The sequence below is a fragment of the Hoplias malabaricus genome, chromosome X2 (assembly GCF_029633855.1).
Source record: "Hoplias malabaricus isolate fHopMal1 chromosome X2, fHopMal1.hap1, whole genome shotgun sequence".
Lineage (NCBI taxonomy): Eukaryota > Metazoa > Chordata > Actinopteri > Characiformes > Erythrinidae > Hoplias > Hoplias malabaricus.
Window position 1 is genome coordinate 44,054,626 of NC_089819.1, and position 58,915 is coordinate 44,113,540.

Consider the following 58,915-nt stretch of genomic DNA (forward strand, 5'->3'; position numbering starts at 1 on the left):
CTATATGTCAGTGTGCTCTATACTGGAGATTCAGACTCTAACTTTTTTCAGAGAAGTGAAGGAGACTGTTAATATATCACACACATAGAAAACATTTCAAAATCGTCCCAATCTTTTTCACACACACACACACACACACACACACACACACACACACACACACACACACACACACACACACACACACACTCAGATGCCCGTTTCCTCCTTGTGCAGGCTTCAAAGGCACTGATGGGAGAAGCCATCTCTCAGCTGCCCGCATCAAAGCACAGGAAGTGTGTATGAGAGACTGGCCGGCTGTTCCCTGCCCCAGTATTTGTGTGTGAGTGTATGGTATGTGATGAGATGCTCCCTTTGCTGATTGGTTTAATGTTTTTTGAGGCACAGAAGCAAAAGTATGTATACTATAAATACTATGCTTATTAGCATATTGTCACATTACAAAGAAAGAAACAAACAAACCAAAACCTGTCTCTCCATTTTTCAATATCATTTAAACACAGCAGCTGCCCTCTGCAAGATGTATAACTTTATGATGCATTGAGCAATAGGCACACTCCTGAACTGCTTGGATTATACACTGAACTCTATAGACAAGATCTGGAATTTAAACCAGATGATGTGAGCACCGGATAATAGTTAATGAGCAGCAGTTACTATATAGGGAATCACCAATACACTCTTAGAAGATAATAATAAGTATTAGGTATGCCATTCATTACATTTCTGTCCTTTATATGCATTTTAATCCCATGTCTATCATTCATTTCCAAAACTGAACAGACTTAAAGCTGTTCATTAGTCTCATCATCTTTATAAATACACATGGGAGGTGTGACTGGACAGCTAATATTTTATTTGGTGTTTTCCACAGAGCAGTATGACATTGTTCTGTTACTGATCTGAACCTAAATATTCTCCACACCTTGCTTGTATACCTGTGTCTATTTCCCATTGCTTATGAGAATCCTGAAAGTTGTTGGAGTAGTGTTGCTGTGTGTTGGTCATTTGATTTCCAATGTGATGCTAATGGAAACAGCTAACACAAAACAGTAGTAACAGCATTAAATCTATTGTTTGTTTTTCATTTGGCTCCACTACGTTTTTTTTTTAGTTTTTTTTTTCGACAGGCTTTAGGATAACTTTGGAACCCTACCAAGTAACAGTTCAAGTAAGCCGTGTGAAATCACAAGAAAAATCTTTTTATTTCTTATACTGGACTTCAAATCTCATCTGCTCCTCTGACCACATGCAGACAATGGCTTGTATCTCAGCAGCAGGCCAAACAGAGTTTTTTTTGAGTTAATGTTAAAAATAAATGCAGCCAGTGGCTTTTCAAAATGGTGGTTAGACTTGAGTGATGATTCTGTGATAATCACATTAGCCAATGTCAAAATATCATACCATACCATACCAATATCATACCAGACAAACGGACCAATAGAATTGAACACGAATATACATTTTTAGATTGAATTTACATTTGACAATTAAAGTGTCAATTTATCCTCAGACCTAAAAGACTTACTCAATAGAGAGATAAAATGCTATAGCTATAACAGTATAATACACGCTGGACAAGCTGCTGTTTCTAGTCTCTGCTGGAATGGCAGTGATATATTCTGACCTGTTCAGGCTTAGTGGTATCAAGCCATTGGATTGGTCCAGGGAGACCCCATGGGTCAGGCTTCAGTGGGTGGAATCAGCTCTAAGATTACTGCCAGCAGAATGGTATGTGCTTATTATGCTATATCTATGACACATTAGCAAGTGATTGGAGGTTATTATCTTATATCTCTGGCACATTGCTTGGTGATAAAAAGGAGTACACTTGTTACAGTTTCAGTTGTTATGGCCTGCAGACATTTTTAGGCTATCAACTATTTTCATAGTAGCCAGAAAATATCATTTTTAGCTGTTCTGAGGTCTCTGTTTTGAAATTGAAAATATATTATACCGTATTCAGATATCTGTATGATTAACTGCAAGCTTCTTTGAAGAACTATGAGTTATTTTCACAGTAGGAGGTTCACATGCACATCACATATATTAAGACAACACACTGAGTGTTAACTGTATGAAACATTCAGGACAGCAACTATACAGATTCTGGAGTAAATACAACATTATGTAAAATGTTTAATAAATCTGGCTATGATAAAGACTAGGTTATGGCTTTCATATTGGCTGGCTAACATTTCACAAAATGCTGCTGATTATTATCTGCTTCTGTAAACAAAGGTATCAATAATAGTAGACCTACAAAACCTTTCAAATCAAATTTGGACTGACAAAACCTAAATCCCACCCACCCATCGCCCCACCCTGGACCTCAATACCCTGGCTATGGCCCTGTTCACCACACATTGTTTTCTAGCAGCAAAATATGGAGTCACGAAATTTTTAATGGGACATATACCCCTTTTTCCATATGTTAACGCAGTTCCCTGGGGTCTCAACAAAAACGTTTGTGATATGCTTTGGTCAAAATACCACATGGATCACACAACACAGCAGGCTTTCTCCCTCTGTCTCATCCAAGTAGGGAATGGCCAGTTTCAGCCACTGCTGAATGTTCCATTTCACAGATATAGTGTATTCTGCCTGTCAAATGCTCCTTAATTATAATAAATATTGAGAAAATCTGTTCTTTACAGCAGTAAAACACATTTAACTGTTTTAACTGATGCAGTAAACTAAATGAAAAAACAATTAAAGAATAAAATATATTGGTAAATGCCAAATGTGATGCATTCAAAATATATATGAACCAACATTTTTAAATTAGGATTTTTAGTTAAAGGGCCACATTGCGTGATTTAAAAAAATAGTTTTATTGTATTATTATTTCATGTGTAAAGGGTTAAGCAGATCCCACACAGAGTGCGTGGTTGTTTTTTGCAGTTTGTATGTTGGTAGGAGATTCTGAGATGCCCGTATTAATGTGCTAAGGCACTGAAAGTGTTAAGTAACGGTCAAGTAAGAATTGTGGAGATTGTTTTAACTGTTATTTCATTTTATTATATTATTTTTTACAACCACCGCCACCCTGAACTGGATAAGCGGTTACAGACAATAAATAAATGAAAAAGGATGAATTTTCTAAAATCTCGAGAGGATTTCAGTGGTGGAATGGTCAGAAGAAGGCCTGCAGGAAAGTGCTTAAGAGATTCTTCACTTCAGTAGCGTTAAGGTAAGGTTAATATAACTGCACAAACAACAGAGTTCATGGACGGTTTATTCACATTTATTCAACCGTGCCGTGTTTCTTAGCTTTTTATTTGAGGCAGACTGCAGCAGCCGCTCTCGTCGCTGCTCTTTTTATAGTTGGAGACTCCTAAAGAATCCCAACTTGCGCTTTCATGTGCCGCTTTTGGGCCAATGAAATGGAGCGAAGCCGCGAGGGGTCTATCACTTATTTTTTTCCACCTGTTTTCCGACAAGCCCCGCCTCTACGACTATGATTGGCTAATATTGTCCAGCCCCCTGCCCTATAATTGGCTAGAAAATCTGCTTAGAGTATGAACTCCCAGCCACTCTGAGCAGAGAGGGGCCAGGTTTGTACCGAAAACGGGCGGAAAAGAAAAACTGGAGGGAGCTGAGCTGAGCAGAGCTGAAGGGGGATCAAAGCTGAGCTCCGTCTCTGTAGGATTTACCAAGAGGGGGATTCTTCTCTTTTCTGTGCGGACACTGTTGTTTGAAGGAGAAACATATCGCCATTCTTTTTTGGATTCTATTTTATTCTGATGTTTTGCTATTCCAACCCGATGAGGAGAAATGGGTAAACTTCATTCGAAACATGGTAGGGCATTTCTCTTTGATCTCAATCTCGCTCTCTTTCTAGGCTTTCATTTGGAAGCTTTGGACTAACTCGTGCCTTTTTTCCTTCTCTTGTGCAATGCCCCGAGAAGCTGCTATTTGTAAACCGAGGGAAAGCCCTGAAGGTGAGTCTTTATTTCTCAGAAAAGGAAAAAGAAAAGCGTTGTTACTACAGCATTGAGCACGTCGCTGGTCTTGCAGAAGTAGCTACATTTGTATTCAGCCATGCGCTGAAGAGCCTAGTTCACTAAATGTAAAGTTGAGGCAAGATTTTGTAGAACCACTCAACCGCTCATTATCACTCAAACCCATTTCAAAGTGATTTTCTTTCGTTGTTTTAGGCGATAGTTTCGTAGTTAACGCATGTTTGGCGAGAAAAGGACTCGACGACTGGCTTGTGAAGCAGAAGTATTACTGCACTGGCTCTCGCCTCGAACAGCAGGACTGCCACCAAAAAAGTACCTGCAGACTGTCTTCAAGGGTGAGTTTCTGCGTTTTAATGTGGTATGAAACGTATTTATGTGTGTGTATTTGCTCAAAACCCTTTTCAAACTGGTGTTTTCCTGCTTCGGCTACTACAGACCTTCATAACTCTCGCGCGCGGCGACTCGCGCTTCTTGGATAGTCACCTCCGAAAACTTCTCCTTCAGTTAGCAGTTAACAGCTAAATGTATTCGTGTTAGAAACTGTGTCAAACTATGGCTAACGTAATTCGTTTGAGTGTTTTTCGATTTTAAGTTGTATATTCACAATTTCAGGCGTCTGTTGGGTGGTTAAAAAAGTACATTTTCGTTCACCAAAATTACTATATATGTATCCACAAGGTACAAGAGGGTCTTATGTTCCAGGTTTATGTTTTCAGCGAGGCTTTATGGACCTCTTCTTTCATCATATTTGTTGTTTATTGTATCTTTACATTTGTAACTCTTCCTAAATAAATGATTTAAAACTGAAAATCAAACTCAAGCGTATGAGGAACTGTTCTGAGGAACATGTGTGTAATTGTAGTTGAGTAGGATAGTCCCCTAAGCAAAGGTACTGAAGGAATGCTCTTGAGGGAACCACCCCAGTTTCAGTTTAGTATCTTTTAGTATGTAGTTTTGTATGTAGGCTGCTCTGTATAATGGAATGATGCTGGGATGTAGCAAGCTTTTTGGAATTTAAGAACTTTGATTCTGATAACTTGTTGAGGTGAGCTAGTGAAAGAATTGCAGTTGATGCCTGTGGTAATTCTTCCCAGCTTTTGCCCTTCAGTGACCCCAAACTCTTGGCTGGAGACCACCCTCACTTTCCTTAATGGCTTTCTAACGCTTTGGACGTGAGCTTTGGCGATGTGTTTTCCATAATGGAGAACAACAGTCAGCATACCCAAGCTGAAGCCACAGGAATGGCTTTGTTTAGCGGCTGGAGCTTGACTACAAAAGACAGCCCTTATATCCTCGGCTGTGGATTGGAGAAATTTTGAACACACGCTTGCCTGACACCCACTAATGAATGCTTTTAAAACGCCTGCCAGTTCTCTCTACAATTGCAAATGCTCCCTTTGAAGCCTGAGGTAGAGCGGATTTCTTCATGTTTATTCCTGAAGAAGGATGGGAGGGGAAACGTCTGGTTGGGAGTTTTTACAAAGGTCCAGAGTCTGTTTGCACCTGACAGGCAGTCATTTTGCTGAAAGGAAGGAGGTGAGGTGGGGAAAAAAAAGGCACTTCACACAAAAGTTGCTGCATGTATTTAAAACTTTTACGCTACTACCGTGAAAATGACTGGACGTTTCCACTCTTGCTCAAAAGTTGTGGATATGTTTAAGTGTGAGTCAGACATTTCACATTTTCACTCATACATGACATGGTTTTGTTCGAGCAGGAGGGAAACAAATGTGTCAGGGTTCATAACAGCAGAACAGATGCAGTCCTCTGTGGAGGTGATAGATCATGGCAAGCTTGAAAGCATTGCGGCCTGACAGCCTGGTGACAGGGCTGCATTGTGAAACCGAGTTGGGTGGGGGGTGGGTGGGGAGGGGTTGCAAGCCTGTCTGAGATTTGGCATCCTGGTAAACACATAAGAACGTTGTTGTTTGAGGAGGGCAGAAATGCTCTGGAAGCACATCTGAGGGAGCCTAAGCCTCTTTCGGGTTGGGGGCTGCCTCATCTCAAAAGAGTTTTTTGAGAGCCCTGGGTGGAATGAGGGGGAGTCTAGTAGGCCACTCTAAAGGGGCCACTGAAAAGGCAGGAGACCCTGGCCACTTTGCAGGCTTCTTCTTCATTTTTTTCAGGCTCCTTTAAACTGCATGAAAATGCAGATAGACATCTATTTTTGTCTGCAACCAGTGCACATTTTTGAGATTGTAGACCTTGGGTTAGTGTAGTGTTGCTTACTGAAGTGTTTCCTTATCTGGATGCAATCCTCCAATTAAATGTCATATGATAGCTCAAGAAGGGTGACGTTCTCCCTGTCTACATGTAAACCACTAGGGACTGTGGACTAACCAGTGCTTTGCAACTGCTAGCAAGGAAGGTCAATTTGTGCCACTAGGGTTTATTTGGAATGACTTTGGCTGGTGTGAGGAGGAAAAACAGGCTTAAAGTCAACAGGACGGCACAGATATACAGGAAATATAATATAAGAAAAGAAAAAAATTGAAGGAATGCTGGTGTGTAGGCACAGTCATGGCTGAAATAGAAAGATTAAAGCCCTTTGTTGTCTCGTCATTTCTTTGGAAGTGATTTTTTATATATATAAAGGCCAAGGTGGGGTCATCTGAAGTTATAAATCATAGGTGATAACTTTTTAAGAGGCAGAGTTTTACTGCATCTGGAGTGATTAGATAGTGCTAAAATTGTGAGCTTGAAATGGTCTCAGGTTGTATCACAGGGCCTATTGCCATGACCATGGTTTTATGACTTGAAGCTAAGGTAGCCTGAGGAGTTCCTGAAATACGATTAGCTCTTTAATCATCCCAAAGTATCAAAGTACCCAAGCTTTATGGAACATTTGGGTAGGACTTTGAGGAGCACTCAAGGCAGTTTTGAGTGACCTGATTGGCTTCTTCCATTGGAGGTTCTAATGAGAAGTTTGAGAACATTAGCAGAACATTGGACAAGCATTGTGGAACACGTGTGCGTTTGCCAGATGGTGTGAAGTGATTTGGCAAGGCTGCACAAGGATCCCTGCTGAAAGACTTGGACTGTTTGAACAATTTGGACTCTGCAGAGCTTTGTGTGTGTGTGTGTTTTAACATAAATAATTGAGTCTAGTGTGCCTAATGGTTTACACAGTGTTGTGGGAGAAAGAACAAAACGGAGTAAGCCGTGTTTTTGACCATAAATATTTTTTTGGAGTTATTTGCTTTGTTTTGATTGTAACAAAGCGTTTCTAAGATAACTTAATATTTCATTGCATGTTAAAATTCGAAGGAGTGAATGCTGACAGCGCATGCTTTTTTGGACTCCCTTTCAAGCTGTTTTTTGAGACTTCTTTGTTAGTTAACGTCGCCTTTGTTTTCGCTTCAGAAAAAGCGCCAAACATGAATGCACTTCATTGCGGTTTTATTGTTCCAAGACGACAATGATTGGATCCAAGTGTTGAGGCTTGATTGTAAACATATTTCTGTTTTATTTTCATTTCTCTGTGTATGTTTTTTATCTATAAATTTGCTGTGGAATTTATTGTTTTTGTCAGGCTTTGACTGATTTCACCTCAACAACTTATTTCAAAAGGCTTGTAGGAAACAACAAGCATATGGAAAAGCCCTGTCTCAATCTTAGTGTATTAGGTAAAAATAAATCCAAAAGGAGTATTTTTTCATGGGTGGCTACATTTTCTATCACACATCTGTGCCTTAAACCTCCCTCAAGTTCAACCAGCAAGGCTCCATTAGAACTTTTATTCAAGCAGTGTAGGAATGTCTGTGGTGGAAGAAGTGTGGACCAACAGGGTTTGTCAGTTTGTTTGTATGTGTGCATAAAAGTGTGGCCCAACAGTGCTAGTGTGTGTGTGGCTGAAAAGGGGTGTTGTAAAATGTGGGTTATAAGGGAAGGACAGTGGGGAGTCAGGGTCAGGAATCTGTTTGATGTTGAAGCCCACTGTGGCTGTGTGCTGAACAGCTCTAGCACGGGGTGAAAGTGTCTTGAAAACCCCCTTCTTATAGGCTGACCATTTTTATACAGCATCATTTATTCTGTTAGACTACAGGGCTGCAGTGTCCCGGACCACTTTAACTATCAAAGATGGAGAGAGGATAGCTGCTAGGGAGAACTGATGACTAAATTATTATAAGTAAAAATGAATAGTCTGCAGTGGTTCAGTTGTGAACCAATTAATTCATAAGTGTTTAAGTGTCTCCTGTTTCTGAGTGTGTGTGTGTGTGTGTGTGAAAGAGTGATTGACTAGTCTGAGTATGGCAAGCAGGTGAAGATCAGTGTTTTTGTTGTGTTTGTTGGTCTTTGAGGTCTACAGCTGCTCTTGCTGGTCTTAGTGATGACAAAAGACACTGACAAAAGACCCTCTATGACCCCCCCAAACCCCCTAGTACCCAGCACTGGGCTACAGTCCTTTTGTAGTAGATGAGTTAATAATCAACTCCAAAATTGGCTTGAATTAAGGTTGAACAGCACAGCCAAAATACTAAATTGGGATTACAAAACTGTACAATGACTTAATCAATTTTCCTGTGATATTCAAACGTTGAAAAGCATGAACTAAGATGAGGATATTGCTGTATTCCTGCTCCACAAGTGGGTAATATTGACTTATTTTTGCTGTAAATGGAACTGACCCCAAATTTGGAACTGCATGAAAGTAAACACAGACTGAAATCTACAAAACTAAATAACATAAGTTACAAAAGAGTTTCTGTGGTAATTTGAACAGTGAGTAAAAACTTACAATTTCTACTTCAGCCACGTACAAACAGTAGTAATTTTTTTCCTCAAGCATACTGTTCCACCTTAAATGTCACAGAGCTTCTGAATGTAAACATAGAAGAGAACAGCATTTCCCCACAATTGTAGATGTTGCCTTTAATTCGTTTTATAAGTTAATTAAAAACCTAAGCTGAATACAGTGTCTAAACTAGGTCCTGGAATTTAAACTCCTTTTGTCTCCCATGAGTTGGGAGCTGTTCATCTTTAGGGCCATCACCCAGTTTAGTCTCTGTCCCTTTCTTATTTCGTTCTTTCACTTTTTCATTGTCCTGTTTAGCTAGTGGGACTGCCTGAGTGTGTGTGTTTAACTGTTGGGCTTGCCTCTGTGTTTGTAATTGTGGAGGATGTGGCGTGTGAGAGTTAGCATGAGCAATAGTGGAGAACTGAGTGGGTTTTTTTCAAGCATCTTTATTGTTGTCTTCATGCAAATACTTCCAAGTCATGAAGGCTTGCATGGAGGCTCAAAGATTGACTTTCCCTCAAAGCAATGCTCTGTTCCCTCTCTCTCTCTCTCTCTCTCTCTCTCTCTCTCTCTCTCTTTCTCTCTCTGTCTCCAGTACACTTCTCCACTGCCACACAAAGAGAGAGAATAAAGAATAGAGACACAGTTTTTCCTTCTCCTCTCCCTCCTCTCCTCCTTTAGAGAGCATATGCTTTTGTCTAGGGGCTGGCTGTTGCTTTTAGATGCAACTTGTCTTTTTGTCGCCCCACTCTTCCTTGCTCTCTTCCTCTTATTCTTTCTGTCCCTGTTCTCTTTCTGAAACTGACGGAGTCTTGCATGCGCCCGCCTGTGCCGCCTCTTCATGGGTCGTTTTCGTGTCTCTTTCTTCTTCTTTTTCTTTATGTTACTTCTTACATATTTCCTCTATTTTCACACCGCTTCAAGGGATCTACCCACCAGCCATGTGTGTGTGTGTGTGTGTGTGTGTGTGTGTGTGTGTGTGTGCGCGCGTGTGCGTTTGCACCATTCTTCCTCCCTGCTCCCTAGGGACCTGACTGTTGTTGTGTTTGAAGCCAGTTGAGAGAGAGATGGAAGAGATGGAGAGAGTGGCTGTTGTTTTCCTTTTGTGAAAGAAGAGAAATAAAGAGCCCCGGGGAGAAGACCGCCGGCACCCGTGTCTGAGGTGGGGCTTCGGGAAAGTTCCCATGAGAGGCCAGGCGGAGGGGAGTGAAAAAGAAGAGAGGAAAGGTGAAGAGAAGAGAGTAGCGGCAAAAGAAAGATACAAGAAGATAGAGGTGGTTACAAGGAGAGAGAGCAAGGCATAGTAGGCGAGCTGGAGGCTACTCCTTAGTCCTAAAAAGCTCTTAGATTGGGTTTACACGTCTAGGGATAAACTTTGTGACACTGCCAATGAATCCTGCATGCATATAGTTTTATTAATGCGTTATAATTCCTTAATGCCTCACTTAAAACTTTCTGGTTTGTACCGGTCCCATTTCTGCTACTGTAAGGGGCAGTATGATTAAAAGTGACATTACTGTCTTGACCAGACAAAGGTAATTAAAAAATTAAATAATATGTTACACAGTACATGTTATTTCTTTTGAAATTCTCTGGAGTTCATGTGTGAAACAGGCATTCAAATGCTTCAAAAAAAAAAAAAAACCAATGCTTTATTACCAGACCACTAGTGTTGCTCTGTTGGCAACTCTGCCAGTCTGCAGTGATATCAGAGGAGTGGTACAGTGCTGCGATCTCGTTGCTGGACTGTAGTTACATTTAAGGCATTGTATGCCTGCAGAAGAATTTGAAAATCATATTATCGCCAACTCCTAACATATCTGTGATGTGAAACTGAATTCAGCTGCTTATATGACAGGTTTATGTTTGAACCTTCCGGTCCCACTTTAAATTTTGTAGCTTCAGGTGCCAGAATGTAACTGCTTCACCATTTAAGGTGGAACTGAATATTCAATATAGCTGACTCTTGAGCATACTACTAGAGATGTTATATGATTATTATTAAGTAAAGGGTCATTATAAGGGTTGGAACTACCCTAAACTAAGATGATCAATAAAGTTTATCATTGTTTTTAAAGGAGATAATACGTACAGTTGTGGGTTTCTTTGGATGCTTGCACAGCCATCTTGGAGGTCATTTGTAACACTCCATTCTGATTGTTGCTGGGAACAGTCTCAGCTTAAAAGGACATGTAGCACTTACACTTTGCCCTACCCCTCAATCCCTACAATAATTGAGACACCCTACTCCTATACAAAATGGAGGGGTAAGGCTAAGTGGTAGGGGCAAGGGGTTCAGTGAGATCGGACCATTATAACACAGCAAAGACAAAGGTGTTTTGGATAAAACGGTGCTGACTGGAGTTTCTTTCTCCTTGATCTTGTTGTTGGAATCCATGGACATCTGTGGGTTTTGTTCAGAACCTATATTTGTCATGTTTTTGTATCTGGAACAGAAATGTTGATGGCTTGCATTCATTTCTTGGTTTGAAATTTCAGTATAATCTGATGTGAGTGTATGTGTAGTTTTGTCGATATGACCATGACACTGTACAAGCTTGTATGTGTGTGTGTAAAAATAGTTGTCAGGAATGTGTGGTGGTGGTGGGGGGGGGGGGTATGCAGGGGGCTAGAGGGGTGTGCTTGGCAAGTTGTGTGCATGAGAGAATGAAGACAGAAGGAGTTATATTTGTGTGTGTGTGTGTTTGTGCATGCTCTGATGTCTGTGTGTGTCATGCATTGAGTCTTCACTCTGCAGATGTGCTCAGGAGATCAAAGTGTGTGGCGGAAATCTGTACGGCAAGCCATGGGGATCAACAGCTGAGATGCGAACTATGTTTCCCAATATCCAAACACACATGCAGATTTTCTTTAATGCATCCTCACCCTGACTGTATTTGGTCAGTGTCAGAAACTTCTATGTTAGTTTCTGTTGTTTTTTCATTCCTTTTATAGTTTGTAAGGGGTGGAGGTTTCATTTGTATGTGCCCCACAGTCCATATGTTTACAATTTGCCTTTTCAAATTTGTGTTTTATTAATCATGTATAAGGGCGGCACGGTGGTGCAGCAGGTAGGTGTCGCAGTCACACAGCTCCAGGGACCTGGAGGTTGTGGGTTTGATTCCTGCTCCGGGTGACTGTCTGTGAGGAGTTGGTGTGTTCTCCCTGTGTCCGCGTGGGTTTCCTCCGGGTGCTCTGGTTTTCTCCCACAGTCCAAAAACACACGTTGGTAGGTTGATTGGCGACTCGAAATTGTCCATAGGGGTGTGTGTGTGTGTGTGTGTGTGTGTGTGTTGCCCTGTGAAGGACTGGCGCCCCCTCCAGGGTGCATTCCCGCCTTGCGCTCAATGATTCCAGGTAGGCTCTGGACCCACCGCGACCCTGAACTGGATAAGCGCTTACAGATAATGAATGAATGATCATATATACTTAATATCATTATCTCGTCACTATGATGATGATGATTTGCTATAGTAGCAGTAGCCACTCTTTAAAGGTGACTTCCTCTTGTCCTTTTAACCTCATTAACAATGGAAAGTCATTTTTTTCTAGGCTGCTTTGTTTTTAAGTGAACATTGTTTAAAAATCTCTTCCACAGTGTTAACACACCAGCAGCTGAAAAAATATTGTGTCCATTCCTGTTTGTGTGTCTGTGTGTCTATAGGATGTAGTCTGAAATAAACTTGCGTCTTGTGTATATTGGGCAAAATCCATTTCCTGAAAGATAATTGTGAGATATGTGAATAATGTTTATTTTGTCTTGGTCAGAGACCCATAATTTCATCTGAAAGGGAAAATAAAGATAATTCAGGTTATCTGCCAAGCATCTGTGGCTGTAGGTGTGTATATATGAATTGTGTGTGTGTGTTAGGGAATTATTATTATTATTTTTTTGTGTGTGTGAACGTGTGTAGCGCTCCCTCTGATCATTTTGTTTATTCATGATTTCTAAACAGAGACGGAATAACTGAATTTTTATCTGAGTGGTTGATTTCCCCAGGTTTGATTCAGGTGCACTTCTATTTCAGATAGAACATAGCAGCTGCAAAATGACTTTTAGAAGTACAGAACATAGACCGGGCTCTTTATCACTGGAAAATGCACACATTTATTCTTTACATCTTACTTTTGGGGCGTCCGGTGTAACTGAATGAGAGATTGAGAACAAGGAGATGGGCACGGAGAAAAAGAGCAAAGGAATTGGTTGCCTGAAGGAAGTAAAAATGGAACAGAGCGCACTGATTCATTTTTGATACTTCAAAGCCTCTTCTCTTCTCTTCTGTCACTTTTTAAGCATTTTCTTTCTTCTAATGTGCTATATGCACTCACAGTGACTTTACACTGCGCTTAGATATCAGAATGGTATCAGTGTCAGAAGATACACTTTACAGCCAAAAGCTTGGACGCAGCTTATATTCCTCTGTAGGAAGAAATAATTTCTAAATCCATTACCGATAGTCTGTAAATTGTTGAACCTGTTTTAACAATACAGTGCCTTTACTTAATCATTGAACTCTGTAAATATATGCACTCCTAATGCAGCTGATGCATGGTTTGTGTAGCGCTGGTGGAAGCACAGGCTGGCTGTTTGATGTGTTTTGGCTGTCATATTTTCGGTTGGGTAGCATGTTTAGAGAGCGTAAGATGTTCCATCATTCTGTTCCACTGCTCCACAGGTCTTTGAGTCACTTTCTCAGAGGTACAAGACCACCCTCTGTCCCTGCAGAGACAGGCAGCAGCCATGTGTGTGGAGTGTTTATGTGTGTGTCTGGGAGTGTTTGCGTTTTGTGTGCCGAGAGTCAGGAAAGTTTGGTTAATTTTGGCAAGGTACATTTGTTTGTGTGTTTTTTGGGAATAATTGTGTGTGTGTGTGTGTCTGTATCTCCAATCTCATAACTCCACCCTTGTGCTACAGAGAATGGTTAATATTTTACTGGTGATGCACAAATACAGGAATTGCAAGAGCAATGGTGATATCATATGTGATGTTCATATCTAATGATACATTAAAGTGCATTGTGAATATTTCTAATGTAAATCTGATGTAATAACTCTAAATTAGCATGAGTATAATGGGTTAGCACCATAGTATAATGGGTAGCATAATAGAATGCAGATTTATAATAATAGACCTGTGTTGCTCAAACCAGTACAAAGAGTGTATTGTATGATGTGCTTCATCTGTACCATGTGTATGCAGTTTTTGGGATACAGCCCTTTCCCGGACGCATATATATATATATATATATATATATATATATATATATATATATATATATATATATATATATATATATATATATAAAATATATATATATATATAAAAGACTTACATGTTCGATTTTGGCCTTCCACACAGAGCAGAAGCTGCAGGTTTGCACTTGTTGGCTAATTTCAGAATAATATGCAGACAGAATCCTACCAATTTGCACCTGAAACCAGCAGAAAACCTTAGAGCACCAGAAGCTCTGTGTGAATTTCTGCAGTGCTTTAGCTGGGTGGGGCTGAGAAAGAATTACCCCTGTATTATTCACACTGACACATTCATTTGTGATAAACCGGATTTGAGAAAGCTGATTGTGTGTGTGTGTGTGTGTGTGTGTGTGTGTGTGTGTGTGTGTGTGTGTGTGTGTGTGTGTGTGTATGTGTGGTCATACATTACAGGCAGTAAATTGCTGTGTGTTGTGAAAGAGACAATAAGCTGTCACGGGCTGTAAAGTCATTACATTGCTGGGGTAAAAGTTACAAAGATTGAGAGAGAGAGAGAGAGAGAGAGAGAGAGAGAGAGAGAGAGAGAGAGAGAGAGATAAACATTAAATAGTTAGTAAGTGTTGTAGGCAGTACTATTGGCTTTAGATAGCCAGAAGCTTTGATGTGGATGAGGTAATGCGGAATGAAGTGCTTGCAATGATAATCTCATATAAGAGACTGCTGGAGAAGTCTAAATATCACTGATATAAAGGAAGAGTCACTGGCTTAAATGAGGAAGGAACTGTTTACCGAACAAAGTTTACACCCAAAGAAGCCTAGTACAATATGGAACCATACTTATACTATACTACTACGATATATCGCTTTAGAATGGTGGCAGTCTTTAGTTAACAACAGAAGAACTGTACAAGAAATGTCCACAATATATGGAAAAATAAAATGAGATATCTGCAGTACTGTTTCTTCTGCGGCCAGCAGGCTGCATACTAGATAAAATCCTTTCTTATTTTCTGCTCAAACAATCACAGATTTTACATATTGTCACTGTCTGATTAAATCATGCATCTCCCAAAGAGTATCTCTCAAAATGTGAAGGGCAGCTGCTGTTTTGGAATGATGTAGTAAACTAATAATCCACAAAAAACAAGATACGTGTTTTAAATTGGATAGCATCAATATGCAAAGAAAGCATACTTACTGATAGTAAAACACATGTCCTGCTAAAGTCTTTTAGTTATGCAAGCCTTACGCGTGGCCTAGACTACAGAAAAATGAGGCCAATTTTGAGGGCAATATGTTAAATTTAACTAAAAGCAAAATGTCTTTTGATATCAGGTTGGTCTTTGATAAATATCATCCTCTGACCTACTCCCATATCATAACATATTGGTCTTTCTAGAAACCTAAGGACGCTTTACAATCACAACACACAGAACACCATTCCATTCAACATTCAATCCGCACACACACTGGTGAGGAGAGGCAGCCAAAATATGTACAGCGGACTCTCAACCAGGAACGACCATCCACCTGGAGGACTGGACCAGACACTAGAGTTTCACTCAAGATAGAGTGGCACATCCACATTTGGGCATATACACACATTCATTCATGCACAATCAGACATTCATTTACATACACACATATTCATTCACACAGCAAGACAGTTATTATTAGAGAAGCCAGTTCACCTAACCTCCATGTTTTTGGACTGTGGGAGGAAACCAGAGACACCAGAGGAAACCCACGCAGACACAGGGAGAACACGGAAACTTCACACTGGTTTTTTATTTACAGCTCCGGTATTGGAGGTGGATGACAGTTCCCTAGTGTGAAAGAGTTTTTAAGCAATGCGTGTATGTATTAAATTGTGTACATGTATGTATGTGTATATATAACCACCTTAACCTCGCTATGCTGTATATGTAAGCCCTGTTGGGCCATTCATTTTAGCCATGGCTTCATTCAGCTAGATTTGCTTGTAACAATATCATTGCCTCTTTCACTCATGAACTCAAGAGAAACCGATCCTGAGTATCGAGTCTGAAGATCCGGAGTGTTCTTTCACACATGTGGTTCACAGTTGGAGATTCTCTGTGTCAGGCGCGCTATCGCAGCGGGAAATGAAACGCGTGGTTTAGGCGTGGAGTGGAATATTTCGCGTTTCATTCTCACATGCGCTGTCTCTGATTTTACCTGGACTCTTTACAGGGGCGCTAAGAGGATAACGTCTGAGTAATGTCTGGGACGAATGTTGTGGGTGGTCGTGTTTACACAAACAGCTCCTCCGGGTAAACTCTGGAACATTTCTGGGTTACAGTACATGAGTGTAATACACTACAGACACACATAAGTTTAAAAGCCCTATTTTGAATATTACTGCTTGAGTAATGTTAGCCATAGTTTGGAATGACTCACTAGGTAGCAACACACACACACACACACACAGACACCTTGTTGAGTTGTGTGTTTACACATGTGTGTGCTTTGCCCTCTGGAAAGTAGTTAGGATTGCTAAAAACCTTAAGGGTCAATAACTCCCTGGACTCACAAACAGAACAGAATTATATAATGAATCTAATGGCATCTCTTGTAATGTCAGTGTGGAAAGTTCCAATTTTTCATTGACAGTTTCTTTAATCACACACACAAACACACACACACACACACACACCAACAAAGTTGTTCCGTGGTACCTCTGGATCTAGAAACATGTTGCTCGGTAATTGGCAGCATGTACTGTGCGTGTATGGAATATACGCAATGCGCCAGGTTAGATATGAATCTGACCCTGGTTTTAGCTCTACTGAACTGTACTTTGAAGAGCTGTGGTAAGGCAGAGCTTCAGCTTAACACATGACACCACTTCCCTTTTACATCTTCTATTAGTATGCTGCAAATCTCATTTAATCACTGCTCCTCAACCTTTGAATTATACATCTACATAATCCTAGGGGTGGACATAGTAAGGTTTAATTGTAGCGATGCTAAGAACACACGGTTAATTCATTAGTAGCTTGATTTTGTTTGTTGTGGACTCATTCCCCAATTAAAAAAAAAAGACAGTAACCCTTTTATGTACGTCATAGTTTATAAAACTGCATGATTCCTGCGTGACACCATATCGTATCATGTGCAATAATATCACATTGTTTTCAAACGATAAAAAATCATGATAATTTATATTCTGATTGATAATTGATGATATTCTGACTTGTTTACGTAATGATGTCATGCAGTTACGCGTTATACGGCGTACATTCATTGCATGAGTCGTTTAGGCACAGTGACAGGTACGGTGGAAATCTGCTTCAAATAATCAAAGAATTTGCTCTAAAAAAGAACAATGACTTCAGTCGTGTGGAAACGACCGTGGCTCATCAAAACAATCTGTTAACACTCCAAAATTTGAATGCACATTCTTTACTTACTCTTTTTAACTTATTTTCCATACACTCCTTTCAGAACTAGAACCAGATCTGCTCTCTCCTGATTGCTTAAGGCGAATCTGTTCTTCTTAGCAGTTGTGTCCAAAACTACAGTGGCAGTATTCTGAGGGAGGAAGGTGCCGAGTCATGCCTCTGATACGTGTATCTAAGTGCACTTATTTTAAATGGAAAATCTACACTTTGAACAACTACAATTGTTGCAGGTTTTTGGGTTGTATTTCTCGTGGTGTAGTTCCTTGACCTGAATGGACCACTTTAGTAATACCTGCAATATTTAGGTTGACTATGCCTTGCTTTGTGTAGGATTTTGTAGGTCACAGGCTCAGAGTCTTTGATCTCATACTCAGGCTATGCTGGTGCTCCACTTGCCCCAGAGTGATGGTAACTGAGTGTGGGGTATTCAGGTTCAGATATTTTCAAAGGAGTGGGAAACTCTACTTTCTCATTAATTTAGTATAAAATGAAGCTATGGTTGGAGTAGGACGCATGATGTTATTGGAAGTGTGTTTGTTTTTTTTTAGATTATACAGGTCCACTTTAAGGTTTAAATAAATAAATAAATAATAAACAGATAATTCATTCATAAAATGACTGTGTACTCTTCATTTTGGATATAAATCAAGACACTGCACCATCAAACGCACATAAAAGTGTGTGGTGAGGATGTAACAGTGAATGAATGTCTGTTTTGCCCAGTTTTCTTGTCAGTGCCTGGGCACTAGTGTTCTCAGTAAAGCCAGCTTCAGTTGACATTAAGAGTGTGCCAAAGGTTGTGAAAGATATAAACACCAGTGATTGTATGCATGTAAGAGAGGGAGAGAGATTAGTGCAGAGGTTTGTGTGTATGTACCTATGTGTGTGTAAAACCCCCCCCAAAAAATAAAAAATAGCTGCGTTGTAGGCAGTCTTAAATCTGCAGTGAAGTTGTGTGGAGGATTTAGCTGGCCGGACGCTTTGATGTGGATGAGGTAATGTGGAATGAAATGTTTGCAATGTTAATCTCATATGAGCAACTGCTGTAGAATCGCTGGCTGGCATAAAGGAGGCGCTTTAGCTGTGTGAATTTGTTTGAGGGTTCAGCGTACCCTGGGTGAAGGACGTAGATTATGTGTATAGGCTGTGATTCAGGACTAGGCCCATGCTCTTGCCAATGTAAGCAGGATTAAGGGAAAGTATAAATAGGTTAGTGAGGAAGTGTGCAGTGTGGGGTTTTGAGATCAGGTCCTTTTTCTCTACACACAAGCTCAGTTCCTTCCACTAGGGAATTGGGGGGAGTGTGCTCTTCTGCCACTGGAGATTTCACGGAGGTAACACTATGCCGTTTAGTAAGATAACCATGCCGGTGGTTTAAAGGGGGCTTTAGGGTGAGGTCATGTCCTGCCATGGCTGTTGACTCCCTTTTTGGACCTCCCTGTTTTCTCATAACTCCCGGCTAGGCTTTTTTGTGTGGAGTTGGACTACATAAAAGTTACCGGGATGTCTTCAAATTGCTGCAGTCTTGTTGTGGGAAGTCAAATTAGCTTAGCGCCAAATATGATTATGTTTAATACAACGTATTTCACAACAAAGCAATCTTAAAGGAACTCTGTGTGATATTCATACCTTAAAATTACAGTTTCAAAATCAGTGTGATGCTTCACTCACCTGGAATAGGGAGAACAGAGCCCCAGTCACTGCAGAAATTGCACTATGTAACTAACTATGTGACCAGTCTGTGTTACGGTCAAGCACACGTCCTCCTCACATGCTTCTTTTCATTTCAAATGATGCCTCTTTCTGTCTACCTCCCTCCCTCTATTCCTCACCCTCTTAATTTCATGTTTGTGTCCCAGTGGCATGGCTGTAAATGCTGCCTTTTTTTCTGTCTTTTTCTCTACGTCTTTCATCCTCCGCTTTCGTCATTCCCTTAATGATCCTTTTAGCTCAGTGGCCTGGAGAGAGAGAGAGAGAGAGCGAGAGAGAGAGAGGGAGGGAGAATGAGTGAGTGCCTAAATGAGGTTCTTGCTGGGTTTTGATGAAGCTTCAGCTCTGCGGATGAGCAGAGGTCTTGCGAGACTTCATGTGTGATGGTGTGTTTGTGTGTGTGTGTTTTGGAGAGTGTAAGATTGAAAGAGAGTGTGTCTGACCTAATATAATGCCAAGCTGTCATTGGCTGCGTAAATTGTCCGTCAGGGTGAAAGGTTTGGCGGAAAGACAAACAACAGTGTTTGAAGTACACACACATGTGCCCACACCTCTCACTCTTTCACACTCACACAGTTTCATCAGTGACAAGCATGCACACACACTCCCTTCAACACACGCAAGCTCCCGCCTGCTCCTCAGTCAGCTCTGGAATTTTTCCCTCGCTTTTTTTCCACGGCGCTAACATCTTAATGTGCCAGACACCAGGGGGCTGTATCACTCACACAGAGACTCTCACACACACACACACACACACACACACACACACACACACACACACTTGGCAGTGTCTTTGCATGTGTTGCCAGGTCATAGCTGGCAAGACCTCATAAGTGTCTCTGTGCCAATTTCAAGTCAATGAGAAAGATGTACTTATCATCTCTCTGTCTCTGTCTCTCTCTGTCTCTCTCTCTCTATCTCTCTCTCTCTCGCTCTCTCTCTCCTGTTCACTGTCTTTCCTCTCTGTTTTGTTTACATCTATTCTCTCACATTCTTTCATTCTCGTTCTTGCATACATCATTTTCTAACTCCCTAGCAGCTTGTTCTGTTATTATTAAACATTTGTTCCTTTAGAAATGGGGGGATTTAACATTTGCAGTACTGTGCTAAAGAAACTGAGTATTGGATTAGAATTATATGGTTCAGTTTAGAATTATTACTGCATTCTCCACTATTTTTGAGGTTTTGACAAAGGAGACAGGTCAAAAAAGTCTTGTAGCTGAATTTCTCAGTCTCTCTTGCAAACTTTGCATGTGTAAAGAAACTGTGCTCAAAAAGTCAAAGTCAAATAAGGGTTTGTTAAGATTGAAATATGTTGGGGGGATATTAACCTTCAAAACAGTCTAAAGCCCTGTTCAAACAGGATAAAGTTTACCTGCGGATGTGGGGCAAAGAATTTATTACCGGACTATCAGCCACTAAAAGCTCAAATCCACAAAATGACCTAAATAATCACTTGGTGGAGAGCTGTAGCTGTAAGTAGGTTTTATACACAATATCTGCTTACATACGTGTTATAAGTATGTGTTTTTTTATCATTTGGTTACCATTAAATTGTTTATAATAACAGTTATAATAAGTGTGTGAAGGAGTAGTAAAGTATTTTTCCCCTATAATATATTTTAAAGGACTAGATGATGAGGTCATTGAGGGTTGTATGTTTTTGATGGGAGGGCTGTTCTCAGAGCAGTAGTGACAGTCTAAAATCTCCAGTAGCTCTGCTGTGTCTGATCCACACTGTGCGACAGCAATGCTTTAATCAAGTAACCAGTCCCGTCTGTTATTGTCTGTTAACAATTTTAACAAACCTCAAAAAATGTGCATTACTATAGCCCTAATCAGGAATGTATCCTGTAAAGCTGGCTTAAGGTAATATCAAGCTCAGTTTAGTGGTGCTGAGTTTGTGTTCAGCTCAATTTTACTTTCTATAATTTGAGTCTGCGAGCTAAGCCATGAATCCAGCTTTGTAAAATATCCTTCAGTTCTCACTTTTTATTTAAATTCAACATTTAGACATGTCAGTCTTGTCTGGGCTCCCTTTTTATTCACCGCCAACTAAAACAGAACTGAAGTGAGCACAGTGTGTGCGTGTGTTTTGACGATGCCGTAATGCCGTACACTGTGTTCCGTAGGCATAAATCTGGGCGAAAGGCTCTTTAACAGCTTTGATGCTCACAGGGATGCAGTAACTTCTCTCTTCTCTCTTTCTCCCCACCATTCCCCTCCCCTCTCCCCTGGCACCTGTCTAAAGGAAAACGTCTTGTCGTTGGGTTTTTTTTTCCTACGGCGTGTGAAACATCACGTCTGGAAAAGCGGTTTGGCTCGTTGGCGTGAGTTAAGGGGAAAAGGCTTGTTTATGTGTCTGAGACTTTTTCATGGTGTTCTGAAGACGAATAAAAAAGGGCCCTAAGCAGAGAGCCAGCTTCCGCGACACCTCTCCACCATCTGTAAAGCCTTCATAAACACTTCATAAGAGCAGCCATAAACAAACAAGAACAAAGAATACTTCCATACTTTGATTTTATGGGACTTGAAAGCAGCCGCAGATAATCCCCTCTTGTGCAGCTGGAGAATCGCACGTCCAAGTTGTCTTCATCTGGATAACTCATCACTGAATCGAACTCTGTGTTTAAGCACTGGGGTCAGATCATTTTACTCTAAAATGAACTGCAAAGCATATTTCAGTTCAGAATATCTAGGTGCTAATCGCCTTGATCTGATCTATCATCGAAAATAAAAATGAGTTCCTCTGTGATTAGAAACTAACTGTGACCAAATTTGCACCGTATTTTATTGGCTACACTCACATTACAAACCTCACTCATCAATTTTTTGGCTTAAATCAGAAGTCTTGACTGTTCACATTCTTAAATGTAATCTGTAATGTCAAGAAAGCAGTCCCTGGAACAGTATGCACATGTACATTGATACATTTTTTGCAGGTCTCCTCCATGATGAGAGAACTCGTTTTCTTAAAACTGGAAAACAAACACATTTGTAGCTCATTTGTGCATCACATTTTGCAAAAACAAAAAAAAATCTGCGGCACCAATCGGCTGAATCCCAAATGTCTCATGGGATTATGTAGTTCACAGTGTAGAGTATATAATAACGGTTTCTGCACCAATGTAGTGTGTTGAATGGAGAAATATTAAACTATTTATTTTAGATTCTAAATTTGCAGTCAAACAAGTGCCCTGTCATTCATTCATTGTTTGTAACCGCTTAACCAGTTCAGGGTCGCAGTGGGTCCAGAGCCTACTTGGAATCACTGGGTGCAAGGCAGGAATACACCCTGGAGGGGGCACAGTCGCCAGTCCACCTACCAACGTGTGTTTTTGAACCATGGGAGGAAACCAGAGCACCCAGATGAAACCCACGCAGACACAGGGAGAACACACCAAACTCCTCATAGATGTTTACTCCGGAGCAGGTCTTGAACCCACAACCTCCAGGTTCCCGGGAGCTGTGTGACTGCAACACAGCTCCAACGTGCCGCCCTGCCCTGTCATGGTGTAGTCATTTTAGGTTATAATCTGTGAAATGCACTATCTAGGGAGTATACCACTATTTCGGACTCACCAAAGCCTCTCCTTCATTGCTGTTTTGCCACATTAATGCTGAGTATGGACCACAACACTAAGCACATGGGTACAGGGAAAAGGATGCATGAAATCTGGCATTTCATATTTGTGTCACATGCCCACAAATTGGATATGTATCTCATCTAGGAACACATTGATCGGAGTCACATTACGGCAAAAAATCTGATTTGAGCCTGGAAATGTGCATGTGGGCTTTATGTAGCATACTTCCTGCTACCACAAGCAATGTTGACACATGTAACTACACTTTATGGCCCAACGTTTGTGAAATTCTGCTCATCAAACTTTTCTTGAAGTCTAAATATTAGTAGTTTGTCCTCTTTTGCTGTAATAACACCAACCCTTCAGGAAAGGCTTAATGGTAAAAGTGGAATTCAAACCCAGGAACATTACTTCCACTACTCCACGTCCCAAAGCTTTGGTACCCCATAACGCTCTAGCCCACATAAGGCATTGAACATTGTGACCTCAGACCCATGTGATTGCTTCAGAGCATGCCATGACATTTGATGCATTGCTGCTGAGCTTATGTAAGCTGCATGTGCAGAACTGAATGTCTCTCCACAACGAAAGCAGGTTAAAGTAGCCGAAGTCACCCATTTTCTGCAAACTTTTGGACATAAGTGTTTAATGTGTATATTTAAAACATGTTGCATAAAATACATTCTACAAAATGTATTCCTAACAAACTCCTTATTAAACTATCCTGACCACTCTTTTATCAATCATACACTTTTCCATTCCGTTTGCCCCCTTCTGACTGCCTCCCCCTTTATACTACCTTGATGTACCTTTTGTAAAATGACCTCTGACCTTACTGGGTCACTAGATTTGGCCCATTGCTCACTTAGAGCAGATCATCACTGATAAATGTATTGAGGTCAGTTGATGAGTATACACTTGGTGCACTTAAGGGCCCACTGTGTGGATTTGGGATGCCACAAAGCCCTGAAATGCACTTGAAGAGGAGGGTCATTGTGCTTAGAGGTCACCCCACACAGGGTATGTGAGTCCAAGATTGAAGTACATGGGAACAGTTTTGTGTAAGCTTTTACAAAGTTTGCGCTCAGATACTGAATACTGCAGCACAGGGGATTGTATATACAACTGTCTTGGGCCCTCTTATTATCTAACTACAGTGGGAAATTATATAAAATACAACTGCAGACTGTTTCTTTTTTAGTGTGCTCCATGTGTCACAAAAGCATCCCACATACTAAAAATATGACGTAGAGTTTTTTAAACCAACAGGTTTAAAGACCACATGTGACTTCAGGAAACGTTGGATGCTATGAAATGTCAGCTTTGTGTGTGTGTGTGTGTGTGTGTGTGTGTTTAACTTGGTTTAGTCTGTATGGTCAAATATGTCTCTGTGAAGCTGGGTGGTCTTTGCTAAACTTAGCCACATAAAGCTAGGCATTGCTAAACTAAGTTAAGCCTCAGTGACCCTCAGAAATAAAAGTGTAAGGGTTGCGTCAGAGGTGCCTGAGAATGCAGGAGCTTGTGTGAGGTATCATGTACTGGGTCACTTGCAAGTGTGTGTAATGGGAAGTGAGTGTGGAGGGCATTTCCTTTCTTTATGTGGTCTCTTGAGGCAGGTGTCCAGACATTGTGACGATGTGTACTGCAGCCTGAAGCCAAATGTTGCAGTGCGAGGCAGGCAATGAATGTGAGACTGTTGCACATAATGTGTCCTGATGATAGGCTGATCAAGCGTGTCAAATCTGAAAAAAAGAGCAACCAACATGTATGACAAGCTGATTTGTAAGCCTTACTGCAAGGGATGCGCATGATTGCTCGGTCTGATAAAACTCTTAAAAAATGAAGGGCTACCCAGTTACACCATGGACATATTTTGTATCATTAAGGGTTCTTTCTCACATGCCTTGTTTGGTCTGGATTTTCTGACTTTTCAGTTTGATCCAAACCGCATGTGCAAAAGTTGGTCAGATCAAAAGAGCTGGTCTCAGGCCGGATCAAACAGAACCAAGGTCCAGTTTGTGTGCAGTGTGAACACACTTTTTTGGTTGATTCAAACTTTCAGACCAATTACAGGAAGTTGAGTCAGTACAAATGACAGAGACGGACGTGACCAGGCAATTTATCTCACTGCCTTGATGTAGAAAACATGTCAAAACCTTTAATTTAACTGTTGATTCATTACCAGAACCATAACATGCTCCTTCAGTGAAATCTGAGTCATCAGTAACACATGAGGGAGAATAAAATATAAAGTATTTCTCCAGCCTCACTTATGTCACATATCTGTAGTAAACATAAATAAAAGCTAACACACACTAGCACACTATACAGGGTATAAAAAATACTGCATGTTTATCAGAAGGGCACTCAGTAGCCTGTAGATAAAGTTAAGGTGGGTGTGGTTTGGGACACACCATTAAGTCGCTCCACTCACAAGTTGACAAAGTATCTGATATGTTTAGTGTGTTAAACTAGCCTCACTGTCAGGATTGCTCCAGTTGCATTCTGATTGGCTGTTTGTACCTGCATGTATATGCGCTACCAGGTATCATTTTGTAAAAAGAGTCTTGCAATGCCAGACTAGATATATCATAATCTGAGCCACATAACAAGTAGTAGTTAGTGTTGGACGGTACCATATCATACCATATACCACCATATGCCTCCATGTGTACGGTATCTCAAAATGAGGTTGGTATATAAGGCTGTATAAATGTGTGTGGTGTGTCAGATTTCAGTTTTGTGTCTTTACAAGGCCATAATGTTCACTTGTATGCATTTAAAAGAGCCACAGGGAGGAGGCACTTTAGGGGCTCACTGACAGCTGATGTTACAGTCTGAAAATGGTTGGGAAAAACACAAGCCCAGTAGCCCACTACAGTTGTGAGTTTAGTGCTGAGTTTCGGTCAAAGAGACAGGAATGAAGCTGTAAACAGTTAAAATACTCAGAAGACCCTTCACTTGAACTTGTGCTCACAGGCATCAGGCTTTCTCCTCTAAATATGTGTGTTTTGAGCCTCAGTTCACTGAAAAGTAATATGTTGTGGTGTGCTAAACCACATGTGCCAGTTAGTTGGGTATCAGTACTTCTAAACAATGTAGAGCCTGTATTATTTCACTTATTTTCAATTATTTTCAAACCCACCCCACCCATGGTAATACTTTATACTGTGTTAATATTTTGAGATGCTATGACAGTACTCCTAGTAGTAGGACACAATAGAAACAGATCTGTTCAATCAGATGCACATCCCTCTATAATCAATCAATCGATCAATGTCAGTTAGTCATGCATTACATTTCTGTGTTTAAGGTAAAAATATAAGTTAGCATAGCACTAATTTCTGCTAGGAAGAACCCTTGTGAACCATTATTCTTGGGATAACGTGTTATTTTGATGCATTTGGAAAACATTCTAATACTGCATACTTCACTTTGAACATTGAACCTTCCACCTCCAGCTATGGACAGTTGTTTCCTGTCTGCCATCAACCTTACACTTAGAGGAGTACAAATGGAAAGCGCTCATCAGTCAGCTTTAGATAGTGCTAGCTTGTTGACGTCTGCTTGGTGTCGTTGGGCCCTCACACTTAAAGGGCAGGGTTTAAGTTACTTCCTGGACACACCAAACGTGTTAGCATGGATATATAGGAGCACACACTTATACATACTTCAGAGGTGTTTGTGGGACTGTCAAGCTCCCATGTGTTCAAACTTAAGTTAAAAACAGGGGATGAACTGTAGCAGTAGTATAGCAAGAGGCTTAATATGGTCACACTGTATTAGAAGAAAGAATGATGTGGTTGGAAAAGGTCAGCTGGAGCTTGATGTGCTTGAGAATACTGCATAAGCATGTCCTGAGACTGTGCAGCCCATATCAGGCCTAGAACGAAGAAGAGGAGAGAGAGAGAGAGAGAGAGAGAGAGAGAGAGAGAGAGAGAGAGAGAGAGAGAGAGAGAGAGAGAGAGAGAGAGAAACTCATACTAATAATAAACCTCCATCCATCATCCAGACAACAAGCAATTAGCACATACCACGCTGCCCAACTCGCATGCTCCACTCTGGACTGTGTGTGTTTATGTGTGTGTTTCGGGAAGAGAGGAGCGCATGTCTAAAGGACAATAAGAGGACTGTGTTTATTTGCTTCTGAAGGTTTGTGATGGTTTGAGTGTTTGGTCAAGTGTCAGAAGTCAGTCAGTAGCGTTAAATCAGAAACAGAATCATTTAATTTTGCCAAATAAGATCATATTTCTCAAAGCCAGCCCTTACAATTTATGAATTTCACTCCTTTAAGGTGCACTCACTGTTGACACAGATGTGTACACATCTTGTATTATCCATATTAAAAAGCCTGAAATGGAAGGTGATGCTCTGGAGGAGCTGCACATTAAACTACGGTTACCTTTCCCAGTTTGTCCTAGAAGGGTATAAAGCCCCTGAATATTGAGTTGTGGATGGAGTGGGTGTTTTCACTTATGTTACAAATATAGCTACATTAAAATGTGTATTGGAATGGCATTTTTGGTCAAGAGATCATTCAACATCCATAACTGATGGTGTTTTGGCTGAAGACTATTAAATCTTCCCTGAATGGTTCTGCATCTAGTGCCAGACATTTGTAGAAGCATGGATACTGTTACTGGTATTTGTCTGTGCAGGTGCACATGTATGTGTCATGTGGTCCACATAATTTATTTATAGTTATAGCTGCCTTTTTAGACACTCAAGGATTCTTTACAATCAACACAGCTCAGAACGCCATTCCATTCAATGCTCAGTCAACAGAGACTGGCGAGAAGCGGCAGCCAAATGCGTACCTCATACTCTCAACCAGGAACGACTATCCACCTGATGGAGTGCATCGGGCGCTAGATAAAAAATAACTAAATAAAAGTAGTTAATGTACAGACCAGAGAAGAATTCAGACCAGAGAAGATATTAAGGGAATAAAAAGATATAATTAGAAATATAATAGCAGTATAAATAGTAAAACAAAAAATAGCAGTATAAAATAACTTACAAGGAGCTAAGCACTGTGGGTTTGTGAATGTGTGCGGGGCCTGAGGAAACAGAAAATCAGCCGTTATTTATAGTATATTACAGAATGATATTAAACTTTGAACAGTTGTGCAGTTGTGCAGTGGAGTTGTGGGTTTATAATCACTTAAAGCATTAAGATGCTTTAAGATCTGAGAGAAAATGTGGTAAACAGTGGCATAGCTACTGGGGTGGGGTGTGGTGGTGGTGGTTAATTTAACCATAATATATGCTGGCCCAATGGTACACCCATAACTCATGGAAATATCTAATCTCTTAACAACATACTTCACCAGTTAGATTCCAACAATACCAGACACAGCACTGATGTCTATTTATTTCCCTCTTATTCATAATGCATCCTAGTAAGCTACTTTAAAATCTTTCAGAAACTGCTACATGATGTATTAATTATTTATGAAAATACAGTGTTAGATGATAAAAAATATTCCAGCCAAATACTATATTAAAATATATATTTGTATCAAAATATGCATGTTTCTCAGCAAGGGTTCATAAAATCAGTGTAACATTATAATTAGCAAGTGGAATTTTGGATAGCTAAATTGGATTTATATTTATACAATGTAATTATTCTACTATACTGTAAATAGGTAGTATTTATTAATGTAAACACAAAGGCTATACTTGGTCATCAGGTACTGAGATTGGTCACAGAATCTACTTCCAAATTTACTGAACTATTCTCCATCACTCCAGAGAATACAGTTCCACTGCTCTGTAGTCCAATGCTGGGGTTTTATACCCATGTTTCCCATTTCGTCATTGGGCATAGTGAGCTTTGCGTCAAAGGGACACCCTGAATTTTCAGAACAACAGTGATACACCAGCAGTGGCTGCATCTGTACCAGAAAATCTTAAAAACACACACACATAAAGTTTATACAGTTTGAAAAGCAGGATTCTGGAGCAGCTGCAAATGTCTGTCACTAATCTCCCTGTCCCTCTCCTTTTTTGTCACAGGACCCCCTGGACGAGGCATGTGCCGAGGGTATTAGTGATGAAAATTATCGGTTAGAAGGTAAGTCTCCCCAGTCCATTCATCTTCCTTTCTTTCTCTCAATCCTTCATCTTTTGTTTTGTGTATCCTGACAAAAATAGGAATGTGTAATTAGTTTCCTACTTCTCAATACCTGTTTAAAATTCATAGATTACTTGAAACAGATGATATAAACTTATTGAAACCAAGCAAATCATATTTTAGTAGAATTGGAGAATCACAAATGTGTCTGAACATGAATTCTTCGGTATTATCCAGCTCATATTCCTTAGAAAAACCAAAACCTAGACAGATAAAACATGCCGGCACTCACCTTAGACCAAACAGTAGTGTCTTTTGTTCCTGTACTATGAATGGTGAAATGGTTTCAATGTGTAAATATTTGGAAAAATGTGACCGTCTTTTACAGAGACTTACAGAGGAAATTATTTTTGTAAATATTTGGGTGTTGGAAAAAATCTCCTTCTGCTCCCTGAATCTCTCTCTCTTTTTCTTTATCTCTCTCTCTCTCTCTCTCTCTCTCTCTCTCTCTCTCTCTCTCTGTCTCTCTGTCTCTCTCTCTCTCTCTGTCTCTCTGTCTCTCTCTCTGTCTCTCTGTCTCTCTCTCTCTCTCTCTCTCTCTCTCTCTCTGTCTCTCTGTCTCTCTCTCTCTCTCTCTCTCTCTCTCTCTCTCTCTGTCTCTCTGTCTCTCTCTCTATCTCTCTCTCTCCCCTCCCATATATTGAACAGGAAAATATATATTTAAAGGGTGGGGGGATTTGTGATGTCACTTAGAAATGGATACTTCTGATTGATCTACGTCTTTCAAAGTCAGTTCACCAGCTGTGTTTTGGGTTTATTTCCCCAACTTTGAAATTGTAAACGATGCAGGGTATAATAAAATGCCAGCCCTTGGGATTTTAAAATCTCACTCTTGCAAACTGTGATTGCAAGATAAAAAACATTCCTCTTCCAGGCCCTAGTTTCCCCACGTCGCCTGTTTTTCTGGAGCAGTTCCAATTGTTCTGTATTCTTTGTGCCTTGACCCCTGGGTTAGATTCTGAGAGAAGTGTAGCTGCCGCTCTCTCTTTCTGTTGTAGCCTCTTGGCTGGAAAAGAGCAGAGAGGTCACTCAGGGCAATCCCGCAACGAGGGACTCGTTCCTCCGTTAAGCCCTGTGAAGATTTCCCACGCATGATTGGTTGGGTTTGGTTTGTTTGTATGGACGAAAGGTCACATAAGGTCATAAGAAAGGGCCTCACAATCATCACACGCATAAGCCCACTTTTAACTCACACTTGATTGTGATTGGCTCATTTGGGGTTGGTGTGGTATCTAAGGTCAGACAGAGATAGATGTGATTGGTTGAAAATAAGCTGTTTTGAAAGAGTAAATAGTCGGTTTGAGCTTTGATTAGAATACGTATATAAGGGGTTTGGGTGCTAAATGTATCTTAAAGAAAACAATTATATTCCGTTATGCTTTGGTAATGGAACTTTGTTTTTCTGAAATGGAGTGCCTGTAAATCCACAAACTGAAAAATAAAACAACTCAGTCTCAGAGATTTTCTTTCTTTATTTTCTCCAAGTCAAAAAACATAAATAACATGATAAAATGAGCTCTGATTTTGTGCTGCAATTTAGTGCTGGCCTCTTCGTCTCCAATCATAGTGCTGGACCAGTGTTTCTGTGAGAGCCCAAAGACATTTGTTAATGGATCAAAACAAGCACAACTCGTGTGGAGAAGAGATAAGATTACTAATTACATATGGCAAAGACAAGAATGAAGAAGACAAACAACAAATTGAAAATGGCTTAAAACCAGAGCATCTCCTCACTCCTGGGCTTGAATTCAGCTGAGGTTCATTCTCATTTAAAGGAATAAGTGCTGAAACCCATTGGTCTTAGACAGGGTAAGAATGGTGCTATGCTGTTTGACCTTTGTGGTATCTTAAATGTTTTGATTCAAACACAGTAGCGTTGTACTATTTTTGTGGGTCTCTTCATCACAGCTTAAAGGGCAACTGGTGTGTTGAAACTTTATGATAAACTGTAAATATGACAAGACAGCAACAGCATTCATTCATTATCTGTAACTGCTTATCCAGTTCAGGGTCGCGGTGTGTCCAGAGCCTACCTGGAATCATTGGGCGCAAGGCGGGAAAACACCCTAGAGGGGGCGCCAGTCCTTCACAGGGCAACACAGACACACACACATTCACTCACACTTTTGAGTCACCAGTCCACCTACCAACGTGTGTTTTTGGACTGTGGGAGGAAACCCACACGGACACGGGGAGAACAAACCAACTCCCCAAAGACTGTCACCCGTCCCTGGAGCTGTGTGACTGCGACACTACCTGCTGCGCCACCGTGCCGCCCACAGCAACAGCATGAATGTTTTAAATTAATTTGTTGTGCACATTTTAGGGAGATATAATAGAAAATAATCAAGAAGGATGATAGGAATTAAAAAAAATAAATAAATGTGATCAAGAGCACTTGTTTTATACAGTACAGGGCAGCCTGGGTAAAAGGGAATTTCAGAGGATAATAAGAGTAAAAGGAAACAGTCATGGGTGAATGCTGGGCCCCACTTTCTCAGCTGTTTCCCTGGAAATGGCTTTTCCATTAGTAGTAGCGTGAGTCTGTCACACAGAACATTAACATCATCCTGAACCTCAGTACAGTATGAATTTCAGATGTCTAGTTTGAGTACGCACTTGAGTAAGCACTTAATGTTTATTTAATCCGGCCATGTTGCAGAAAATCTGATGCTTCTTGTTACAAATGTGTTACTCTCTTGAATGGACTCCAAAAAACAACACTATATATATATATGTGTGTGTGTGTGTGTGTGTGTGTGTATTTTCCAGATCACAATGTTAAAAAAGGGATTAAAATCTAATGCAGAAAAACACAGACATGCAAAGTAGCTTCCTCTGCATAAGGAATACATATCCAAAATCAGTTTGGAACATTCATCAAGTCTGCATATCTAGCCAATACTGTAACTTATTTTGAAGCTTTTATCTGATGATGCTGATATGATTAGATCATCTAGAGAACTGTAGAGCACGAGTTAGTCTAGATTTTGTGTGTGGTCCGGCTGTAGAAGATGGACAGCATGCTTCTTATGATGAGTCTGGTGTAGCATGTGTCCTGCAGGCGTCAAGCAGACTGTCACCACTGAGCCTTTATTGCCACATTCTCACGCACATGAAACAAGCTTGTTCTGTCTTTCTCTTTATAGAAAGTCATGAGATTTCAGATCATTATTTTTTTTCCCTCTCTGAATATCACTGATTGTTCTGCTGGCCATGAATGATAATTAGGAGCTGCTATAACTAAAGTAACTTTGAAAACATCATAAATACAAAGCAGAAACATCAACAGATTTATACACGCTATATCTATGTTTGTAGACACCCTCATCATTTGTGAACCCAGCTATTATAAGGTTGTATAATTTTCATAGATTAGTGAAAATTAAATTAATTAAACCGGACAGTCTTTACATGAGCCTAAGGTCACCATGCCCAGTGCCAATCATGGAGCACGGGGAGCATAAAGCCTCCTAGTGTAGGTCTGTGGAACAGTAAACTTTTCAATGAGCGATGGACCACTTTCCAATACCCTTGGGGTGAGCTGTAAAGGCTTTCGTGATCCAAAACTAATCATTTATAATCAGTACCAAATTGCAATAATATTCTGGTGGCTGAATACCAACAAATCATCACAAACATGTTCCAGTAGCTACTTGAAATAATATCTACTGCCTTCCCACAGGAATAAAAGGTGTTACTGCAGCATCGTTAGACAAACTAAAACATATTTTTACCCTTGATTCCAAAGGCTTTTGAATGAGCATGTGTCCACAAACTTCAGCATAAGTGTGAGTGTGTGGCGTAGAGCAAAAGAAAGAGCAAAAGAAAGAGAATGAGGATAGAGACAGTGTAATGGTGACAGTGTAAACCCTACACACTCTCCTCTGCCTGTGGGTATAGGGTGATCCTCTGCACAACACATTTGGGGATTAAAATAGTGCAAGGCTAGCAAAATGAGAGTTCTTTAAAGGAGGCAGAATGTCTTCTGGTTGGTTTCTGTCCTCAGACGCTTGCAAAAAATTCCATCTTGGGATGTGTAAAAACATCGGTTAGGCACTGTGAAAAGAGTCACAAACAAGGTTATACCTCCTCTAAAAACCTTTAATTCAAACTGTCTAATATTGTTTTAACATATAAACAAAGCCAATTTAGACTGCAAGCAAAATGCTATTGGTGGCTGTTTTCCCTGGATAGAAGTGATAACCTTTATCCCCTTGAGGAATGGCAGTGAACACACACACACACACACACACACACACACACACACTAGGAGCAGTGAGCATGCACACACCTATGGCGGCATACCTGCTAATGTACTAATGCGCCTTACCTACAGCCTAGATGTTGAGGGAGGAGAAATCACTGTCCCTTTACTCCCCCACCCCCATTTTCTGTCTTGTCCTCTGGATTGAACCGGTGACCCTTCAGCCCCAAGCCCCTCTTTTCTAGCCTTTAGGCCATGGCTGCCCCAGATAAATATATATATATATATATATATATATATTCAAAATGAAATTAGTCTTACAGAAAAAAAATTGGACACCGCTAATCAAGCGACTACCATCATTTTGAGATCATTTTATAATCTTCACCTGATATTTAGTGCTTTTCCACTGTATGTTACCTGCTCTGCTCTGCTTTTCCACTAGGCAAACCTGGTACCTAGTTCTTGAAAAAGGTTCCTGTTCAATCCCCGCTTGCGCCTGGGTCCAGGTGTGCCGAGTAGAGACTAACATTGCAGAGTGCTGATTGGCGAGGGAGGCTTGTCTACCCCGATCTCCCGCACAAACTAACTGCATGTAAAATCTCCAAATCTGGTGTTTTGAAGAGGTTCAAATTCTCCTAGGATTGGTAACAGACAAAAGAATCCAGAGTAGCATGCAGTGGAAAAGTGCCATTTGGTTGAGTGTTGATATGTATCTCCTCAGGCCAACTGATGAAGACACGCAGTTTCTCTTCTGTAAACACACAAGGGTGAAAGCTAATGGCATTGAAAGTAATTGCTCTCGGAGGTAATAACTGCAGTCAAATTGAACAATTCTAATCAGGCAATTATGTGATAATTGTGATACATCCTGTCTATTTGCTTAATGAGAGACAGGCCTATCCTTTTCCTGTGCGTTCCTTTGCACAATGACAGATGAATCATTGGCCTTAATATGCACTTCCCTTCATCATACACTGGACCCAGTTTGTTTTCACCAACAACTTTTCCAAAATTTTGAAGACTGAGAGAGAGAGAGACAGAGACAGAGGAGAAAGAGGAGGGGAGTTGTGGGGGGTGAGGGTGTGTTAGTCCTTGTGACTATACCTGTGCCTGTGGCCATGTGCTGATGTAGGCTTGCACATTTCATGCTTGTGTGTGTGTGTGTGTGTGTGTGTGTGTGTGTGTGGTTGTGTGTGTGTGTGTCCATGTGCCTGTGTGTCCGAGAGTTTGTGTGTGTGGGTATGGGTGTGTGCATGCTACGTTACTGTAACCCCTTCAGGCCACTCATTACCCCTCCAGATAAGTATCTCTGAAACATTGCGGACGAGCTGGCGAGCAGATTTTTGCCCTCACTCACAATGTTGCCTTTGAGTATCTAGCCCTGATCAAAAGCCTAGAGCCTCTGCTATTTCCCTAAAAAAAAAAAAGTCAGTAAAAGCTCCCTGGGACGACTCCTTTCATTCTCTGGTGCTTTTCTTTCTCTTTTTTATCACTCTCTCTTCTCTCTGCCGAGGGACAGGACAGGTCCTCTTTGATCTGAGCAGATCAGCAGAAGGGGGGGTGTGGGGAGCAAGAAAGAGACACTGTTGTGTCTGCTGATCCCTTTGGCTCAAACAACAAACACTGTTTTAGATTTGACTTTGCTTAATTAATTAGAGATTCTGTTTAACAGACGGACTGATCCTTGGCCAAAAGGTTTGAGAATGGAACTTCAAAGCATGGGGATTGGGGGCAGGGGGGAGGATTTAGCCTGCAGGACACAGGCTGGCATGGCGTGGAGGACTCCTCCCCGTTCAGCGTTAGATGTACTGCTGCCGTCTGCAACATCTCCCTCACGAACCAAAACACACCAACAGAGCAGCTGTGAAATCTGAGAATTTACCAAGAGTCATTTTCTTAGAAGGATCACTGCCTGAGTCGACTAGTTCTCAAACTGGCACCAAGGGTTTGAAAACGTTGGCATACAACTGAGGGAGCTAGTAGTGACAGTGGATTTAGGAACATGAAAATGGATATTTGTAATGTTTACTAAACTCTGCAGGAATTCTCTCAGTCTAAGCCTCTTTAAAGGGATATAATGTAAGAATTGGCTTTTTGGTCTCCTGAGCACCCCCTACGTGCTGCTGAGTGTAATTCACATTTACAGTACTGTCTCACACACATCTCTCTCCCTCACTCACTTGCTCACTCACTTAAACACGACCAGCTCATTCACTTAAACAGAACTTTACATATTCTCCCTGTCTCTCTCCCAGACAAACAAACACCTCTCTCTCTCTCTCTCTCTCTCTCTCTCTCTCTCTCTCTCTCTCCCTTTTACTCACTCACTCATCGAGTGATGTTTACAAAAGTAGCGAACGGCTCTCTGAGCTCCGGCTGATTTTGAGCTGGGGGAATGTGTGTAATCTAATCTAATCTAATCTAAGCTAATCCGGCTGAGGGAAAAGAACTTGGCACATGAAGGAAACTTTACAATTGAGAGTAAAAACAATTAGAGAATGGAAAACATTACATTTGATAGCAATATTATGATCTGAGCGCACACAATTTGCTCTCTGTGCCCATGAGTTTCACATTTGCACATGTGAGAGGGATATTTACACACGCAAAATGTTACAACTTGCAGGTTTTCCAGTGTTTTTTGCTCCCACTACTTCTACATTGATGTGGCTCCATACATCTGTTCACATTCATTTAATTAATTTAATTTTGTTCTATTTCCATGTCCTGTCTCTAGAACTGTCTTGCAACACATCAACTTTCTTGTTTCCCTCTGTAGTGGCCCTGCCACCTGAGAAGTTTGACAGTTGCGGTGTGGAAGAGAAGATGCAGGAAAAAGAGGGCGCTGCAGCTACAGGCCTACACAAACAACTTCAGTTTGAGGTAATTTTATGAAAACACACACACACACACACACACACACACACACACACACATAGACACAATAAAGAAGTGTACAATATGCTATTTTTGTTCATCCATGGACTAATGGCATCTCTTATGGTTATTCTTCATCTTTTCTGACATCAAGCTTATTTTGAACAGTTAAGATGGGTGCGTCTGAACTAAGAAACTAGTTACATATCAATAAGTGCTTACTGATTACTGCTTTATTCTTTATCAGGAGCTGGAGTGTGCTGTTTCAGTCGAGGAGGACAATAGGCAGGAATGGACATTTACTCTGTATGACTTTGACAATAATGGCAAGGTTACAAGAGAGGTAAAATGCTTCTTTCCTGTATAGCGCTTCTTTGAAGTTCTTAAACAGGTTAAATTCTTGATTCTTGGAACCATAGGGGTATCCAATGAACTGGCCCATGTTTCCACCAGTTTAGATCGAACCAAGGATACTTCATCAGTGTTGCTGGGGTGCTGAATTAAATGCAGAACAGGATCATTGTTTATTCTTTGTTTACAGTGGGTTCAGAACAGAGTGAAATATGATACATGTGAGTAATTGTTGCCAGAGAAAAGTAGTCAACGCACCTTGTGTTTCGCTAAACACAGCCCCAAAAACACACTTTATATAACGTGCTGGGCTCCACTGCATTATAAAAAGTTGAAGCTCTGTGCCCTTCCTGGAGTTTCTTTAGCTCATGGTTCATGCTGAAGCACCAACTCTTCTTTGGTTCCTGCTGGGAACAGATTTTTCTGGTTCAAGAAACCAATTTATTTTGGTGGAAACATGTACAATGGTTCCAAAATAGGTTAGGTACCAGTTGGTGGAAAAGTGCTTATAGACACACACACACACACACACACACACACACACACACACACACACACACACACACACACATATGCTCATTCACAAACAACCTCTCTCAATGAAAACCCATTATGTGAGATCTGCTTTTTAAATAAAGAGCATTAATGAGTAAAGCGTTTTTGGTAATCACATTGTTTTTTTGCTTTTATGGTTTTGCAGTACTTTGTAACCAAACTTGGGTAATAATGAAAACAACGAATGTCAATAATAATCTAAATCTTAGTCCAAATTTTTGTCATTAACCCTGATAACTACTTAGAAAATATGATACTAATTTATAAAGAATGTATTTAGACTTAGTAGCTCTCTCCGTCTCACTCTCTTTCAGGATATCACTAGTTTGCTGCACACCATCTATGAAGTTGTGGATGCATCTGTGAACCACTCCCCCAGCAGCAGCAAAACACTCCGAGTCAAACTATCGGTCGCACCAGACGCCAGCCAACGATGGAGGAACTGCACTCAGAACAATACAGGTAGAGAGAGAGACAGAGAGACAGAGAGAGAGAGAGAGAGAGAGATACCTGACAACTATGTGTAGCCTTCAAAGCTGAATGGCTTTTGTACATCAGAGCAGCTTCTTACAACTCTCAAGCTGCGCTCTCTCGTCTTCTCCACTTTCATTTCAGCGTGAAAACTGTAAGATGGCTGCATTTAGCTTAATTTTGAGAATGGGTGACATGATGAACAAGAGCAATGAGGGTGGGAATGGGGAGGATGAAAAGAGAAAGCGTGTGTGTGTTTGTTTATGAGCTGTCATTTGAACTATTTATATGCATTGTGCGTTTGAAAGCGACAGTCTTTGAAAACAGAGGCAGTCTTCAAACTGCATCAGATCCCTCCACATTAATGAACTCATGCTTGTGTGTGTGTGTGTGTGTGTGTGTGTGTGTGTATTTGGCTTTATATGAGCCCCCTCAGTCAAAAATAGAATAAATGAAGCATTGTTGTTTTTCCTCTTTTATAAATCTTCAAAGTGTTAAGCAGGGAACAAAGGTTTGTTTCTTTCTTTGGTGAGCCACTGTGACTCTATGTGTGTGTGCGCGCATGCATGTGTGTGTGATGCTATGGAGCTCAGCACAGTTGCAGTTTTCTTTGATAATAGCCTCTCTCTCTCTCCCTTTCTCTCTCTCTCTCTCTCTCTCTCTCTCTCTCTCACACACACACACACTCTCTCACTCTTTCTCTCTCTCGTTCCCTGATTCCTCAGACACACCCAATCCCAGAATCAAGGGAGAAAAGTGCTTTGAGGAGCCCAGAAGCTCGGAAAAGAAGTCCAGAGCCCTTCTGAGGTCAGGAGATTCACTATTATGCTAGTCCTGTCACAGTGAACTTTAGCTGACAGTGAATTGCCCTATAAACAATTGTGAATCTCGCATGAGTTTACTGAATACACATGTGGCCAGAATGACCACATGCTTGTTTCAACAACAGAAATAAAATGATCGTCCATGTGTACTACTTTAATTTACAAAAACAATAGAACTAAAGAACTGTATAAATGAAATAACTGCAGTCTTGTGTTTGTGTCAAGCTGTAAACATCCTGAGAGATTAAGATAGTTATCTTAATTGTATTATGTTTTGTTTATCAAGTAATCAGTAATTATACATTTAGAAATACAGTTTTAGAGCTATGAACAATAGCACTGTCCTTGATCTGTTGTTAATTCATGTGGTTGATTTAGTAGGCGTCACCACAGTGATCACCACACACAGCAAGGCTGCCAGAGGCACTGTGTGGATGAAAACCTGGAGAGGAGGAATCATTATTTGGATCTTGCAGGCATTGAGAACTACACCTCGCGCTTTGGAACAGGTTAGAGTGGTCATTTAAATGTGTAGTTTATATAATTGTGTTAAAGTTTGTGAAGGTCACTCTAAAGTATTCAACCAAACAAACATTTGTTCTTCCAGCTGCACCCACCACGGAGCCCCCCAAGGCAGACCAACACGCCTCTCGTTCTGCCAATCAAACGCGCTCCCGCTCCCACGAGCCTGAGAACGGCCACGCCTACCCACCTTCCTCCCACCACCGCCGCTCACACACCATTTCCACAGAAACGGCAGCCCTGCCGAACGGTCTGTGTCCCCGCCCCCGACCACTGGACTCTGTCCGTCAGACACACGGCATCCGCTCTCCCAAACCCCACCACCGCACCCCCACAGCGCAGGCCTCCTCCAGTAGAGTGATGAAGAGAGGAGCTCCACCTCCCCCTACCCTGCCTGTTCAAGCCGGACCTCACCAGATCTCGGGACCCTACCGTCGGCACAAGCAGCGGCCCAAGGACACCGGACCCTCGTCCCGGGCGCTGGGGCCGGCAGTGACCACTGGACCCGTGGTGGAGAAGGAGCAGGTGAGGGATCTGCCCAGCGTGGTGCTGTATGAAGGAGGCTTGGCACAGGTGGTGCAACGACATGAACACCACCACCATCATGAGCACCATTACCATTATCACCACTTTTATCAGTCCTGACTGAGGGGCACCACCCGGGGGCCGGGGAACCCCAAGGCTCAGTGGAGGAATGAGTGAAGGAATTAAGCCCTCCCCACTGGGCTGGGATTACCAAGGCTGAGCCAAGACTGACGGACACTGGACACCAAGTGAAAGTGGCCAAATGTGGAGTCATGTGCAAAAGTTTGGGCACGGGTGTCAAATGACACGTTGACATTGGTTGATTTTCTAAGTGAGAAAATAAGCGCATGTCCTCTAAGGAAAACACACTCCAGCACATTTTGATGGGCCATTACTGCTGCTGCTGCAAAAAAAGACAAAATTAGGATCATGTTAAACTCTGCAAATGAATAGTGCACTCGTATTTAAAGAAAAAAAAACTTCTGAGGATCTACACTTAGTAAATGGAATAATCATGTACAATGTGCGGAGGGGTTCAAACTTTTGCATACGACCATATTGCGGACAACCGAGTGAGTGCGTTTGAGTCCGTGTCATTCAACCTTCAGTCTTTTCAGTTGCTATTACGGCAAGAATTGTGAACAGAGTAGCAGGCTTGGAAAGGGCTATATCACTTCACTCCTTTTGCCCCTTGTCCTCCCTGTCCCTACTTTGTGTCCATGTGAAGCTGAGGCCCCTGCAAGGGTCACGACTGTTAAATGAAGGATTGTGATCTATGAAGGAAAGGAAAATGAGGTATTATCTCCTGTTTGAGGGCTGGCATGTCTGTTTAAATGTACAGTACCAGTGAAATGCTTTAGACACACCTGACTGAATGTATATTTTATATATTTTTTGACGTTTAGATGTTTACATCCTTATTTAATCTTTAAAGCATAAAACTGGTTTGCAAGGAAGTACTGTGCAAAAGTGTGAGACCACTTTTTCATTTATTTCATTTGCTGACAAACCCCCACGTAAATGTTTGTTTACAATTTGGTTGCATTTTCTTCTGAAAAAATGAACTGAAACACATTCGGTTTGTTGTTTTCTTCAGTATTATTAGGAAATGTGTACAATATTAAACACAGAACACTTTTCCATGAGGAGGTGTGTGGGTGGGTTTGATTGGTACTGTACATGCGTGTGTGTGTGTGTGTGTGTATGAATGAGTGTGAGCATGCGCGTGCCCCGATTGCCTAAGGTGTCTAGGTGGACACCGCTCCTGTGCTCTTGCCACTTGATTACCACTTGAAAAGCACTTTGCTACAGAAAGCTTCACCAGTGGACAAACGGATCAGAACCGGTTCCATTCTTGCAATACAGGACTCGGCTTCAGACAAAACAGAACAGGAGCATGTGAATACAGAGTGAAGAAGGAGGAAAAAAATCATAATCTGCTGCTACCTCTAGTATTATTGTAATTGTCGGTAAATGATCATTTAGATGGTATTTTTATTTTCGGTTTCTTTTATTTTCTAATATGCCACCAATCTACAGTTCTGTCCTTTTTTAAAATCGCATACATATTCTAAACAGACTCATATGTACGTGTTTAACAAAGGAAATGTCAACATTGTAAGCTTTATTAATGTGATATTTTTATTCATTGTGTAAAGCTTTTTTGTTTGTTTGTTTTTCCTCAGTCCTAGATTTAAATTTAAAGCTTTGTTTTTGTTTTTTTGTAAAGACCACTAAATATGAAAGATTTATAGCGCAGTTAAGTGTAGTATATGACAATATATATATGGACTCTTTGCATAACAGAGTTGTGAAGTTTCTCTAAACTGAAATTAGGCAGATGTGTGTGTGTGTGTGTATTCTGTGTTAGAGTGTGTGTAACACTGTGTGTGCCAGCTGTCTCATTCCTAAGGTGCAGGATGACAGCAGTGGCGGCTTGCAGTCTCCACTCCATCCATAACTCACCAAGACCTAAAGCCTACTGTCAGGGGAGTGTGTGGGTGTGTTTTTGGATGTGTGTGTGTGTGTGTGTGTGTGTCCGCGCATGTGCACTTCTGTTCAAATGTTTGGAATCACTTGCTTCATATATACCATGGCCTCCAGAAATATTTGAATAATTCTACCATTAGTAAACATTATTACATTTATTTAAGTACCGGAGAGACTTGACCATAACTCATATGATGCTACTAATCTTTAAAGCCAGTTTTACCTGAGTGCTTATTTCTTGCTGTAGTTTACTTTCCTGGCCACCAGTGGTCACACATTCCACAACACGACCGAAGCCACAACAACAAAGACGGCCATTTGGATCCAGAGAGCTATAAAAAATCATGTAGTGCACCTTTAAATGTGAAGACTAGCGCAGTGAAATGCCTAGTGAAGCCTTTTCAAACCGCCCCTAATATAATCACAAGCTCCAGGAGAACATCAACTGCCCGATACACATGAAAAAGCATGAGTGTGACCCAATTCCTTTACAAATTATATTTATTATACAACCAAATTCAAAATACTGATTTCAGACTTTGGCATGGTAGTGAGAGAGAGAGCTAAACTGATAGATAAGCAACTCTCTCTCTCTTTTCTTCTGACCTCAGAGTGGCTCAGACAAAAAAATGTAGCATGTCCATCTGGCAGAAAGTAACACTGAGCTCCAGTGAGAGTATGGCGTATCTCTCAAGGGACACAGCTGCCTCCAACAGAACAAACATTCAGCTTGGCTCACAGTTCCCCTGCCAGGCCAGTAGTGTGGAAGACACCAGAAAAAAAAAAAGAAGAGTCATTAGGAAATGAGCTAGGACACGGACCACAAACGCCTGTCACATCCACTGTGAGGGTGGTCTCATTAAATCTAATGTACCATTGAGTTTTCTTTCAGCTGTTGTCTCCCCCCACTTTCCCGCTCTCTCCCAAACACACACACACACACACACACACTTTCTCACTTTCTCATACTTTCTCTGTAGAATAGCTTCCTCTGTCTTAACATGCATTTAAATAAGATTAATGATACCATGTGCTGCTGCAATCTGTGTGTGTGTGTGTGTGTGTGTGTGTGTGTGTGTGTGTGCGTGCGCTGTAATGAAGAAGTGTTTTCCGGTGCCATGTTGAAAGTCAGCCTTTCGTACTGAGGGGAATTCTACGTCATTTTTGGGAAGCAATATAGCAATATATTATTATTATTATATTATTATTATTATTACTACTATATTGCCTAATATACCATATTCTGTACTTGGGAAAGCGTTCTCCATAACCCTGCACTGAGCTCTGTGCACACTGTCAGTATTTTCCAGGGATGGTCTGTTCGCTGTGTTGGTGTCGCTGATGTAAATAACACACGGACCGAAGGTAAACCCTGCATCTACCAGGAGGAATAAGTGCTATTTATGTTCAGATCTTGTTCTTTCTGTTCTCTGCAGAGTTCATCTTTGTACCCGATCGTTTCCGTTGATCGAGTGTGTGTGACCTAACACACGCTCTTTCACGTCAAGGTGCTTGTGTACTGAACAATACCCAGAATTCTCTGTTCTGACCAAACCCACAGTTCATAACGTCTGTTTTATTAATCAGTTCTCATACCTGTATGTAGTTTATTATAGATGGACTCGATTAATGGCTTTATTTATTTGATAGCAGGTCTGTGCCAAGAGAACTACACTTTCATTAAAGTTTGATCTTCCATATCAGCTGCTTATGTGTGGATTGTTTATTAATACCAACATTCATTCATTCTTTGTTTCTCTAACTCCATGTCCCCCTCTTTAGCCTCTAGCTCTTAACTCTTTCTCTCTGCTTCTTTTCCTCTTCTCCTCTTTATTCTTTATATCTGAACACTTAAAAATAAAGGTGCTACAAAGGGTTCTTTGTAGCACCACTTTTGGTTCCACCAAGAGCCATGTTTTATTTAAGAGATTTGAGGTTCCTGACCCATTTAAATGCATTTCAATATCTTCTCTTTCTCCCCTCATCACTCTCTCTCTCTCTCTCTCTCTCTCTCTCTCTCTCTCTCTCTCTGTCAACTCTTAAGGTCCCTCAATCATTTTTTTGCCTCTAAATCTGTCCCAGCAGCAGCTCAGTCGTCCAGCCCATCTCTCTCCACATGTACTGCCTTTGATAAGTATGCACACACACATATATACAAGCTTATCTTTCAGGGACAACCACAGAGCCTTCTCGCTCGCACACACACGCACACACACACACACATTTAAATCCTCCCTGGCCCTCTCCAGGGTTCTGAGTTAAAATCCTCTGTCCACATATCACTCTGCAAACGTTCACTTTGTTCCCAACATGCCGTCTCACTTTAAATTCAGACCGCTACTTGCCTTCCAAACACACTCTGTCCATTCACTCTTTAAAGCCTTTAAAGCATTGCTCTCCTTTCTAACACCCAGCCCTCTTTTCTTATATTAATGTCCATAACCTCAAAATGGATATTAATTCAAATTAAGCCTCAACAACAACTGATGAGCACAACTCACAGTGGTTCATACGTACTGTAGACACAGGGAGAGGGAACTGATCTCGCCCTCACACACCCCCCTCAGAATCTAGAGCTGAAATCAAACTCATGTTGACACCCAGAAGCCTCAACTTAATAAAGGTATTCACTGCTTCTGTTGTGATTCAGAGCCTTTCTTTAATTTTCCAAAGAAAGCCACTGGGCTGTTTAGTTTCTGAGCAGCTCCACATCCTTTCACACCCATAGTGTTGAGCTGTCTTCTCACAGTGGAAGAATGCATAGAAACACCTGGGGAGTTTCTCAGCTCTGAACTCAAAGTGGAGTTTGATTTGCTGCCGTCTGTTAATGTGAAAAAGGCGACACGGTGGCGAAACAAGTCATGTCACTGTCACACAACTACAGGGACCTGGAGGTTGTGGGCTTGAGCCCTGCTCCGGGTCACTGTCTGTGAGGAGTTTGCTGTGTTCTCCCTGTGCCCACTTTCCTCGGGTGCTCCGGTTTCCTCCCACAGTCCAAAAACACGTTGGTAGGTGGCTTAGCTACTCAAAAGTGTGTGGTGCCCTGTGATGAACTGGCATCACATCCAGGGTGTTTTAATGCCTTGCGCTCAGTGATTCCTCATAGACTCCAGACCCTGAAATGGATAATCAGTTACAGATAATGAATATTTCTGTTAAAGATGATGGCTTTAAAGGTGAGATTCATTATTGTAATCAAAAAACACTGTCTATAAAATTCAGAAGATGTTTCCTCACCATTTTTCTAGCTCTAGTCTGTTTGCATTCCTCAGAGTGGTCTAATGTGTTTTTACAAGGCCCCAGAGTCTGTAAATGAGTAAAAAACCAAACTGTCTCGGTCCGGTATGCTAGTCTTACTCTTTCTCTCTCTCTCTGCTCATGGCAGAGGCATCTGGAGTTATTTAGATAAAGAAGAGAACTCCACACGCTGAAAAACACGAACCGATATGAGGATATTGCTCTATTCCTGCTCCATAGGTGCGTAATATTGACTTATGTCTGCTGTTTCAGATCGCTTAAGGTGGAAATGTCTCCAAACTCAGAAGACGGCTAACTGCATTATCAAAGGTGCTACAAAACTAAACAGTTACAAATGAGGTTCTGTGGGAATTCAAACAGTGAATAAAAACTTACAGACTAGTTATATTTTAGCCACCAACAAACATCATCATCATCATCATCATTTTCTTCTCCGCTTCTCCATTTCAGGGTCGCGGTACCAACAAACAATAGTCATTAATTTCCCTCAAACATACCGTTCCACCTTAAGAGACACAGCTCTTAGAATGGCATTTCCCCACAATGTAGACTTTGCTTTAAGTCCACTTTGTCTAAATGGGACATGTTTGGTGGTCTATCAGTTCTTACATAGCTGTTAAGAGTCCCACTTCTAAAAGCTTTCAAAAAAATGACTTCAGCTAAAGCACATTTGGACTGGGAATTTTTAAAGGGTGGTCTATGACTTGAAAATGAAATGTGTGCACAACTATAGGCTCCAAGTAGTGTTCTTCTTTTCTTGGATACTGCAGCAGGGCTAATACGGCTTCTATGGTGTAGGCTGGAACATCTGAGTGTCAGAGATCTTTATTAAGCTTTACAGAAGTCTCTCAAGAGGCCCAATTTAATATTTTACAGTTTCAGAGAAGGAGATTGAGCGTAGGAAGGACTGACATATAAAACATCTTTATGTTGACACATTTAATCTGCTGCCAAATGTTATGTCTGTTTTCAGAAAGTCATACTCCAGGATTTTAAAAGTGATTTTACATCAGCGTATATTTGCTCATGATGCCATTTCCCTGAACAAGCGTTCACAGTTAAACACTTGTGCAGTTATTCACGAACAATGACTGGATTAGGAACACATACCTCGCTCTTACATCTAAGCTCATTGTCCATTTTATCAGCTCCACTGTCCACAGACAGTAATCAACAGAGTGTCTATGCACAGTGGATATTTTGATATGTCGAGTAAACCTTTCACACTATTTGTTGTCAAGTTCTGGCTAAAGAGGGCAGCAGATGAGGCTCTGTCCCAGGAGAGTTGCTGAGACTGACCGTTATCTGGGTATTGCCACGGGCCGAACGAAGCCTGTTGCGTGTGCAGCATGAGACGAGCTCAGTGTGCTTTTGTCTGCTGCCGCTTTGAAGTGTGTAGGGGTGTAAATGGGTGTGGAGGGGTGCAGCAGCCTCCAGAGCACACACATGCTCCACACACTGCAGGGGGGCAGAGGGGGAGGGTGACTTTAACCACGCAGGAGCAGAAAAAATAAAGCAAATCCAATGATAATGTACATCTGTTCCACCGTATTTAGGCGCTTTGAACATTTTTTTTTTGGAGGGTGGATAAGTGGAGCCCCCTTTTTCTTACAGTATCTGGCAACTTCAAAGCAGATTGGCGGGATAATGCAAATCATGGGGAACGTGCATTTTTTCTGCAAGGCTTCGGAGCACGAAGAGCAGAAATACAGAGAAAGACAGGAATTAAAGCTAATTGCTGTGGCAGCCTTTTATGTGCAGAAGGAAGAGTAAAAATACAATTCTGCCGTAATCGACATGTTCATTGAATTAGCAAAGTGGCCAATGAAGCGGCTCCCATCATAGTCATCTCTCTCTCTCACAGCCTCTCGCACCCTCTCTCTTTCTCACACTGTCCTGCTCATTCTCTTCTTCGGTATTCTTTCTACTTGTTTCTTTCCCCTTTCATATTTTCCTTTTCCTCTGCTCTTTTTCCATCGCCCTGTTTGCTGTAGCTCGTTCTTTCTCATTCATTCTCCTTTTCTTGCACCCTGAGCTTTCTTGCTCTCTCTCCCCTTTTCTCACTCTCCCTTGTCCTTCACCCACTCTTTCTTTAATCAGTTTCTCTCTTTTCATTTCCCACTTCTCTCTTGCCCTCCTTCTTTGGTTCTCTTTTCTGCTGTAGATCTGTTGCATGTTTCATTTCCCCATTCTCTTAACTTCCTTCTTCCTCCTCTTTCTGCCTGGTCTCTCCCCCTCCATCTCTTATGTCTCTCTCACACTCTCTCACACTTGGACCCAACCACATTCTGTGTTTCTCTCCTCTATTGTTTTCTTTTTCTTTTCCTCTTTCTCTGCCCTTTTGCTCCTTCTTTGTCCATTTTTTTGCCTCTCATTTTGGACTCCTCATATACGTTAAGGAGTTACAACCAAGTCTGCTGTGTCTAAGTGGCTGTGTGCTTGATTGTGCTTTAAAGATGTGATTTGAGTGTGTGTATGATATTCCGTACCTGTTATGACACAACCACAGAGGATGTAGACGTCACTCCAGTCCTATGGAGATCTTTAATGCAGCAATTACGTCAAGTGGCAAGACATAAATAATCGCTGTTCAAAGAGTCTGCTGCCTTCAGAGAGGTTTAATAAAGTGCAGCATTTCAGCCCCAGGCCCAGTGCTCCACAGCTGCTTCAGAAAAGTGCTGCATGGTGCAGAGAACTAATGCCTTTCAAAGAGCTCTAATTTTTAATTTACTTCATGATTTTTCAGAAGAAAACTCAATATTAAACAAGTCCAAGTCACAGTTAATTGGCTTCAAAACGTGATCAGGAAGGTCTTTTTAAAATGGCTGGATGAGAACTGAGCAAACAAAAAATGGAACATTCTTTTCTTAACTTTGCTGTCTGCAACTAAACAGGTTCCCTTAAAACTGGATTGAATTTAGATTCTGAAATAATCATGTAACATTTAGGTTTATAAGAGTTTTACAGCTTAAAGTCGCACCATAGAAAAGTGTGAAAAGATGCAAAACACTCAAGAGAACAGCACATAGGTGTAAGGTCACCCTTGCCAAGATGTGTTCTTGCCTTGTGCCCAGTGCTTCCTTCTGGCTCCAGACCCACAGTGACCCTGGATGTGGTTGCAGAAGATAAATGAGTGAATGAATGGTTACATGTCCCCTTGCCTTATCAGCTGCACTAATGCTGTTTGATAAGGTTTACACCAGTATAGGGAAGAGACCTTTTTTTTTTAGCTTACTGGCTAAATAGACATAGGCAAATCCTTGCTGTTATATACATAATACTGCAACTAAAGGTTTGAGTTAATTTGATAAGAGTGAAATTCAAGTGTAAGTAACATTCAATCTTCTCCTACCGCCTGTTCCTGTTTACGATCTCTAAATAATAAGGGAACCTCTTCAGGACTGAGGCAAAGGATCAGGAATGTGATAAAAGTCTAGCTAGAGCTTTGGGACAGTGACTACAAGGATATTTGTTCTCCAAAATCCTCAAAAATGAGTTATGGGCTCTAGCTACTAAGGTAACCTGAGGCAAAGAAGCTTGGTTAGCAGTGAAAGAGGTCAGGAAATCTGAGTGAGTGACTGAGACTAAAGGAGAAGGACGAGGTGCAACAAAAGACAATAAGTATGAAGCAGGAACTACAGTCACGCAGGTCAAAGGGCCAAATCTACACAAACCTACAACAAAAGAACACTTTGCGGGATTAGTAACAAAGCCTTGTAGAGCAGGAAGCTCCTCCATTGACTTTCCTTACAAAGACACAGAAGAACCAGACAAAGAATGACAGGAAGAGAGCAAAAGAATGGGACTGCCTCCTCCTTGGGAGTGTACTATTTCAGAAAATAAAGAGGAGACAACAAGAGAGCAAGTCAACAAGTCTTTGGGGCCACAAGCAACAATCTTGGTCTTGGCAGAGGCATTGTAACACCATCCAACTTTCCATGTTGAGCCATTTTCACAAGTGTTTTCCAAAATTCTGGAAGCTTGTGTCAGCACGGCTAACAAAGACACAGACACATTTGTCAGGGCAAAAGCTTCTGGTCTATCAGTCAATAAATATCAGTGTCCTGCGGTTACCTGTTGGTGAACTCGGGATCTGAGGACCTAAGGCAGAAAAGGTCCAGGGGGTAGAAGCTACACTCATAGAGAAAACAAAAAAGCATTATGTAGGATCAACAACAAACCCCTCTGCTGAATATCCCTAGAAAGAAACATAGTAACAAGACGAAGAATGACAGGAAGACAGAAAGAACCAATGAGTCTCCTTGGGCATGTTCTACCCCAGATTTTATAGAGAGAACAACAAGCAGCAAGTCTACAAGTCTATGGGGCAACAAGCAGCAATCTCTCCTCAGCAGACGAATTCTAAAATCTTCCAAATATAAATGCTGTCCTCAGGAACAGTCAAATGATCCAGAGACATTTAGTAGGACATTGGGTAGAAACTGCAGAATTAGTCAAATATATCAAAGTCCTATAGCACATCCGGTAGTTCTTTCAGTGAATTGGGCATCTGTAGAACAGGATAAGTGCAGGCCAAAGTGGTGAAGCATAACAGGCTAAAGTGGAAGCATGAACTGGTGCTGCACCAGATGTTGATTTGACATTGGAGGTTGCAGGAGCTTGGATCATGCCCAGCAGGAATTCAGCACCTGAACCCATAGAAGCGAAGCTTAACAAAATGGATTGGAGTTGGATATTGGAGGGATGGAAGTAGTAGGATCTGAAGAAACTGGACCGGAGTCATAAAAGCAAGAGAAGTGAGAGCTGGAGACAAGCTTGGGGTGCTGATCAAGAGAGAAGACGAAAGTGTAAATGGTCCTGGAAAGAGCTTTGAAACATCATTTGTCAGACACAGCTTATCTTGGACTGGAACCTGGACTAGAGGCGCGAGAAGGGGCTGGGACTGAATGGGCAGACACTTTAACCACAGTAAAAAAAATAGAGGAAACTGGAGATCCTGACAGCTTCTCCAATGCCTAGCCTACACCTTAGCTGAAACCAGGAGTAGCCAATTTGAGATTGTTGAACCTCTGAGAAGTGGATTCCAGGCCACAGAACCAGAGATCCGTGAGGCTGGGACAGCAGTGGGAGGCACAGAAATGTCAAAAGCTGGAACAATAAATGGGAAACATGGCTAAGGTGAATGACAATGCCACATTTTCAACAAATATCAAAATCAACTTCATGGCAGATCTGTTATTTGGTGACAAGTAGATAGGCTGTAGTTCCTTCAGCAAGGGATTTCCTCTCTAACATGAAAGAATGCTCAGACTGCTTCCACAGTCATTCAGTGGAGTGAACCACAAATGAGCTGAGGAAGTGGTGAAGAGCAGTGGTTTTAATCTATTGTCCCAGGGCCACATCCAAAGGGATAGGCCACTTCTTACCACCCACCACACACATTTTACATTAAAAAATAAAAAAGTGACACAGCATGAATGTCACACGCTGAGTAAACATGTTTTTTAATGTAGCTTTAACAAGCCTATTTAGATCAATAGCTAGATAAATTTACCTGTGTTTACACATGATATAGAAGTAAATATATACTGTCTATGAATTTAGAAACTCCATTTCCATAAATATTGGGGTTTGTTTTACACTAAATTACACTAAAAAGTAGAATATATTATTAGTTTATTCCCTTTCTTTACTTTTATTTAAATATCAAAATAACAAAGAAAATGTTTCCAGTGCTTTCTCTGAGCACCTTATATAGAGTAAATATAAGACAATGTTTAATTGGTACAATGTTGAGACAGAGGCAGGTTTACCACTATGTTACATCACCTTTCCTTTTAATTAAATTATTTTGATCATTTGGGACTTGAGGAAACAATTTTTTTAAATTTCACAAGCGAAATGTATGCCCATTCTAATCTGATACAAGACTTCAGCTGCTCAGCAGTCTGTGGCAACCATTGTCGTATTTACTTCGTGATGCACCGTAGGAGACAGATTTGGACTGTAGGCAGGTTAGTCAAGCATACTCATTATGTCTACAAAGTCACACTGTTGTGCAGAATGAAGTTGGGCATTGTCTTGCTGAAATAACCATGTACTTACCTGGAGAAGACAGAACATCTCTCTAAATTTCCAAGAAATATCTACCTTCTTATATATGCAATCCAATGATGCACCTTTAAATCATGACAGAAGTTTGCTTTTGCATCTTTGATTGATAATACTCTTAGAGTATTTAGAGCAAGTGCATTTTTTCTTTGTCTGTAACAGCTTATAAAGTTCAGGGTCGCGGTGTGTCTGGAGCCTACCCAGAATCACAGGGCGACACACACTCAAGGATACTTTTTGATTTGCTAAAATATGTTTTTGGACCGTGGGAATAAACCGGAAATCCCGGAAGTATCCCATGTCGACATGGGGACAACACACCAAACTCCTCACAGACAGTCACCCGGAGCGGGACTTGAACCCACAACCTCCAGCTTCCTGGAGATGTGCGACTGCGCCACTGTGCTGCCCTAGTGCCTATTTTACCAAAAACAAGAAATGTGTATGTTTCCACCAGAATTTTGGTGCCATATTTTGCATTCTTCTTGACTGAGAGTAAATTCATAGAAGCATAAATGCATATTTTATATATGCATCCTGTCTTGGGCAGAGAAATTGTCACACTGACATGTGTTTCGGAGGATGCTGTGATATTTGTCATGTGTGAATGTGATGTGTTCAATTAGCGATTATAACCAAAGAATCAAGATTTACTTTTTGTGTTTGTATATGTGAGTGTGCAGATGAAGCTCACACATACACACATCTATGTGTTTGTATGTGTGAGTGTGGCAGCATGTGACAGACACATGCTCAGCATCCATTTTCCAAGACACACCCCTTCCTTCCACAAAGTGTGCCTCACAAAGTATGCCTTTGATGTTGCGGATCAGTGATGGCAAAAACAACAGCCAAGAGACGGATTCGTCCACAGTTTCCAGCCATTCAGCATTTCTGCACAATATTTCATACAGAGCACACACAAAAACACACTCATAATTTTACATAATCAAGCAGACCATTTTCTGACAGAGAGAGAGAGAGAGAGAGAGAGAGAGAGAGAGAGAGAGAGAGAGGAAAAGAAGAACAGAGAGAAAAAGGGAGGGTGAGACAGCTGGAAATCACTGCAGCCCTGTTCAGGATCTGATGGCAGATTGGTCCCAGATGTGTGTCTGTATCCTTATGTGTTACACAAATCATTTTTTTATGTTTCCATAGTTGCCTTTACTAATAAAAAACATACATGACATTTCCCCCATAATTAGAAAACTCCAGGTATCGTTTACGTTGTTTCAAACTTTCATAATGAATGGACCAATAGAAATGCTCCAAATTAACTTACATTGAATGGGGCTAGGCAGATATACACCCTTAGAATTATGAACACCTCCATGTTTGCACTCTCATTGTCCATTCTCTCAGCTCCACTGACCATACCCATGGACACCTTGTAATTCAATAATTACAGAGTCCAGTCAATCTGCATACTTTGTTTGCCCCTTTGACCCTGCTCTTCAAGAGCAGGTATTATTTAGGTGGTGGATCATTCTCAGCGCTGCAGCACTGACGTGATGGTAGTATGTTAGTGTGTGTTGCGCTGGTATGAGTGGATCAGGCACAGCAGTGCTCCTGGAGTTTTTAAACCCCTCAGCGTCACTGCTGGAACAGTCAATCAACCAATGATGAAAGATTAGAGGATGACTAACACAAACTGTGCAGGAACAGATGAATCACTCTCTTTGATTTTACATCTACAAGGTGAACCAATGAGGTAGGTGTGTCTAATAGAGTGGACAGAGTGTTTAAATACTTTAGAAGCAATGATGTGTCTGATCTGCTGGTACCTGGGCAACACACACTAACTCACCACTATCACCACCATGAGAATTACCATGAGCATTGTAGAACATGGTGAAAGTGGGCAAATAAAGTATGCAGAGAAACATATGTAATCCATTGTATAGAGTGTAGAAACAAGGAGGTGTTCATTTTGTTATGGCTTATTGATGTATACCTCTCTAGAATTGAGCTGCATAGAACTGGAACTGTGATTTCTGGGGTGGTGATACCTCTCGGATGAGCTGGAAAATATTTTGTGATTCAGAATTAATTATCAAACAACATTACATCAGCTCACTGATGTTTTTATGTTTAAATGGCAGCAAATTCTCACAGGAATATTCCAACATCAAGTCAAAAATCTTTGCAGAAAAATGGAAGCTTTAATTGCAGCATAAGCAAGATGTATTTAGTCTTTGCTATTGAAGACTTCACCAGGTGCTGGAACATTTCTGTGAGCATTTGATGTATTCAGATGCAAGAACATTGGTAAGGTCAGGTACTGAGGATGGATAATCAATTCTGGATCACAAAATCCATCCCAAGTCATCCGAAGGTGTTAAATGAAGTTCCATTACTCTAGAGCAGTGGTCCCCAATTTTTTTCTGCAGTGCAGTTCACTTCCAAGCACGAGCTAGAGGAGTTTAAAACCACCATATACTCGACTGGAGTAGTACCTTCTCTAGAGTAGTGGTCTATTGCAGTGCGGGCACAGCAAGGCAAATGAATGAGATATGTAATGCATATTTCGTGAATATATATTTATTTATTTATGTCCTTGTAGTTGTGTATCAATTACAAAGTTTTAAATAAATTCCTGTGGAGTCTGAAAGCAAAAGATATGTATGTTTGTGTCAGTGTTGGGGGGGTTATTGTCCTTTACAAAGGTGTGGCCACAGATCCAGCCCCCCTGACCCCTAGGAACTCAGAAACTTGAAAAAGGCTCCGCCTCTGGCAAGGTAAACTCCTGAAACTGAAGGATGCTCTACAGCAACCCAGACATGAAATCTCAAGAGGTGGGAAATGAAAAGTGTTTTTGCTCAGTTGGTACAGCACTGGTTCACAGTGGCGAGCAAATGCAGCTTGTAGCCCACCCCCAGTGAGTTGATGATTGTGTCAAGATTGTGTGTTCAGTTTCAGATATGCAGTAGACATCATTTTTGCAGTTTGAGTATGTGTTACAGCTAGTGAAACCCACATTAACATGCAAGATTACACAGCAGGGTAAGCCACTTGAACCGCGTCGTAGAGTGGTCATTGTCCTTCGGCAGTATGCCACACCAAGTGATTATAGAACAATAAACTGTCTTTTTGGTGAAGGACTGTCCACTGTATGTGGTCTTGTGTGCAAAGTTACATTTACTCTAAAGGACAACCTTCTTGAGTGTTTTATTTGCCTCTAGAATGGGGAACAACTTCAGAAGACCCTAGATCAGTGGTCGCCAACCAGTCAATTGCAATCGACAGGTCGATCTCCAAGATCATGCAAGTCGATTGCAGTACATTTTGGCTGCTGTAGTTGTCGCATTTAAGTTACTATAGCAGCATCATTCTGTATCCTCAGTGGTTTAAGCTAAGCTAGTTAAGCAGGGGCATATAACGGAGTCATTTTGACATAGGGTTTGTGGCTGCAAATTTGGACATGTGAATTTGCATCCCTGACCAATACTGCTGCTGCTCTGCTGTTTCTGACCCAGAATGATGGCAGAGCTGATGATTTCAGGTTTCAATATGAGAGATATTATATAAATATTTCATTTGGATTACAACTTACAACACAAAAGATAGGGTCACACTATACCCTGATGTGAAAACCATATACTTCCAGATGGTGGAAGACCATGATGGTTGCTTATTTCCCCATGAGGTACATACAAACGTCCCAGTTCCATTTCCAAGGGTGTAGTCCAACGAGGCATTTTTATCGACCTGCAAAACCACATATCTTGCGGAATGCTATATATATAGGTCCACCACATTTGGAGCACTACACAAGCACCTCAATATAGTAGGTAACAATCACTGACTGAACCATCAGTTCCATGGCCCTAAATGTGCTCTTCAGTGTCTCTGTATGGCGTCTACGAGCTTCGTGTGGTGGAGGCCATCTCCATGCTTCCAACCACTGGTTTTTGTGACTTGATGGTAGTGCTTTTTAATGCTTTTAATTTACTGTTCACCTTGTTCAGATAACACCATGGTCAGGTATCAACTATGTTATTTGATTATAACCAACCCAATCCCTTCCTTGAATCTGTTTGGCTATTTTGGCATTGGCCCTTACAGCAGGAAGTTCATGGATCTTCTCATCTCTGGTGAATCAACTCTGGTGGTTCTAGTGGATTTTCAGACAGTTGCTTTACATAGAGCTCCTGGTGGTTTTTGTTTTGTGTGAATTTTGCTGCTTACAAGACAGATCTCAAGGGTCTTTATCACTGGGCTCTATCCTCGAAACGATTATCGTAAAATCAATGCTCACCCTATGGGCCCCACATCCATGGGACATAGTCACCCACATTCCCCCTGAAAAATGGACATATTGAAAGGTTCAGCAAGGGATAGGAAATGCTCTCGTGTAGGGGGTGAGAGCAAGAGAGAAGGGAGGGAGAGAGCGAGAGGCTCCAAAAAGTTCCATTGGTTTTTAGTAGATCATTGGAGCTCTTTCTTTTTGCAACATCAAAGGGAGTGTGGCTGCTTTGATGTGGCAGCATGCTGTTTAAGGTACAGCGTGAATGGAAGGATGTCAAGCTGCAAGGTGCCTCTGTATTTTGCGTGGCGAGCTGTGCCGAGCTGGAGATGAAAGGAGCAAACAGGGTTTGATAATGAATGTCCAACAAGTAGGACCATCTCGAGCGGCGGTGCGCCCAGCGGGAGTCAGCACTAACCTTGAACACGGCACCCTGCACCCCAGACTCTCTCTCTCTTCTCTGTCTCTCTCTATCTATCTTTAGCTGCACCCTGAAAAGAAAACCTTCTTAGAAGTGAGCTTTAATCTTCTTGTCAATTAAAACTCGATACACATGCCTGGCGTTCATACACACAGGAAGCCCTCCCCTTTTTTGTACCCTTTTTCTCTTGGAGAGACATTTGATCTACTCTTCCTTTTAACCGAGCCAAGTCCCTCCGTTAATTGGGTCCCGATTTGGTGGCGACTCCAGTCAATTAGGACGTCGCTTATCAGCTTCCCTTCCCTTCGTTCGTTTGAAGCCATTGTCCACCTCTCTCCCTCACCAGTGGTGACTAACATCAGACGCCCAAGAGTGTCAACTCCTCGCCGTCTTTGATCTCCTATCTGCCATCTCAAAGGAGCGCCTTGCCGAGGAAACTTGCAATGTCCTGCAAAGACGGAGAACTGTCACCACTGATATGCTTTGAATTTAGCGCAACTGAAGGCTGATCAAACGCCGGCCGAGCCAGACACTTGTTCCTGTTTGATCCCGCAATGAAATACGATTGTTGTGGTATATTATTGATTACTGTTGGGCTGATGTTGTCCGTTCATCTCGAGGACGGTTCCTGAGGACTTAGCGGCATTCGATACTAACAAGGTTTTCCGATACAGACTCCTAGTTGATGGTGTAAATTAATCCAAGATTAGTTTTAATCTGTGTTCTTATAATTCTGACTTTCAGCACAGATAAGCTAAGATAATTCACAGTGATCTATTGCTGTGGAGAAGCTTAGGGCTAAGATCAGAAGAGGGAGCTGTGAAGGAGATGTGGACGGATATCAAATATACCTGCTGTCTTTCTCAGGTGTGGAATCTAAATAGGTTTTGACGTTGAATGGGCAGAAAAACTGTGGTTGCTGTGTTTCTGGAAGATTTGGAATTCCTCTGGTAGATCTGGGAAATGAGATGAGCCGGGAAAAGGGACCATCTCCACCTTATCTGACATTCAAAACGCCAATGATCTTATTGTCAACTTATTTTCACAGCATCCTTATGTACAGGGTCCATTAATAATATATTTAATGTAAAAATAAATAATACCCAAGATCACACTGTGCAGGTATCAGTCAAATGTAACATCTGAAAATATTCAAAAATGCCCAGTGAAACATTTTAGAGTCCTCAGTGTCTGGGAAATTGTAGGTTTCATCAAGCTCGATCAAACTCAAGCTTGGACTTCTTAAGAGACTGAATTACAGGAATGATAAAGAAGAGTGGGTGGTACTCAAGTGTTCATGTGCAGTGGAAAGTAGGGTCCAATTAGACATGGAGAGGTTTAATTTGTCCCAGGAGAAGCCAGCGTTGGTGGTTAAAAAAATAGCTGTCATGCAACACATAATGGGAGAGTTTCTACCAGCTGTTTCTGGCGGTTCTGTGAAAATCATTATTTCAGTTCTAGGTTAGTGGCTAAGAAGAAATGTCTCGGATCAGTAACTCACACACACAAAACCCTAGATAACACTGCGTCATGCAGAAAGAAACTGAGCAAGGCCAACTGAAGAACAGCCATGGCCCTGGAGATTAGTAGTGAACCATGATTACTAGCCTTTCAGTTTGGCCTTAAATGTCAGAATCTAACAGACATTGCTAATTTCTGCATGGTGTTCTATGTGATTTTCTTAAACATATTAACACTGATGTAAATGAATTTTTTTGGCTGTTGTAGATTAAACAAGGACAAGTGAAGCTTGAAAAAAGACAGTACAAAAATGTATATATTTTACCTGTTTCACAGTTCCTGTAACTTATAACTGCTTTTGTTATTCCTTTAGAGGCTTGGCGTAGAGTTTACAGTTTGTAAAAACGTATTGAAATCACAAACAGGACTGGTTAAATTACAGACACTGTCACATTCTAATTTTATCTAATAATGTGTAAGACACTTGCTCACCTGGTTTTCAGCTTTCTAAATTCTTCCCAAACCAAAGTTCTGCAAAACAAGTAGCATTTTTCCAGTCTTTCTTGGATCATGAGCGATAGCTGAGGGGTTCAGGGTAAATCTCAGTATCAGAGACTACTTTATTCATTATTTTAATTATGGCTGGGTTTTCCATTCCCATTCCTTTTCCAGTTGTACTTTCCCTATCTATTCATTAATTCCAGTCCTGGAGATTAACTACACTGCAGTGGTTAATATTTTCCTCTCAGCACACCTCATCTAAATTATGCAGTCTTCTCAACTCCAGCCCTTGAGTCTCCACATACTGTGCATTTTATGTTTTCTCTACTCTAACACACCTGAGCTGAATTATTAGCTATTTATCAAACATTATCCTGATACAACACTGCTGTAGGAAATTATAACTAGTCCAGCATCGTTTTTAAAGAGGACATATTTTAACCCTTGTCCACAAGTTAATACCGTTTCCTGGGGCCTTAATAAAACCTCTGTGACATGTGTTGGTGAAAATAACACAAGGAACAAAAACACAGCACACAGTTCACATCCTGTGTAAACAACCCTGTTGAGAATAACCAGTTTCCAAACCTGTTTCTTTACATGACAATTAACCATTATTGTACCTTAACAAGTGCACAGAAGTGAACAGCAGAAGCACTGGTCAGCTCTAGCCAATTTTGCTCTGTCCTCTTTCTTTGTTCAGTTATTTGGAAATTTTGCTCAATATGTTTATCCACACTTGTGTTTGTCTTAGTTCATTTAACCTTGTCTTTGTGCTCTCACCTAGAGGAAGTGGTTACAAATCCAAAGTCTTAAAAAAGGCTTGTTTTATAAAATGTTTTCTTTTTTTGGGTTTTAAATTTGGCATTAAAAAGATATCTACAAATGAACATATGTACTCTTTTCTGAGTGTGTTGGAGGTCTGTGTGGTGTTAGGACACTTTATTTTGAACATCCACTTGTTTGAAGTTGGTATCTGTGATTTCTTTAATTTTGTACATACGAATTTATTGTTCACTCTGTAACATTCTCAAAGAACTGGTCTGTTATTGATGCAGAATATATATATATATATATATATATATATATATATATATATAACCTTAAAGACTGGAAGAACTACTCTGAGACGTTGGGGTGAAATATCTATATTAAAATGATACAATGATGATATAGCACCATCTAGTGTCCCATCTTTGTTTTTGTATTCCACATTAAATTGTTTTAGCTCAGTAATAAATCACTTAAACTTAAATCACTTAAAGCATGAGAACTGTAATCTGATAACGAACTGTACGTCACTGAGACACTCGCCTACCTTGAATAAAGAACCAATACTAATGCAGTCGCAACAGTATTTTCATCACAAAAGCAACACTAATGTGTATGTTGTCATTTTGGAAAACATACATGTTTTTGACCTTTTCTTTTCTAGGTATGAACCCAATACCAAACCCCATGGTTATTACATAAATCTGGGCGAAAAGTGTCATTTCTGTTTAAATATCTTAAGCAATATTTGGAAAAGGAGAACATAAAGAGTTTCAATGTTTCATTTATTCATTCATTGTCTGTAACCGCTTAAACATTTCAGGGTTGTGCTGGTTCTGGGGCCTACCTGGAATCAGTGGATGCAAGGCAGGAACACACCCCAGATGAGGCAAATGCCCATCACAGAGTTTGCTTTTTGGATAGCTTATTACAAATGGAAGATTGCGAAGCTTTAATGTCATGACATTACCCATCAATTGAGCCTGCACTGGCCGATTACGGGTCTAATTAAGACATTAATAACGGTCCACAATGTACTCCTTGTCTGTACTCCATGATTCATGCTCACTAGCAAATGATCAGCCCTGC

At 41.0% G+C, this 58,915-nt stretch overlaps 1 protein-coding gene across 2 annotated transcripts; it reads left to right on the forward strand.

Annotated features, from left to right (window-relative positions):
- Window positions 1-3,624: 3,624 nt before the first annotated feature.
- LOC136676838 (protein naked cuticle homolog 1-like) lies at window positions 3,625-42,763 on the forward strand. 2 transcript variants are annotated; one of them, XM_066654091.1, is made up of 10 exons: window positions 3,625-3,802; window positions 3,912-3,944; window positions 4,161-4,300; window positions 28,655-28,712; window positions 35,762-35,865; window positions 36,107-36,202; window positions 37,080-37,227; window positions 37,962-38,043; window positions 38,442-38,569; window positions 38,668-42,763. In XM_066654091.1, the coding sequence occupies exons 1-10, from the start codon at window positions 3,778-3,780 to the stop codon at window positions 39,225-39,227; spliced, it is 1,374 nt and encodes a 457-aa protein (XP_066510188.1). In that variant the 5' UTR covers window positions 3,625-3,777; the 3' UTR covers window positions 39,228-42,763. The 2 variants fall into 2 exon arrangements, with proteins under 2 accessions (XP_066510188.1, XP_066510189.1); XM_066654092.1 differs by lacking the exon at window positions 36,107-36,202.
- The last annotated feature ends 16,152 nt before the right edge of the window (window positions 42,764-58,915 follow it).

Coding starts and splice junctions, on each gene's coding strand:
- LOC136676838 (XM_066654091.1), top strand. CDS start 3,778: ATGGGTAAACTTCATTCGAAACATG. Junction 3,803..3,911: donor TAAACTTCATTCGAAACATG/GTAGGGCATTTC, acceptor TGCCCCGAGAAG/CTGCTATTTGTAAACCGAGG. Junction 36,203..37,079: donor ATGGCAAGGTTACAAGAGAG/GTAAAATGCTTC, acceptor ACTCTCTTTCAG/GATATCACTAGTTTGCTGCA.